A 66,450-nucleotide genomic window follows, 5' to 3' on the forward strand; every position below is an offset into this window, starting at 1 on the left:
CCCATGACTTGTCCGGACTTGTCCTACCTGCCTATCTCCTTTTCCACCTATCCACTCCACCCTCTCCTCCCTGACCTATCACCTTCATCCCCTCCCCCACTCACCCATTGTACTCTATGCTACTTTCTCCCCATCCCCACCCTCCTCTAGCTTATCTCTCCACGCTTCAGGCTCACTGCCTTTATTCCTGATGAAGGGCTTTTGCCTGAAATGTTGATTTCGCTGCTCCTTGGATGCTGCCTGAACTGCTGTGCTCTTCCAGCACCACTAATCCAAAACAATACAAAGTGGCTGAGCAGAGGCTGATAGCCAAGTTTAGTACCCAGGGGATGGCCTCAACTGGGACCTTGGATTCATGTCACACTAGAGGTGACCCCACTGCACTACAAACCCTCTCTCATACGCTCACCCTCTCAGACTTATAACCCCTTTAACACACTCTGTCATATTGCCCCACACACAAGTTTGTGGGGTGAATTTGTACTTTCAGAATTATATATTATTTTGCTCAAAAACTGCATGAATCCATGTAAGAATCTGTGAATCCCTTTTTAAAAATGAGAATCAGTCTGAACATTGGGGTACAGGCAGCCTCACACAGAGCACCTCACACCTTCAATGCATTATCTGAGCTGGCATGGCACCTATTGTTAAAGTTCACTTGAGAATGCAACTTTCCCAAAAAAGTTCTGGGATTTGCAATTGAAAGAACTGAAACCAATATGGTCATTCTAAAAGTTGAGAGATTTAACAAACAATCCAGGTCTCCTACAATGTATAATTTCACTTACATCACACTGTAAACTTTTGCTATAAATTCTGTGTCTTACGATCTTGTACTCTACAGCCACCTGATTTAAAAAACAGCGTTCTGAAAGCTAATGCTTCCAAATAAACCTGTTGGACTATAACCTGGTGTTGTGATTTTCCACTTTGCAATGAGGTTCGGGCTGCTATTATGGCATTTCTGATGGTTGAAAGTAATCTCCTGAGAGGACCCAATTTAAAAAGTGGCCAACTCAGGAAATTGATTACCCCCACCCCTGGGCAAAATAATCCTTTCTCCGCTGTGAATGTGAATCAGTGTGAAAACCAGAATATGATTCTAACCACGTGCACCGCAATGGCTTTAGTGAATCTGAACTTGCTGCGCAAGTTGGTAAATTGTTCCAGAGCCAATGATCCTTTGTAAAAATAATCACCTGATATAAAATCTAGTCTCTCTGTTTTGTGCATATTCCCTGTTTTTTTTTTAATTTAATTCAAAGTACAATAAAAATCACTCTAAGCAAGTGCAGGGATCAGGTTGTGTTGGTAAGTCTAAAGTGCCAAATAGTGAAGATTATAAATATGGAATATGCTTTTAATATTCGAGTGACATCTCTCCTATTAATAATGCACCTTATTATAGGTTATGAATATACTGACCTAAATCTACATTTGTAACTTGCATCAACATCTTAACATTAAGAAAGGGTGCTTGATGCTATTACCCTTGATATTTGATAATGTTTTTTTTTCTTTTTTAAAAAAACTCCACCTTAAGTTTGTCATAACAAGTAACTTTTAAGATAGTTAGCAATCTAGAAGCTTTCCTCTTCGCCTTTACCACTGTCCCTAATTATGTTGGGTGTCAAAATTGCCACCAGTAACCTAGATAAGCAGTAGTTGTAAGGATGGTGTTTTTCAGTACTGGATCATCCAAAAAAATGTCTGAACTCTTGTTTAAATTTTCACAAAACAATTTGTTGGAAAGTCAAAGGAATTTTCTCACTAGACCTTTCTTTGAACTAAATAATTTTGTAGAAACCATCTGGTGTTGATTTCACATTTGTCCATATCAAGAAGCTTTAATTTTCCAATGTCATCTCTATTTCTGAATTCAACTTGATGCTTGTACAATTTCAGTCTATTCTCTTGCAGGCAACTGGCTAAAATAAAGACTGCATTCATTTCAGACTCCATTGTCTGTGCCTCCTTGTGGTGGTTAAGCAGCAAGCACATTGTTTATATCCTTTTTTTCACCAGTGAAGAAGAATCTTGTTTTTCAAGGAATTAGGTCACAGTTTGGTATGGTTGGCATCAATGAATCTTTATAGGTGCATTCAAAAGATGATGATGTCACACGCTGGAACAATATCTTTAACACCTTGCCCCCTATTCTATTCCTTCTACATTTTGGTCGCCTCTTTTAAAATTAAACCCTCCTCAAATGTATCAGTTTGCTTTTACTATCCTTTTGCTGTTTTGTAGCTCTGATTTTTAATGTATCTTTTTTTTTCATTTTCAGGAGTAACTTTATTGATTTCTCAAAATGACCCCAAGTTCACTGATTTGTTTTTAGAGAAGTAACAAATGATTAAGTAATCTGAACCCTGCATCTTTCCCCTCCATCAGGGAGTAAAAGAATTTAAATGTGAAGTATGTGGACGCGAATTCACCCTTCAAGCAAACCTGAAGAGACATATGCTGATTCATACCAGTGTCCGTGCATATCAGTGCCACATCTGCTTTAAAACCTTTGTTCAAAAACAGACTTTAAAGACCCACATGATTGTTCATTCACCTGTCAAACCATTTAAATGTAAGGTAAGAGAAAAGGATACCAAACTGGCACTCAGAATTCTATCCATTCATGATGTTGAGTGGGAAATATATAGCTGAGGCACACGTATAATCAATTGTAGTATTAAACCATGTTAATTATCTGGAGCTAATTATTTGTTAAAAGAACTACAATGATGAGAATTTGTAAATGTGCTGACAAGACGCAGGATCAGCTGTCATTTCAGGGGAGCCAAGCAATATAGGGTTCACTAAATGTTAGCCATCCATTTCAAAAAAGAAAAACTTGATTTTGAGTCACTGGCTCAGTTTGAGTTGGATATCTGGAACAGAATGCAACTGATACTCACTCACTCCACAATTGTCAAATTCAGCTAGATTAGATTCCCTACAGTATGAAAACAGGCCCTTTGGCCCAGCAAGTCTACACCGACCCTCAGTAACCCACCTAAACCCATTCCCCTACCCTATAATTTACTCCTGACTTGGCAATTTAGCATGCCCAATTCACCTGACCTGCACATCTTTTGGATTGTGGGAAGAAACCAGCGCACTCTGAGGAAATCCACACAGACACAAGGAGAAGGTGCAAACTCCCCACAGTTGCCCAAGGTGGGGAATCAAACCTGGGTCCCTGGTGCTGAGAGGCTGCAGTGCTAACCAGTAAGCCACCGGGCCGCCCCTCTATTTTCCCTACACACAAATTCAGAGACTTCCTTTCCCACAATAATGTAAGAAATTATTTGTTGCAATTAAGCCTCTTTATCTTATATCTTTGGGTTTATTTGTGACTCTCACTCCTGTTTTGTTCAAGTAGATCGGGTATGTGTGAGCACCTGACATTATTATTTTTGCTAGCCCTTGCTGTTCGCTGCTTCCAAATTTTGTTCTTTTTCCTCTGTATTTTACATAATTTTCTTCTCTCACTCTTCCCTGCCATTTCAAGCACTATAATTTCTCCAAGCAGTTTGAAACACAGTTACAATAAACCTTTCCCACTAGCTTACATCTCCAACTGTTGTTTTAAGCTCAGGAACGTAACTGGTGTTAGCAAATCATTCCCTTTCCCAAATGTGAACAAAAAGTTACGGGGTGCTGGAAAAGCTGGTTTTGCATTTACGAAGGTATTGAGTAAACACAGCCATCATTTAAATAAGAGCTAGTTACACTAGTAGAATTAGGATGTGGGTTTGCTTGCTGAGCTGGAAAGTTCAGATGTTTCGTCACCATACTCGAGCATCAGTGAGTCTCCGGGTGAAGTGCTGGTGGCATGGCCCGCTTTCTATTTGTTTAGATTTCCTTGAGTTAGTGACATTTGCTGTGGTGATGTCATTTCCAGTTCTTTTTCTCAGGGGCTGTAAATGGGATCCTAGTCAAAGTCTTGATAAGAGTTCTAGTTGGAATGCCATGCTTCTAGGAATTCTCGTGCGTGTCTCTGTTTGGCTTGTCCTAGAATGGATGTGTTGTCCCAGTTGAAGTGGTGTCCTTCCTCATCCATATGTAAGGGTACTAGTGAGAGAGGGTCACTAGTACCCTTTTGTGGCTAGTTGATGTTCATGGCTAGTTGATGTTCATGTATCCTGGTGGCTAGTTTTCTGCCTGTTTGTCCAATGTAGTGTTACAGTTCTTGCAAGGTATTTTGTAAATGACATCAGTTTTGCTTGTTGTCTGTATAGGGTCTTTCAAGTTCATCATTAGCTGCTGTTTTAGTGTGGTGTTGGGTTTGTGGGTGACCATAATGGATTATGTGTGGACTACCATACACTAGTATCCTTATTTAGAGATGAGGAAGGACACCACTTCAACTGGGACACCACATCCATCCTAGGACAAGCCAAACAGACAAGCACGAGAATTCCTAGAAGCATGGCATTCCAACCAGAACTCTTAACAACAAACACATTGACTTGGATCCCATTTACCACCCCTGGGAAAAAGAACTGGAAATAACATCGCAGGAAATGTCATCAACTCAAGGAAATCTAAACACCAATAGAAAGCAGGCCATGCCACCAGTGCTTCATCCGCAGGCTTACTGTTACCTCATATAGTGACGAAAGGTCTAAAAACAAGCCTTCCAGCTCAGCGAGCAAACCTACATCCAGAACCCCAACCTGAGCTACAAATCTTCTCAAAACTCACTAACTGGTAGAATCAGCTGAGTTTTCACTTGACTCCATTTTCTGCGATGCCAACCAGATGCTCCAAAGGCAGCTCAGCAATTTGAGTAAAAGTAGGCAGGTTATCCAGAAGTAAAGGATTGTGTTGGTTAGACAGAGAGGAAATGAGGGGCTTGTTTCATGAGGAAAGGATGGACAGGCTGGGCCTTTTTATCTACTGGAGTTTACAAGAATGAGAGGTGATCTTGTCGAAGTATATAAGGTGCAGTGGGGACTTGATTGAGAGGATGCTGAAAGATATTTGTCTTTTGTGAGAGACACTAGAACTGGGTGTGAGAGTTTCAACATAAGGGGTCTCCCATTTAAGGTGGAAATAACGCAAAATGTTTTCTTTCAAGAGGTCGATTAGAATGTTGATCCACAGAGAGCAGTGAAGGTAGGATCACTGTGATTTTAATCTGAGTTTGACATCTTGTTGATCAAGAATCTAAGGGTATGGTGGACAGACAGGAAGATGGGATTGAGCCCACAGTGAGCTCGGCTGTGTTTGTATCAAATGAAGGGCAGGCTCTAGGGGCTGAAATGACCTCCTCTTCCTCTGAATGAGTATGCTCATATGTTGGTGTATGAGAAATGAATTGATTGTCAAATTATTTTTGGGGGGATTCTGACATTTTGTGTACAAATATATGACACAGTTGAGATCTAATGTTCAATGTTCTTTTTGGAGATTTTATTTCAGTATGAACTTCAGCTGTAGATTCTTTTCCTGTGTTAGAGGAAATGTTAGCTGTTATATGGCCATTTGATTGTTTAAAAAGTAAAGCTGTTTAAAATGTTTTCCTGATTCCAATTCTCTTAATTGCCCTTTGTTACTAAAGCAATATTTCATTCTATGATTTCTTAGCTCAATGTTTTGGATTATGAAATATGGGATCCAGGTAGTCTAGTGGTACAAAAGGATTGGGTGGTTGGTGTTGAAGATATTTGAGATTAGATTGGAAGGTGCGGTTGAGAGGATTGGTGTTGGTTTTCAGCACTTACTTTATGTTCCTTGGTTATCTTTTGGTGAATTGGGTGAAATAAATTGGTGTAGTCTGGACTTGGCTGCTTGTGCATATCAAGCCAGTATATTCTGTATTGATCAGTTTGGGACAAATTTTAGGGAGCAAGTGTGAGATTAGAGATGCAAGATTGGAATGTTGGATGATTTTCATTTAGGATTGATGCGGGGCCCATTGAATAGCTGAGTTGAGAACACCCCTAAAGAATATGGAGTACTAAATACGGACAATCATTTTAGTCATCACAAACAAGACTTTACAACAACGGAAAATGTTCAGATTTTGACTACAATGCAGCAATATGTTGCTTAATTGGTGCAGAAACTTCCTAATCTATTAAAGTCTTTAAACTTCAGATGACTTACAAAGGACTGCTTATGATTAGTAACCCCACATTAGTGAGTAAGAGCTAGGTACTTTTGAACTGTATCGATACAAATAAGTGTTTCCAATATGAAATTGTGTATTTTACTGCTTTTTTAAGATTGAGGCTTTTGAAGTGAGGAACACTAAATTATAAAATTTTACATTACAAAAGGAGGCTATTCTGCCCATATCTATACTGGCTCCTAAAAGAGCTACCCATATAGCCCCATTCTCCAGTCCCCTCTTCATAGTCCTCTAAATTAATTCTTTTCAAATATACATCCAGGTCTCTCTTGAAACCATGTATAGAATTCACCTGCACTCCCCCAGGCAGCACATTCCAAATTCTAACCAGTTTTTTTTAAGAAAAATTACTCCTCACTCCTGGCTCTCCTCCTGAAAGTCTTGAAATTGATTACTGACATAATCAATAGAGTAAAGAAGGATGTTGTCAAAAATAGTTGATGGTTTTGAGCACCTCAATAAGGTCACCTCTTAACATTCTCTGCTGCAAGAGAATAATTGTTTCTTAATTTTCCGCCGACTATTGGAGGGGTCTATAGTACATTCCCAATAAGGTGACCATCTTTCTTTCAAATAACTTCCCTGGATGTATTCCCAGGTATATCATCTCTAAGTACAGCCATAATGTTATCCCCAGTCAAGAACACCACTCCTTCCTCTTTGCCCTTTCTATCCTTCCTGTAGCATGTATACCCTGGAACATTAAGCTGACAGTTCTGTTCAACCCTGAGCCATATCTCTGTAATTGCTATGATATCCCAGTCCTATGACACTAACTATGCCCTGAGTTTATCTGCCTTGCCTGTTAATCTCTTTCATTGAAATAAATGTAGTTTAATTTATCAGTCTTAGCTCTTCTCTGCTTTGTTTCTGTCTGCCCAGGTTGACTTTCTCCTTTTCTCAACTGTACCAGTCTCAGACTGATCTTTCCTCATTTGCCCTGGATCTAAAAGTTGAAATTCTAAATTGGAGAGAGGCCAATTTTGACAGTATTAAGCAAGAACTTTCAAAAGCTGACTGGGGTGGATATTTATAGGTAAACCATTTGGCTGGAAAATGAAAAGCTTTCAAAAATGAGATAACAAGAGTCCATGGACAATATCATCCCATTAGGATGAAGGGTAAAGCTGGTAGGTGTAAGGAAAGCTGTATGACCAGAGAAATTGAGATTTTGGTCAAGAATAAGAAGGAAGCATATGTCAGGTATTGACAGCAGAAACGTATTAAATCCCTAGAGTACAAAGCCAGTAGGAGTATACTTAAGAGGGAAATCATAGAGTCATAGAGATGTACAGCATGGAAACAGACCCTTCGGTCCAACCTGTACAAAATGAGCCATGAGATCGCTTTAGCAGGGTAGGGTTAAGGAGAATCCAAAGACATTTTATAAACACATTTTAAGGACAAAAAGGGTAGCTGGGGAGAGATTAGGGCCCCTCCGAGACCAAACGGCGGCCTGTGTATGAAACCGCAGGAGATGGGGGAGATAGTAAACTAGTATTTTGCATCAGTATTTACTGTGGAGAAGGATATAGAAGATAGAGAACATAAGGAAATAAGTAGTTACATATTGAAAAATGTCCATTTTACTGAGGATATAGTGCTGGATGACTTAAAACGCATAAAGGTGGATAAATCCTTGGAACTCTGAGCCCATTGCTGAGATATGAGTATCATTGATAGTCACAGGTGAGGTGTCAGAAGACAGGAGGTTGGCTGATGTGGTGCCACTATTTAAGAAAGGTGGTAAAGACAACCCAGGGAACTATAGACTGGTGAGCAAGTTGTTGGAGGGAATCCTGAGGGACGGGATTTACATTTATTTGGAAAGGCAAGGACCATTTAGGGGTAGACAGCATGGCTTTGTGCATGGGAAATAATTTCTCATTAACTCGATTGTTACTTTAAAAAAAAAAACTCAGGATTGAGGGTAGAGCTGTCGGCATAATGTAATGGACTTCAGTAAGGCATTTGACAATGTTCCTCATGGTAAACTGGTTAGCAAGGTTAGATCACATGGAATGCAGGTAGTTTTGGCAAAACGCATGTTTTGGCAGCGTGATTTGGCTATAACATTGCTGAAGAATTAGGGAATGGTATTTTCGAGCATGCTTTCCTCCATTTGCAATAGTGCGATTCCAGTGGGGATTGGTTTGTGTTCTTAGTCTCTCCTCATGCACAATGTCACTGCTGGTTTTCATGCCATACTGCACTTGCGCCAATGTCAGCTGCTGATAGAGTAGCTTTGAGAGGTACTGTACCGAGCAGCTTTCTTAGATTTTTTTTTAAATGTACTGTTTAATTTACATTTGCTAATAAATCATTTCAACCATCATTCTGGCTGTGCTATACTTTTGCTTTAGACTTTTTGGGTGATTTTTGAGCGATTGAGTGATATTTTCTGCTGGTCTCCCCCAACCCCACTTTTCCTACTGGCCCCATTATTTCTAATTGAGAGGTTTCACAGGAACACAGCTATGGCATTATAGGTAGTTCTCCTATACAGGGAGAACGAGCCGTTTGGATACAGAACTGGCTCAAAAGTAGGAGGTAAAGATGATGGAGAATTGGTCACAGGCTTCCAGTCTGAAAAGCAGTGTAAAGCCACACGGATCTGTGATGGGTCCACAGCTGTAAATAATTTAGATGTGCATATGGTTAGTAAGTTTGCGGATGACATCAAAATTGGAGATGTAGTAGACTGCGAAGAAAGTTACCTAAGAGTTCAATGGGGTCTTGGTCAGATGGGCCAGTGGGCTGAGAAGTGACCGATGGAGTTTAATTTAGATAAATGAAAGGTGCTGTACTTTGGAAAGGCAAATCAGGGCAGGGCTTAATGATAAGGTCCTGTGGAGAGTTGCTGAAATAAGAGACCTTGGAGTGTAGGTTTGTAGTTCCTTGAAAGTGGAGTTGCAGCTAGATAAGATAGTGAAGAAGGCATTTGGTATGCTTACCTTTATTGGTCAGTCCAATGAGAATAAGAGGTGGGAAGTCACGTTGCGGCTGAACAAGACATTAGTTATGTCACTTTTGGAGTAGTGTGTGCAATTCTGGTCTCCTTCCTATCGGAATATGAAACTTGAAAGGGTTCAGAAAAGATTTACTAGGATGTTGCCAGGGTTGGAGGATTTGAGCTATAGGGAGAGGCTGATTAGGGTGAGGTTGTTTTCCCTGGAGCGTCAGAGGATGAAGGGTGATCTTAGAGGTTTATAAAATCATGACTGGCATGGATAGGATAAATAGACAAAGTTATTTCCCTGGGGTTGGGAAGTCCAGAACTAGACCGCATAGGTGAGGGAGGAAAGATATAAAAGGGACCCTATGCAGAGAATGGTGTGTATGTAGAATGAGCTGCCAGAGGAAGTAGTTGGGGCTGGTACAATTGTAACATTAATAAACAGCTGGTTGGTTAGATGAATAAGAGGGGTTTGGAGGGATATGTCAAATGGGACTAGATTTATCAATGATATCTGGTCGATGTAGATAGTTGGACCGAAGAGTCTGTTTCTGTGCTATGCATTTCCATAACTCTAAAGCCCAAATTCTTTTTTTTTTCCCCCTTGTGTGTAAAATTCCTTATTCCAGTTAACACTTTAAGAAAGCACCAGTACAGATGGTCCACTGACCAATTTTTTAAATAAACTGAGGACTATTCTGTCTCCCGCACATCCCAGGAATGGATTAAAAAAAAAACACTACTTTAAAATTATATTTTTAAAATGACATTTTCTTGAAATATTGGCTTGTGCAAGATTCCAGATTGATCTATAGGTCAAGTTTGCTATAGTGGCTATTCATTACCAGGACTTTGTACACTGAAGGCAGTGGATTTTTTTCCAGTGGGACAATGAGGAAAGAAAGGAAACAAAATGATGGGACTAGTGAGACTTGAGATTTTTCTCCACCTCTATACATTGTTGGGTTCAGTTCTATTTTTCAACACTAAAAGTAACGTCCTTCATTTCAGAATACTCTTTATAACCTGTTCATAATTCTACTGTGTATGATGCTGTTTACGATCAACATTACAATATGACTAAATTTAACCCCCTCAGTTGATGCAATTCAACCTGCATTCATAACACTTAGTTCAACTCATTGGACGCACAGGACAATGGCTTATACTGTTTGACACAAGCCAATAAACAGGAAAATAAATAAAGGTAGGAGGAAACCTTTATTGTAAACCAGATTGGTTCTCTATACAAATAGCCACTTTGGTCAGTAATTTGGTTTTTAATGGGCGTTTTCTTTGTCTTTTAGGTATGTGGAAAAGAATTCAATCGGATGTATAATCTGCTGGGTCACATGCACCTTCATTCAGATAGTAAGCCCTTCAAATGTCCATACTGTTCAAGCAAGTTTACCCTCAAAGGGAATTTAAGCCGGCACATGAAGGTCAAGCATGGTGTCATGGACATTGTTCTTGATGCTCAAGGTAGGTGCTCAGTCTTCCTCCTAAATATTGTACCAGTTAATTATGGGTAAGGCGCTTTATTACTTCAGGATGTTTAACTTAGCCATCTTCTCTCAAAGCCGCAAGATCAGGGAATACACTGTTCGATTGGAGTGCCCAAATTGTTGTCATTTGCATTCCCTATTTTGATTCCCCATGTACAAATTATATTTGCACATAGACCTTTGAATCAAAAGGCTCTATTGCTGAATGTAGAACATTTTGTGTAATCTGGTACTTCAGGGCAGTTTGTACTGAGTACTGCATTGGTTGGAAGTGTCATTCATCCTTCAAACAAAGCCAATCTCATGGCAACTGGTTCCAGGTTGATTGGGATATTACTGATAGCTGCCCGGTTTCCTGTCAAAGTTCCTCTACTTCAGTAGTTATGAGGTGCTGAACCAGCCTCACTATCTGTCTTTCCTTCTCTCTTTCCTTTCAACTAACCTTTTTCTTTTCGGTCCTCCTATTTCCCTATGCCCCAGTCTTCTGTCTGTCTAAATGTTTTCTATAGGCATACACCTAATGAAAGAGCAAAAGTAAAAGGTAGACTTGTTAACGGACCAAAAAAGAGAATTTACAGATGGAGGTAGGGGGACAACTGGAGCACTAAATCAGCACTTAACATCTGACTTTATCTCCTCTTTCAGAGTATCATGGGCAGTGTCGTCTTCATTGATAATTCAGGCTAGAAGGGCTTAAAATTGATAAGGTGTTGGCATTGGATATGCTGTCTGTATTTAATTTTGATAACAACCAGTACTGGATGATCTGCATCCAGAGATACTGAAAGAAGTGAAAATGGAAATTGCAGAGGCACTGGTATTAATTTGGAGTCTTCCTTGGACTCTAGGATAGTGTAGAGGACTAGATTTTTATACTCCTGATTAAAAAGTGTCTAATAAGCTCAACAACACATGCTGAGGAGCTTTTAGAACCAATAATGTGGAACATGTGCAGGTTACACATGCAAAAGATGGGATGGTGATTGTGACAAGAGGGGAGGTTGAGGGTGGATGTAGCTCTCGATGGTATGGGTGCAGACTTCAATACCACACTGAGATGGAACTGGAATGATGTCAGAATTCTCATCTCCGTGCAATGGCAGGAGGTGCACCAATATGCAAATCACTTGGCACAATTCAAAGTCTGCTGAAGATACGAAATTTGAAATATTACAGTGAGCAACATAGTATAGAACTTCAAAAAGACATAGGTTTGTTGAATGGGGCAGGCAAGTGAGACATGCAATGTATTGCATAGGAGTATAAAGGGTTTTGATTTTTCAATCTGCATAATTTTGCCTGTGTGGTCGAGGCAAGTTAAATCAAGAGTGATTTGCGTTATTATCTCTAAAGGAAGAATATGGAGGGCAGTGACACTAGCTGGATTGTTCCTTGGAGAGAAGTTAACAATACAGCTGGCAGTATGTCCTCCTTCTGTGCTGTGACCATTCTGTAATTCTTCCGTGCTATACTGCAGGTTTGCTGGATCATGCAAGATATTGGTGTATATTGATCCATTTTGCTGTGAAATGATTTATGTGGCTGTTTAATATTACATTGTCGTGCACAGTGCTAGGTGTGATTGTGTCTTTCTTCCAAGCCCCAAGTCTGGCTTCCTTGCTGAATTTAAATATTGACCAGAGTTTATTATTCAGTGTTTTCTTGTGGAACATGTGGGTCAGATAACTAATCCGCAGTATAGTCGTGAATAATATCAAATTCAGTGTGAATTGAGGCTGTAAAATGATAAAATAGTTAGAGATGCCACAGGTTTTTAATCCAAAAGTAATGGTACAGGCCCTTTTCAGTGCAAAGCATTGCATCAACGCTGCCTGATCAAATGGGCTGTATTAGTTGGTTACTTTAAGGACACAGTTTTATTTGTATTCCTCTGGGAATTCAGAAAACATTCATTTGTAGATAAAGGAAAATATTCCCTTTTTTTGTTGCATCTTTTAACTGTAGCCTCTGCAACAAAATAAAATGGAAGTGGTTTTCTCCCGTCCCTGTTTATCTTTTACTTGAAACTTTCCATCATTTCCAGTTGAGGGGAAAGGTGGCTAATTTGCCTTGGAAAGCTTGTCAGTTTGTGCTGACCTTCCTTCCTCTGGTTCTTTGTATAAGACCACCTTCTCTGATTAGTCTTTTGGTTTTGTTCTCAGCTGAACAATCCAGCCTGTAGTTGCAAGTGTTTATAAAATGCTTTCTCTGTAGAACTGAGATTCCACTCATACTTCCATTACCTTATGAAACTTTCTCTCTCCCTACAGAGAGCTTGTTGGATATTGGGCATTCTGAGCGTATCGAAAATCAGCAAGCAGATATTGATGACTATGAAGAAAACTCTTTTGACTTCACAGGTGGACAAAAAGCTGCTGATGACACTTCAGACTCAACAAAAATGTCTGATGATGAAAGTATGAAAGACATCTACTTTAATTTTGAGAAGGAAGCTGAAAGATATGGGATGGACTTAAAACCATAACTGAAGTGAAGCCAAAAAAAATTGTTCTGTGCTTTGACCATTGTTATTTGTGCATAGCTTTCTCTTAATGCTGCACTTGCAGATTTTAAATTAACATTCCAACTTTAAGTGTATGTTTCACAAAAACATTGTAATGTGAATCCATTTTACACGTTACTAATCTCAGGGTTCTGTGCAAATTTTTTTTTTAAGATGGTCTACTCTGGACCAAAACAGATGACTACTACCAAAATTATGTTGGTCTTTACTGTGTAAAATATAACTTCAAAAAGAAAAGTTCTGTATATATCCAATTGGAGTAATTCATTGAATTACATTGTGGAGTGGCTTTTGTGGATTTATTTTCTTACTGGACTATATAATCATCTACAATAGCAATAAAATAACAAATCAGTTTAAAAGTTTGTGGCCAGAAGTGTTTTTCTTGCTTGACATTTACTAATTTAAAAAAGTTACTGGTTAAATTTCAGAGACCACTACAGATTATAAAGTGCAAATTAAAGTGCTTGACTCGCACAGCAATGAGTTGGAAGAGGAAAGACCTTGTATATTGTGAAGGTGTATGTGAAGAGAAGAAGGAAAGTTTATCAAAAGAATCTGGAGTGAGGACAAAATGTGCGCTGGTCATCTGACAAGCTTCACAGCAGTGGCTGTGTCTATCGTACTGTTAAACAATGTGCACTAACAAAGCCTTGCTTTCTATTCTTGTAATATTTGTCTCTTTTAAAACTGCAATTCCTATGCCAATTTCCAATGGAAACCAGCTATATAAACTTGCCTGTCACTACTCAGTCAAGTCATTGTGATCCACCCACAAGTTGTTCAAAATGCTTTCTAGAGAATTTTCACCTCTTAGTAAATGAGATGTTTTAGTGATTAATATTCAAGCTAAAAAAAATTAGAATTTTAACAACAGGTATATTAAATTGTTCAATGTTTGCACCAGTAAGTATTGTCAATTTTGAGGTTCAATCTGTGGGCTTGGAGTTGAGGGGTGCAGTTAGATGAATTCTGGTTGCACAGCATACTCAATATCTCTAGATGCATCAGTAATCTGGGGAAAATAACTGGACCAAGGGTTTTTCAAATATTATTCGGTCTCCATTTTAAGCTCATACTCTTCTGTAAAAAATGAAAGTACATGAGTATCTTTTCATTCTGTCTGGGTGCGTAACAGTCTGGTACGACAACTGTTCTGCAGACTATCGTGAAAGCCAACCTCCCATCCGTGGGCTCCCTTTACACTGTCAGTGCTGCAGAAAGGCTGCGAATGTCAGAGACGCCTCTGACCCCAGTAATGCTGTCCTACAGCTTGTCTGTCAGGCCAAGACACGTGTGTGCACGCAGACACACACAAGCGCGTACACAGCTTTTTCCCTGTTGATATTACACTCTTGAATGGACCTCTAACGTCAAACAATGTTACTTTGTGCTAATATTGATCTTGCTTTGTGTACTTCCTGTGCAGCTGTAACCTTGTACGCCTGTCTGTCTAAGCGTCCTATGATCTGCATGTCCTTGTTTACTATGATCTGAGTACGTGTTGGTAATAAATCAAATCAAAATCAATGCAATGGTATAAAACACGAAGATCTCTCAATCCCAGGATTGGAATATGATAAAGAACAGAAAAGGGATACAAAAAAAGTGAGGTACTGAAAGTGAATGAAAAAGAAAATTAAGGGATGTTAAGAGTATCCCTAAAGGTTCATACAGATATTCAAGTGTATTGTAGGCCCTTAAAGATAAACGAATTACAAATATCAGGCTTGTTAAACATTTAATATAAGTTAGCCCAGTTAGTCCAATATCCATATGGGGCAATGCTAAATTCATCATTAAGGAGGTCATAGCGGAATGTTTAGAAAGTCATGGTACACATGGGCAGAGTCAGCATGGTTTATGACAAATTTATTGAATTCTGTAGAGGATGTAACAAGTAAGGTGCATAATGGGGAACCAGTAGTTCTAGTAGACTTTATTTCAAAAAGGCATAAAGATTACCCTACAAGATTAGTGTATTTAGGTTATGTATTAACATGGATAACCAACAGGAGAAAAGTCAGTGTGCATGGTTTATATTCCAGTTGACAAGCAAATGATTGGAAAGCCACAGGGGCCAGTGTTGGGACATCAACCATATATAATTTATGATTTGGAGATGCTGGTGTTGGGCTGGGGTGTACAAAGTTTAAAAATCGCACAAAGCCAGGTTTACTCCAACAGGTTTAATTGGAAGCACTAGCTTTCTGAGCACTGCTCCTTCATGTGGATGAAGGAGCAGCGCTCCGAAAGCTAGTGCTTCCAATTAAACCTGTTGGAGTAAACCTGGTGTTGTGATTTTTAACTATTTATAATTTATTATGTGTATAATTAACCTAGATGAAGGAATGAGTTGTATTTTAGCAAACATTGCTTGTGATGCAAAGATAGAAAAACAAGTTGAAGACATGGAAACTGTACAGGGATTGTGGAATAGAACAAAATACTAACTTACTGTCACTTGTATTTCTACAAAAAAAAAAGCAATGAAAAATGTTTGAGTTGCCATACTCTGGCACCTGGATGTCTTGAAACGCATAAAAGTGGATAAATCCTTAGGACATGATCAGGTGTATCTTAGAGCTCTCTGGGAAGCTAGGGAAGTGACTGCTGGGCCCCTTGCTAAGATATTTGCATCATCGATAGTCACAGGTGAGGTGCCGGAAGACTCGAGGTTGGCTAACGTGGTGCCACTATTTAAGAAAGGTGGTAAGGAAAAGCCGGGGAACTATTGACCAGTGAGCCTGACATGGATGGTAGGCAAGTTGTTGGAGGGAAAGGATTTATATGTATTTAGAAAGGCAAGGACTGACTAGGGATAGTCAGCATAGCTTTGTGCATGGGAAATCATGTCTCATGAATTTGATTGAGTTTTGTTTTTGAAGAAGTAATAAAGAGAATTAATGAGGCCAGAGTGGTGAACATGGTCTATTGAACTTCTGTAAGGAGTTCAACAAGGTTCCTCATGATAGATTGGTTAGCAAGGTTAGATCTCACGGAATACAGGGAGAACTAGCTAGTTGGATACATAACTGACTCCAAGGTAGAAGACAGGGTGATAGTGGAGGGTTGGTTTTCAGACTGGTGGCCGGTGACCAGTGGTGTGCCACAAGGATCAGTGCTAGGTCCACTGCTTTTCATCTTTTATAGAAATGATTTGGATATGAACGTAGGTATAGTTAGTACATTTGCAGATGACGCCAAAATTGGAGGTGTAGTGACAGTGAAGAAGCTTACCCTAGTACAACGGGATCTTGATCGGATGGGCCAATGGGCTGAGGAGTGACAGATGCAGTTTAATTTAGAAAAATGTGAGGTGCTGCATTTTGGAAAAGCAAATCAGAGCAGGACATATATGCTAATGGGAAGGTCCTGGGAATGTTGCTGAGCAAAGAGACCGTGGAGTGCAGGTTCATAGTTTTTTGAAAGTGGAGTCTCTGGTAGATAGGATAGTCAGGAAAGTGTTTGGTATGTTTTCTTTTATTGGTCAGAGCATTGAGTACAGGAGTTGGGAGGTCATGTGACTGTACAGGACATTGGTTAGGCCACATTTGGAATATTGTGTGCAGTTCTCGTCTCCCTCCTTTCAGAAGGATGTTGTGAAACTTGAAGGGCTCAGAAAAGACATACAAGAATGTTGCCAAGGTTGGAGGATTTGAGCTATAGGGAGAAGCTGAATAGGCTGGGGCTGTTTTCCCTGGAATGTGGGAGACAGGGGTGATGTTATAAAGGTTTATAAAATAATGTGACAAAGTCTTTTCCCTGGGGTGGGCAAGTCCAGAGCTAGAGGGTATAGGTTTAGGGTGAGAGGGGAAAACTTTAAGTGACTTAGGGGCAACATTTTCATGCAGTGGGTGGTGTGTGTATAGAATGCCAGAGGAAGTGGTGGAGGCTGGTACAAATACAACATTTAAAAGGCATCTGGATGGGTATATGAATAGGAAGGGTTTAGAGGAATATGGGCCGGGTACTGGCACATGGGACTAGATTAGGTTGGGATATCTGGTCAGCATGGACTAGTTGGATCCAAGGGCCTCCTTCTGTGCTGTACATCTCCAACTCTATGACTTAATTAATAACATCATATGATTAAAACAATTAAGATAAAGTCCATCTTTGTTCAGTTCACGGCTACTGGTTTTCACAGATTGAGGAAAAAACAGAAGCCACATTCTCTACTGAAGGTGCCAAATCTCAGGCTGAACCACTGTGCTGCTGACGATGCTGCCTGCAGAAGCTGCCTCAAGCACATCCCTCGATGCTGAAGCCCTGTTGGATCAGACCACCATGCTGGGCCATTGGAATCTCGGGCCATAAGGCTCCACACAGGAATCCAGAGCCATCAGAATCCAGGACTGAGCCCACCTCATTGGCGAAGACACCACTCACTTGGACCATTGGAATCCCAGGGCAGTTGTGATTATATGATCCACCATACTTTTGCTAATGTAGGGAAAATGTGAGGTTGTACACTTTGGCAGGATGAATTGAAAAGCCACACACTTGTATGGAGAGAGACTCCAGAATGGTCTAAATATTGGCAAACATGCAGTACAAATGTTTAGCCTATAGGCAATGACCCGACTAAGCTGCAGCAGTTCTGATGGTCTGTGCACATCCATCAGCATGTCCATCCAGTTTGCAGTATTGACTTCTCATTCCAAACGTTGCTACCATGCACGGAGCTCTCATCAGAAGAAAAATGATTAGTGGAAACATTGCATGCAAATACAGCAAGTAATTGAAAGGCAAATACAATGTTGGCCTGTATTGCAAGGGATTTAGTATTTGATGTGAGATAACTGTAAAGGGCATTGGTGAGATTGCGTCTGAAGTTTTAAATAAAGATTTGGTCTCCAAGTGTGAGAAAGGGTGCACTTGCCTTTGTAAGCTGTTCTAATAAGGTTCATTAGACTAACTTTGAGGACGAAAGATTGAGCAGGTTGGGCCAATACTCATTTGAGTTTGCAGTGAAAGGTAGTTTTCATTCAAACGTCAGATTTTGAGAGGATAATTTTGGAAAGGATGCTTTCTCCTGAGGGGTTCTAGAACTTGAAGGGCAATTTAAAAGGAGTCTCCCAACTAAGAAGCGGAATTTCTTCTGAAAGTTCTTAGACTTTGGAATTCTCTTCAATAGACTGCAGTACAAGCAGGATTATTGAATACGTACAAGTGGGACAGGTTTTTGATAAATAAATTGAGGGTTATGTGAGCTAGGGAGGAGAATCAAATTAAAACCACAATCTGATCAATGGTGGTCTTATTGAATGGTGGAGCAGGCTTGACAGACACAATGGCTTACTCCTCTTTCTTAGGAGAAAACAAGAGATTGCATCAAATGTACAAAGTACTGTTAAAATTATGGGGAGAAACTGGATTTAACTCTGATTTTGGAAAAGTACTGGAAAAAATAAGATTGAAGATTTACAGATGTTCTAATCCTTTCTTCACACGTTGCCAAGGGGTAAATAGGTAGTAAGAGGCAGGTAAGGAATAATATCATTCCACTTTAGGAAGAGTGAGATTTAAAATAAAATTAGCTTAAACTAATCTGCTTTACCTAATATCTGTTATGGCGAATTGCATTTTAAAGACCAAGAGTACATTATTATTTGCATATGAACTGATCAATGAGAACTTGTTTGGATTTGTATATGTTAAACATGTTTAGTGGATCTAGTTGAGTTTTGAGGAACTATCTATCATGGTAACTGAAGTCTCTGGAAGTTTTTCTTCCCTAGGAGGCAATAGAAGAGATTGTAAAAATAAGGGGATATAGATTTGGAGGTAGTCTTGTGACATGGATAGAAAATTGGTTAGGAGATTAAATGCAATGTGTGGAAGTTAGCTAGACAAAGCCTTAAGCAGATGCTATTTTGCATTCAGGTCTGGGATCCACATTTCAGAGGATAGATATTTTTAATGAACTTGTTCAGATTAGACTTGAGGTCCACAGGAGGCCTCACTTCAGAGGATGCAGTGCCCTTGATCACGGTTCACTGGAACATGAATGAAACAGATTTTGTGTACTGGAGTTGCAATCCCATGATTGTAGTTGATTAAGAGATAGTCTAATTAAGGTATTTAAGATTAACGAATTTCAAAGAGTAAAGAAACTCTCTTCCAGTGGAAGCCTCTAGGAGAAGGGAAATTTAAGTTTCTAAGCCAGTCAGCTTGTCATCTTAGGGTCTCATTTGATCCCAAGATGACAAGCTGACCTCTGGACATGCCAACAATGCTTTTATAATTTCCAATCTTATTACCTATTCGACCCTGTTTCAACTCCTCTGCAGACAACCACCATTCTTTGAGACTTACAGTGGGTAATACTTTCCTGGCTGGTCTTCCATGTCTTACCCCAAATAAATGTAGGTTTTGAACAGGAACAGAACCAAATAAATTCCAGAAGACACAGTACCGCAGCACTTCACAGGAGGCTCCAAAGCCCTGAAGATGTCACTAAGACAGGGGACGGAACGTCTGCAAAGCAACTTTATATGGCAACCCACAAGTACGGTAACTGGCTCCTGAGCTGCAAATGTTTACACAAACTTTGAAGACTTTAAATGTTAAATTCAGACTTGCATGTTACAGTGGATTAGCACATTGGTCTCCAGAAATTTGCCTATAGCTTTGTTGAAGTCCACCCATGCAAGGAGCTCCATCTGATGACTATCACTTGAATGATTTATAATCTCAGTTTACACTCATTAAGGTACCCTAACCATTTAAATATCCTTCACAGCTAACCCTGACATCCAGCCCATTGCTGCACCTCCAATTTGTGTTCTGCACAGTGATTTTGGGTTGTCTAGTTGTTTTTCCTAATGCAGTGATGCTTCCCACTTGTAAACGATCTGAGCATCTTGCAATCAAAGATGAGCCTTGCTGCCTACATTTAACTTTGATAGCATTACCAATGTTGGAGTGCCAAATTCTTGCACCTAAAATGGTTAGCATGTTTCCCACATCTGCACCCGGCAAATCTAGATCAATGCATCTGGTTCATGAGCTAAAGGAATTATTAACAACAATAATGTAGCTATACCACTTGAACAGCACTTTTTCAAAAAAGTAGAATATTTTGTTCAAATCATTTCAAACTGTTATGCTGCATTGTAATCTGCACAATTAAACACTTAATTGGATCATGGAAACATGAAGAAAAACTATGTGATGTTAGCTGTAAGCATCTCTGGCACCAGAGGTTTCTGAGTCCTGCCTAGTTCAATTTGTAATACACAAACAGGAATTGCTGGAGAAACTTGGCAGGTCTGGCTGTATCTCTGGGGAGAAAGTAATACAATGTTTCCGATCCAGTGATCCTTCCTTCAGAAGTAATTGCCATTAGGAAAAAGTAGTCTTTATGCTGTGGAGGGGACAATGTGGTGGAGCAAACCATAGGTGAAGGTGGAGCCCAGAGAACAGAGAGTACAGCAGGCAAAGGAATGGATGCTGCCAGACTTGTTGAGTTTCTTTGGTTTGTTTTTGTTTCCGTTTTGATTTCCAGCATCCACAGATCTTTTGATTTTTGTCTAGTTTTTATTAGGTTGTCTTGACAATATTCAACATATAATTTAGTGCATTTTCCTTGGAAAATCCAATTAAATGGAACTCTTCGAAAATGCTGAGATATAATGATAAGGATTTCCAAAGGCCAGCACAGTTTCTGTCTGCAAGTTTCTTCCCTCAATCAGATAACAACGTCCCAATGACGTCTGCTGCAATATTGGAGGAGTATTTACTGCCAATCTCTTGGAACAAAGTCATGAGGCTGTGGGAGTGAAATAAAGAATCATTTCACACAGAGGGTGGTAGAAATATATATAAGTCTCCCCAGTGGCTGTAGCTCAGTTGAAATTTATAGACCAAAGATTGACAGATTTGTTTTTAACCAAGAGTATCAAGACATGAACTCAAGGCAAGTCAGGAGGTGGGAGGCAGCCATAATCTCTTTGAATGGACTACTCTTGTTACACTTAATCTGGAGAGTTGGTTTTAGTTGATGTTTGCAATTTTATTTTCAAAACTGTACATTTTTGGTATTATAATGGCAACGTTGCCCTCATCATCATCCTGATAGCCAACTCATCCTGCCAGTCTTGGTCCTTCAATTCCATTGTTTGAATGTGTCTCGTAGACCAACAACACACCCAAATCCAAAAATGGTATAACTGTGGAGTTTCAATCCTTTAAAGGACATCCTGTCTTTTATTGGAAATTCAGGCAGGAAGAGGAGCCAAGAGTGAGGATAAGCAGAGAAACCTACTCAGTAATTTCAGTGCCTTTTACTCAAGGAGAAGAGCATGTTTTAAAGACGTGTTGGAACATGGAAGAAATAAAAGGACAGGAAATGACTCGTTCGGAACAGTGACATGAAATATCCTCAACCCAAAAATTGAAAAGCTTGTTACTCCAGCTTTGATGTCTCATGAGCAACCTGTCTGGACTGCAGAAGCACCAGGTAAATTAGTCAGCCTCGTGTTACCAAGTGAGATCAGTTAATTTGATAGGTAAGTAAAGATTCTGGTGAATAGTTCTCTGAAAAGTTTAGTGTTTCAAACGGAGGAGAAAACAGAAACCCAAACATGATCAGTTATAGCCCATTCCATTTCTATAGAATTGAAAACAGAACAAAATATAAAAGCTTAGTCATTTTTCACGTCAGTGTTGGGTCTAGATGGATATTTATCAACTTAGGGAGGTTTACAGTGTTCTGTACTAAGCACCCTAATTAGCACAGTACAGAAGAAAGGTTGGTGCTGGTTTGAAATGATGTCCAAACTGTAGTCTTTTCATTTACGCCATGTTGAAGCTGAGCTGTTCAGGCAAGACAATTGCTTTGATGTGCTGCACTTTGTTTTTAATTTATATTTTCTAAGTGGTCTATTAAAATTAGATTTATTCCACAGGGGTGATGGGACCAGAGTAAGATCTAGCCCATTACAGTTGTTCAAATAAACAGATGTAATTTTAATTCAATATAAACACAGAACCTGGTCTCTAAAGACTAAACTGTCTAATTTTAGCTACATCCTTCATTAAATAAGAGGTCTGCCTGCACGTATGAAAGAAACTCAAGTCATGAGTGTGTAGACATCTGCTACCAACATAGACAGTTCCCCTCCCATTTGACATTTACAGTCAAGTAACATGTAAGAGTGGCTCCCTTCTTTGCTCACCTTCGCTGCAAAAGGATATTAAAATGTGGAGAAGCACTAAAAAGCAGCCAAGTTAAGATTACAGAACTCTGAAAAAGGACTTCTCAACCATTTTATTTATTTAAAGTTGATATTAATTTGACAGACTAATTCTTTAAACCCTCCTTCCTTATCTCTTCTGCCCCTACTTTAAATGCAAGAACATGTGAGAAGTACTTTTGACTCCCATCCCTTCCAAGGTTGCCTTAACAAAACAAGCTGTACTCACTCCATTGTCTGTGGTTTTAGATTAGATTCCCTACATTCCACAAACCTTTCGGCCCAACCAGTCCACACCAACCCTCCGAAGGGTAACTCACCCAGATCCATTTCCCTCTGACTAATGCACCTAACACTATGAGCAATTTAGCATGGCCAATTCACCTGACCTGCACATCTTTGGATTGTGGGAGGAAACTGGAGCACCCGGAGGAAAACGCACGCACACTTGGTGGGGGGTGGGTCGGTATGTGCAAACTCCACAGTCACCACTGGCCAGAATCAAACCTGGGATTCTGGTGCTGTGAGGCGACAGTGCTAACCACTAAGCCAACATGCCACCCCAAACAGTAAAGGACAAGGTGGGGCGGGGAAGAAGAGCAGAACAACCTACACGCCTCAACTTTCAGTCACTGGAAAATGCATACAACAGCTCTTATAAGAGGAATGACTGGGAAAGATGAGGACTCTTGCACAGCAACAGGCAAATGTGGCAGACCTGAGTAGCACTCTAATACAGAATTTACATCTAAAGTCTATACTAAAATAGGACTACAGGCAAAATAAAAGTAAGAGTCCATTCTCTATTTAGTTAAGCTTTGGTTGAAGAGCTCAGGCCTGATTTGCACATCCTTTACTATCTGTGTAACTCTAGATGCTCCAAGTGGAGTTCATTCTGGCTGGAGCATTGGGCTCTGCAGCAACTGGGGACCCTATAGTATCCATGAGGCTGAGGGGGTTCTGGATAGCATGTGGTCACCTTGACAAAGCAGACACTAGGCTTAGGGCTGAGAAGATTAAAGGAGAGGAACCAGATAGGCAGTAAGGGAACCTGGCTGCATTTTAATCATTTTTTGGCCTTGGGAAAACAGATGACAGTTCTTCTGTGAAGGCCAGCCAAAGCATGTGCACAGGTGGGTAGTCCAGCTGTATGAGGAAGAGAAGGTAGAATGTAAGGGCAATAGTGATAGGAAAAACTGGTACTGAGGGGAGTAGACAGGTACTTTTACAACTGTAGACATGATTCCAGGATGGCATTTTGCCTCAGTGCCAGAGGCAAGGATGTTTTGGGACAGCTGCAGAGATGGTGGTTCATGTTGGAACTAATGACAACGAACGAACGAACAATAACATCCTGCAAGCTGACTTCAGGAAGCTAGCTAAGATATTGGAAGAGCACTGTTCTCAATGGCTATTGCATGTTGATCTTCATGGAGAAGGATGTCATACATGGATATCATGCTGAGAACTGTTGAGATGGTAGAATTGGTTTTAACAGCAGAGTGACAAATCTGCAGAGCAGAATGAGATGTATCCCAGACTGTTGAGAGGAAAAAAAAGGCTCTGGCAATAGATTTTCAAACTCTCTGGCCACAGGACTACCAACATTCTCTTCTATTTTTAAGTAATAGGATAGACGAGGAAATTCCAACCCAGTCTAGTAGGTAGGCTATTAGACAGAAAAAGGCCAAAGGATAGCATCTGCACTGGGAAAAAGGCATTGTTTAGTGTGGATTTAAGGGTTTGACAAACTTGGGTGAATACTCAGAGGTAACCAGGAGTGTTGAGGGTAATGCATTTGATTATAATTAGCTTTGATAAGATCCATCATAGCAATCTGGTCAAAGAAGAATTAACCCATGGGATCAAAGGCAAAGTGGCACTGTGTCCAGCATTTTGGTCAGTTATGGATCCAGAAGGGTGTTTGTTATTTATATGTCTTTCCTGTTTGGTCTTGCAGGGCTGACTGTTGCAGCACTGGCTGTTTGTGATGCATTTAATGATCTGGAATTAAATATAGAGGACATGGTCAAATTGGCAGCTCTTCCTTAAAAAAAAATGGCTGTGTAAGAGGGCAGGAGAAAGAGCCAGGTGTGCTTGCATTTCACTTAAGTTTAAACTTAAACATGTGAATTTGACTTGGAGGGTAATGGTAAGTGTTGTTTCATTTCTATTGTATCATTCACACCAGCACAGCACAGAGGCCAGAGTTCAACTAGCAACAGATTGTTGACAAATAATCCAGTTAGTGTCTCTCATTCTCAAGAATTTTTGCAGCAAGCAAAAGTTAACTCCAAACTGCAATGACAATTACACTACTCTTGATAACCCAACTGGATTCTTCAAGTTAACCTATACTCCCACAATTTAACATTTACAGCCTATTGTGGATGATTGTAGAGATATTCTAGCTCTGACAAGGATATAGATTCTGGACATCAACCTCTTGCTCCTTAAACTGCTTTGACCAATGTTCCACTACTGGTCCAGCCCAAAATGAGTTATATGCATGGCTCAAAGTCTGAATTTAAAGATACGAGACAAGTTGGAGTCTGCACCTCAAGTTCTTGTCCCCCACCAACACTACTTAATTTGTCTTTTGTCTCAAACCACCCTGTCTGCATTCTTAATGATTTTCAATTCTCTCTCCACATTCTAGCTTTCTTAAAATTCACTTTCCTCCTGCAATCTTAAAACCTTTTCCACTCAAATTTTGGCAAGCATACTATTTGACTGTGCTCAATTCAACAGCTGGAACAAAAACAGGATAGTGAAAATCAATGCAAGCATCTCAAGAGTTCAGGTAGGATTTCTAAAATCGTTGTCAGCCACCTGAAAGAAAATGTATATTCTTTTCAAATTTAAATGCTTATTGTTTGTATCTGCCTTTTGATTCACTGCAGCTTAATTGAAAAACAATTAGGTACACAATGATATAAAACTAAAGTTATAATTTGGTATAGCAGCAGAGATTAGTTTTACAAGTCTTTAGTTTTGATGAGAGTTCACAGCATATGAACAAGTCATTCAATCTGTTTATGCTTCATTATGATTTTCTGTACTTTACTGTGATTCTTTATATCCCTATCCATTCCATTTGTTCATTAATCCAGCTGTTCACTCCTCCTGGCAGCTTTCATTCGGGTTTGAAGAGGGTGACCACATTACTTGTCACTGCCCTTAAGTACACATATAGCCACACAAACTTTAACGTTTAGCTTTGGAACTGGAAAGGTTTCAGGCACTTTATGGACAGCAATGGTGCACATGTAACCAGCTTACAAATGCTCAATGTTAATGCTGGTTTACCTTAAAGATTAATCCATTCCTGGGGCTTTTTAATTTTGGGATTACTGAGAATTGAAAGTAGTACACAGGAAAATACACATTGAAGGATTTTTTTTATTGCTTGTTAATGCCAACTTCATTCCTAGTGACAAATATATTACAGATTTCAATGAAATGTTTCACAATACAAAATCCACATCAGTCCAAACTCTCTGTACAATGTCCTCCCAGTACATGCTGGGTAATCTTAGCCTTAATAAATTTAAACTTAAAAAAATAAGTAAACTGACTGGCTTCTTCCTTCTTCTGATGTGACCTTCGTCTTAAGTTAAAAATGAGGTAAAATAAATTTTTACACCATCTATTTCTTGCCCAAAGCTTTATCCAAATTGTTCTTTATGGCATCCAGGAAGTCAGTAGTGTTGACATAATGCTCATTCAATCGTACACTGAAGGGAAAAACAGAACACATCTAAACTTAGGGAGAGACAGGAATGAAGCAAAACTTTGCATCATACAAGTTTTAAAAAAAACAAAGATAGGACTGGTATAAAGCAGATACGTGATCCCACTTAGTCAATGCAAAAAGCAGGCTTAAATCGATAATATCAGTTATCTGGTCTCCTGCTTACATGGCTCTCCCTCTTCCACATGTAATCTTAAACGTATTTCCAAATCAGAGAGACAAGGAGCTCCCGTAACTCATAACCACTTTCAATCCAACCTCAATGCATGTTTGTTACCAGCTCTTGCCCAGTTGCCTTAAGATTCCCCATGGCAGGCTGATGGAGAATGTGAAGTTGCATGGGGTCCAGGGTGTACTAACGAGATGGATACAGAACTGGCTGGGCAATAGGTAACAGTAGCAGTGGAAGGGAGTTTCTCAAAATGGAGACCTGTGACCAGTGGTGTTCCACAGGGATTACTGCTGGGACCACTGTTGTTTGCGTTATACATAAATGATTTGCGGCAAGGTATAGGTGGTTTGATTAGCAAGTTTACAGACGACACTAAAATTGGTAGAGTAGCAGATAGTGAAGGGGATTGTCAGAGTATACAGCAGAATATAGATATAGATTGCAGAGGTGGGCAGAAACTTGGCAGATTGAGTTCAATTAAGGCAAATGAGAGGTGATGCATTTTGGAAGATCTAATTCAAAAGTAAACTATACAGTAAATGAAAAGTTCTGGGAATATTGATGTACAGAGATCTGGGTGTTCAGGTCTATTGTTTCTTGAAGGTGGCAAGAAGGGCCTTTGCCTGAAACGTCAATTTCCTGCTCCTCAAATGCTGCCTGACCTACTGTGCTTTTCCAGCACCACTAAATCTGAACACAAGTGGTCAAGGAGGCATACTGCATGCTTTCCTTCATCAGACAGGGTACTGTTTACAAGAGTTGGCAGACCATGGTACAGATGTATGAGACTTCTGATCAGCCACATTTGGAATACTACATACAGTTCTGGTCACCACATTACCAAAAGGATGTGGATGCTTTGGAGGGGGTGCAGAGGAGGTTCACCAGGATGTTGCCTGGTATGGAAGGCACTAGATATGAAGAGAGGTTAAGTAGATTAGGATTATTTTCATTAGAAAGGTGGTGGTTGAGGGGGGACCTGATTGATGCCTACAAAATCATGAGGTATAGACAGGGTGAATAGCATGTCCAAACAGGTTGATTAAGAATTATTCTAACCTAGCTCCTTGTCTTTTTTATAATAGGGATTTGTACCCAGAAATGCTGAACTGCCAACAGGAACTGACTGATTTGAGGCATTGTTAGGAGGTGGAGATGGGTAGACAGCTCTTTTTGGCTTGTGACCAGTGCAGATGAATTCATTCTAAACTATAACTCTGGATCACTAAACTAGGCATTAGATTTCTTTTAAGTTCAGCACATGAAGAATATGTCAATTTTAAACAAAGTACAACTTACTGACTGAGACCATGGATACAACCAGCCAGATCTTTAGTCATGATGCCACTCTCAACCGTTTCAACACACACCTGTTCCAATGTCTGGGAAAACCTTGAAAATAAAATCAAGGTTATAGTACATTTGAATTAATATTAAACAAAATTACCGTGCCGGGACACAAAAAAGATGAATCACAGTATTAATATCCTCAGTAGTCTATACTCAAAGTTAACCATCTTAGGTTCAGTATTCCTCCTGGCTAACTGTTAATGATTACAATATTCACAACCTCAAATCATTATACAGTGAGCTTGATCTCCTCTGTTCAGTAATGAGACAACACCAAAAAGAGAACAAGCGTTAAGTCAATACTTTTATACAAAGCCTTGGAAACAGAAATTAAACTGATTCATCAAAGTCCAGCACAAATGTAACCAGGAGAGGTGCAGGATAAGCCTGTCAGTGTGGCTCAAGTTTTTCAACTAATCAGAACTGCACGTAATATGTAAATTTATGAGCTAACATTGAAGAGAATGCCCTTGGTCTGCATCATGAAATACCAACCCATGACCCTGCCTTACCTGATGAGTTCTTGATTGCCATCCAGCTTTCCACGGTGTTCGAGGCCTCGAGTCCAAGCAAAAATGCTCGCAATGGGGTTTGTACTGGTAGGATTGCCCTGCAACATTGGAAATGGTAAGACTAGCCAACTCCTACCAAGTGATTAGTACAGCACCCCTTCACTGAAGCGGCAGAGTTTAAGACTTCACAATTTCAGGAGAGATGAAATCAGATACAACTAACCACTAAGATCTTGCAGGACAGTTTACCATCTAAATACAACTACAGAACATTTGGAAATGGGAAATGAGCAAAATGGTTAGTGTTTCAGTAACCAGAAGGATTTGTGGTCAATGACAAAAGAACTAGAAGGCCTTGAATTAAGGTCTAGGACATTATGACAAAATAGGTTCAATAGTCAACTTTCAAAAAGGGAATTGGATATAAATAGGTGTGTGCTGGGGAAAATCAGTAGGAAAAAAATAGAAGTCTAACCCAGATAGTTCCAGAACCAGCACAGGCTCAAACCGTCTAATGTGCTGTGAAGATCTGTTAAAAATATCCACATTAACAATTTTATTAAAGGAATATATTAAGTCGAGATGAAGGATTCCGGATATAAAGCCCATTTTAAATTGGATCCAATTAGTCTGAAGGTAGTATATTTAATTGAACAAAACTAATTAATCCATTCTACAATTAAAATTAAGCAAAATCTATAAGCACAGTTATATTGTTCCAAAAGTTGAGATGAACTCAAAACAAATTGACCTAAGTGATTCAGAGAAAGTACTTTTAAATCTGTATAATCTATTCACAAGTAGCAGAGAATAGCCATGACAACAGAAGGATTGTGCAGAACTAGTTAGAATGTATTTTGCTCCTTCAAGACCTTGATTCTGTGGTGGCCCAATAGAGTTGCACACTCACCAGGTGAGCAGAGCATTGCAAAAGGCTGGAAAATGAAATTTGCTGCTGTATTAATTAATTACAGCACCAAAACAGGCCACTAAAAGCCAAAGTCTATATTAATACTTCCTCTAATGAGAAGGATTCAACTCAGATCTTTATTGTTCATTTCTTTAATTTTTTGGGATAAATTTTAAATGAAAATGAATTCTATTGTGGAGAGCCTTAATAGGTGGTTTCAGAGAAGTGTTTACTTTAGCTCTCAAAGGGTAACTAAGAATGAACACTGACTAGAGTCAGATCTCTCCACCTCACAGTCGCAGTGTGATGAAGTATCAACTCTGAATCATTCATGACTGAGAGGAATTCTGGGGAGGAAATGTTTCAAGACTAAATAAACAGACTATTGCAGACAAAGTGGGAGGAAAATGAAAGCATCTTGCTGCCCATCTCCTATAAACAATTGCTAATACTTGGGATAGCAGGCTCCCAATTACAAAATTGGGATTAATCCATAATTTCTCTTGTAAGCATTGAGATTTGGTGCCACCTGAAACACTGTCTGCAATAGTCAAAAGACTAAATCCAGCATAACTTTGTTATGAGTCTCAATCTTGCCTTCTGGTGTTCTCTGTAGTGGCGTGTGACTGTGCCATGAGCTGCCTCTGCTTCAATCGTCTTTCCATCAGGGCAAACCAAAACAGAGGTCATTAAGCCAAGAGAGCCAAATCCTAAAGGAAAAGGAAACGTATATGAAGGGATGGGCATACAGTGTTCAGAATTCAGTTTGAAGATTCCCATCTGAATGCTTCAAGATATGATCAAGGCCTGCTTCATCATTCAATATTATCACGGAGGATCTTCTGTCTCATTTTCTTGCCCATATCCCAGAAAACAAATAATTGGAAAAACTCAGCAAGTCTGGCAGTATCAATGGAGAGAAAGCAAAGTCAATATTGAGTCCAGTGAAGATGACTCTTCAAAAGGCTTCCGAAGAGCGAAGATGAACGCTGACTCTGCTTTCTCTCTAGGGATACTGCCAGACCGGCTGAGTTTCTCCAACAACCTTTTTATTTCAGATCTTCAGCATCCGGTTGTGCTTTTTTTAAGCCCACATCCTCCAATTCTGAGTGGCCAAAAACTTGTTAACCTTGAACATAGCTATTGGTTAAATTTGGGGTAGATAATACAATCTGATGAGTCAACACTGTTTTCTCATTTGGCAATAGCAGATGTTAGAAAACCTTGCCAAAAAATTCCCAAATGCTATCTTACTTCAACTGAAGTAAGGTGGTATAGTCCAGCTAGTATGGTCAGGGCTGAGGGGACTCCAGTAACAAGGGCCTAAATAAGATATCTATTAATTTTTATTAATGTCTGCAGATAGCTTTCTCTTAAATGGAAGACAAAAAACAATCACCTTGAGCCAGAATATCAGACTGTACATCACCATCATAGTTCTTGCAGGCCCAAACAAAACCACCAGAGGACTTCAGCACTTGAGCAACCATGTCATCAATAAGACGATGCTCATACCATATACCAGCCTTCTCAAAGTCTCCTTTGTACTTCCTGCAAAGAGGGTATAAATGGTAGATCAGTGTAACCAGTACTGTGGTAATAATTGCAGGTGATAACAGTTGGTTCTTTGCTTCCATTTTTCCTACAGACCACACAATCCATATGTCATCCACCTCTGTGGAATTAGTGACAACGTTACCTATTTAAACATGGAGATGCTTCCACTATTTCGCATTGGCTGCCTTTAGAGAGAATGGCACTAGAACAGTCAAGATTACAGTTAAAACCTTCAAAAAAGTACCCAATGCTACACCTCCAACACATGCAAAAATTAAATTAAAATTCTGATTCGGTGTCTTAAATTCTTGACTGATAAAAGAAAAAAAAAACAGGCAATTACTTACTGCTGAAAAACCTCCTCAAAAATGTCTTTGAAGCGTCCATCATAGGCCTTTAGAATAGTATTCTTGGTGCTCATATAGAGTGGCCACTTCTTCTGCAAGGCATACTGAAAGCAGCTGTGTGCAAAACCATTGATGGACTGAAAAAACAGCCAGAGAAATGTTTAGTTGAAACGTTTCAGAGCCACTCAATTTGGAATCACATTTAAGGTCATTACCCACCCTTTGTTAGGGCACAGCTGGTGGAGAGAGATTGTCTGCCTCTATACTGTTTCCAGTTCACAGCTGCTAAACTTGCAGACTCACCCAGAAATTTCTCATCTTCACTCAGATAAGGTTCTACAAACTTTCATGCAGAAATTTGGTGTTCCTTTAATACCTTCCTTCAATGAGGCACTGATCAAAAATTTCCAACTACACAATTTCAAGTCATTCAACATCAGGTGCAGAGATGTTCCATCTGTGGGAGATTCAAAATTAGGGGCCATAAGAATCTTGTTGACCCCAATAACTAAAATCATTCAAATTTTGTTATTGGTAAAAGGATAACAGCAAGATTCTACTTTAAGCTTTACTGTAACAAAAGAGGCTACGGCACCATTAACTAAACACTATGCAATTAAAAAAATGTTGCCTACAAATCACACTATTTTACAAAAACTATCCATTCTCCCTTTTGTGATTCAATGTTTTAAGGGATTCTTGGTAAGAGGACCTAATTCATTTTCCCAGCCCGATAACAGAATTCTGAGCTTTTTCAGTAAAGCCTTTCCTAGACATTCCTGGTCTAGCACAATACGGTAAATTATCTAGCCTGGTTTCAATCAAACTTTGTTTCTTAATCTCAAGATAAGCTCCCATCTACTTTCCCACTTGACAAACCATAGATGCCTTTGGTCTCCAGATATATCACACTTGAGTGAACATGTTTGGGGGACTGATATTTTAAAAGTCACTTAATGAATCACATGGGACTTCTAACCAGGAAGAAATTTGTGACCGGCTATTAGGCATCAATGCTCAAAAGATAGACAATTTAAAATTTAAATCACTTATAACCCCAATCTTCTTGACCCCTTCCCAGGATACTGAGAATTAAATGCTGTTACTATAGTCTTCAAGGGTGAGCAACTTACAAACCAGGCCAGATAACAGGTAGATGACATAAAATCCCTTTATGTTTCATACAGTATATAAAAATCACAACTCCAAAAACGTATATCTGCGACCATAAACATTAAACAAAGCCAATTACATTGGTATGGGCTCTTAAAAAGATCAAATGTGGAAAGTCTGTAAAGTGTATAAAACTGTTCCAACAAGAGCAAAAGACATATTCACTTGAAAGCCAAACTTTCATGATATTAAGAGGTGCACAATATCAAAGAACAGCAAATTTGAGAATTGGGGGTTTTAGGAAAAGGCAATGGCCCCATCTACTGAGGGACACAGCAATTAAAAAGCAAAAAGGTGGAAACTCCCACCCTTACTCCAAAGTGAGTGAAAAAAACAAAAGAACTTCCAATAATTGTAACTATACACAGGAATCACTTACCTCATCAGTGTTGTACATGCCCATTCCAACACCACCTCCAGGAAAGTTATACACCTCCCACTCTTTGGCAGCACTGGCATCCTTTGGAGTGAAGACCAACTTGAATTGACCAGGCTTGTCCACCACAAAATCTGTAGCTTTATACTATAAGAAGAAAAATAAAGGTAATGGTAGTTACAGGAGTACACATTCTTGAATAGTGTAACTGAAGGTGGCAGTAACACCTCAACATTAATGGAATGTTTCCCTCTGCTCAGATGGAAAGCAGAGAATACTCAAGAAATACATTCAGAGGGACTATATTAAAAAGGAGTAACACCTTAAGATACCAAGCCCAAATATTAATAATAGAGCACAGTAATTTCTCATTTCAAAGACATAATATTTACAAGTGCAAACATACATTAAAAAGGCAAGGATAGCCATGCTACATTATCAAAATGGAAAATCTCAAGTGGTCAAAGAGGTATTGATAAACTGGTGTAATCAAAGCAGATTAGATTAAACGAAACACGCACATTTTAGCCTACACTCCCGTCATCACTTAGATAAAGCAGTTTCCCACTCCCTTTGAGCTGCAGGGGAAACAGATAAACACTTCATAAATCACAAGATTTGATTATTTCATGGATCACAATTAATTTCTTTCTTCCGAAAAAGTTTGACTAATTCTACTAATACTAAGGCAGCATTCTGTATTAGCTCAGTCTTTAAGTCAGTGGTTACAGAATGGCTTCCTCACTGTTCTAATGAAGCCATTTGAATTTGGAAAGGTACCATGCACTACTCTATGGATACAGTCAAAATGCCATACACCCAGGGAAGTCAGGTTAAAATGCTGCATTTATGTTGCTATCTGTTAGAAACAACATTTCTTGGCATATCACACCCTTTTAAACATCAGGCAGGTATAATCAGCCACGATGAATGATCACACTACCAATATCCACTGGTAGCAGCACTAAATGATTACTACTTCGGGTAGGTAGCATTCAATGAACTCTGACTGCCAAGAGTATCAAGCCATGAATGGTCCTTGGCAAAACCCAGCCGCTTCATGTGAATTCTAACTTATTGCAGCATCGACCGCTATACGGTTTATGGATGTTTTTGGGGCTAGTATCACTTGTTCATTCTCTTCATTACTCGACAATTGAGGTAGCGTTGATACATCTGTTCCCTTCAAGAAACCCACCAAATCCCCTCAAAATGAGTGAAAACTACAAAATGTAGGTATTGACCACGAAGAGATGATTAACCTGTCATTTGACAGCAAACAAGCTCAGAATTCACAAAAGCTTTTGCACTCTGGCCACTAAAATAATAACTGATAAACAATGGAGAGCATTTCATTTTAATGCATCAGGTAAAGCAAGCACGTCAATAGGGAAAGAGCATAAGCAGCTTTTCCTGTGAAAGGGTGACTCACCCCCAGTATCAGTTCTCAGTATCATGAAATAGGGCACTTGCAATCAAATCCTGCCCCATAAAAACTGAATAGTTATCAATAAATTAGTCTCATTTACACGAATGGGCTCAAAACATACTTAAATAAAAACCAACCTGTTTGGACATGTTGATGTCTCAAAGATAGACAGCTCTGGATTCAAATCGTATAAGAGTTAGGAATACCACCACTGCAGCACAAACCCTCCTTGAACAGCATTTAAAAGTGTACCCTAACTAAACCTAATTCTTAACCAAGAAATAAAGATAACACACCTGGTCACCATGTGCATGTCTGCCAATGGTGATGGGTTTAGACCAACCAGGAACAAGTCGAGGGATGTTGTTGCAGATAATAGGCTCACGGAAGACAGTACCACCCAAAATGTTTCTGATTGTACCATTCGGACTCTTCCACATTTTCTTCAGTTTAAATTCTGCGAAAGCCAGATTTTCAATAAGTTTTACAAAACAGGAAATACTGAAAGAGTTGCAATCCATTTACAATAACATTTTAAACTTAGCAAAACCATACAATGATGTCAAACTTGGGAGTATGAAGCAGACTAAATTTAAAAGTTAAAATCATCCAGGTTTTTGTTCATGTAACGTTCGAAAGGCCAGTGTTTATTGTTCATCTTTAATTGCCCTGGCAAAGATGGTAATGCTACTTTCCTAAACTAAGTGCTGTAAAGAAAGACTCCAGCATTTTGACCCAGTGTTGAATGATCAATACAGTAGTTCCAAGTCAGGATGGGTGGTCTTTGAGGGGAACTTGTACGTGGTGGCCCGATGCATTTGCTTCCCTTGCTCTTCTCAGCGGAGCCAGTGCAGGGACTTAAATGCACCTAAATTCAGAATAAGTGAATTAAATGACAAACCAGTGCAATTTTATAGCCATAACAGATGTGCTTACAAACAGATCAAACTTGGGAGCTGAACATCCAGGAGATTTGTGACTTTGATTAGGAAAGGAAGAAATTGTGTTGGCATGAGATGGAATAAAGATAGTAAGTGATCTTGGATCAGACGACAGAGAATTCATATGGGCGATACTAAGGGACAAGGGGAAGACACAGATAGGGGTCTTGTTGTTTACTTCTATCAGAAGCTGTTTCACAGGACAGAAGATAACATCATGAGTTAATGAGGATCTGTAAAAAAAGGCACTGCTTTAATCACTAAAGTTTTAAAGATGCGTAGATTGGCAAGCCACAAGGAATAATTCAAAATGTATTCAGGACATTGCCTTAGAACAGGAATCAAAGAGCATGTAATGAGGTAGGTTTAATAAAAGTGGTCAGAGTAAAAGACCCTAGGGAACAATGACCATAACACAATAGAATTTAGCATCCAGTGAGAGTGGAAACTGGAGTTGGAAATAACTGGGCTGAGCTTAAATATTGTTAATTAATAGGAATGAAAGTTTATTTGGCCGGAGTGGTCAGGAAAAGGAGATTAGCAGCAAAGACATTTCATGAACAACGGTAGATGCTTAGACAAGTTCACTGTGAGAGATTCAAGATGGCTGCAGTCTTAACAGTCTGCTGTGTTGGGCTCTGTGCCATACCCCAGGCAAGGTGGGCTTAAAACTTTGCCTCAGTGGGAGTCCCAGGATTTAGACTAGGGTCAATGGATGCCAGCTTTACAGTATGACAGAAGAAGGGAATCCCCTGTCTGTGAGATATATGAGGGAGAGGTCATGATGCCTTTTAGCCAATTAGGTCAGAAATATGGAATCCCTAATAGGGACCTTTTCCAATATTTCCAGGTTAGGGATTACCGACAGAAGACGACCATGCTCTTGGCCCAGCCCAACAAGTCGGATACAGAACATAAGGTGCTCCGGTGTGGGGGTGTTCTCTCAGTTAGTACCCTATATCATCTGCAGAGGGGGAATGCCTTGGGGGGTATGGAGAGATTCCATGAGATTTGGAATCAGGAGTTAGGGGAAGAAATCTCATCAGAAATGTGGGAGAATATATGGGGGAATGTAAAGTAGATTTCAATATGCAATAAGGCACAAACTATGCAATTGAAGATCCTCTACAGGGCCCATATGGCACTAGAGAGGTGAGCAAAAGTTTAAGAAAGGATTTCCCAGATGTCCCAAAAGTAAAAAAACAGTACTGGCACCCTTACACGTTGCTTCTGGTCCTTTTACACGATCCACGGATACTGGGGGGGGGGGCATAGTGAATGAGCTGGAGAGGATCCTGGGAGTGGAAGTTAGGGAAGATCCGGTGTCCCTCCTTTTGAGGCTACCGAATCTTCCCTCTTTGGGTGAGCATGGGAAGAGGTTATTCAATATTGTTACGCACTGTGCAAGGAAAAACACCCTAATGAATTGGATATCAGAAATGGCTCCAGATTGGCGCAGACTTGTGACAGAACACACTTGTGATGGAGCACAACCCTCAGGACAACCTGACAAGTATGGTGCATGACAGAACAGAGTATAAGACGTGGCGGACTTTTCCAAATACCAGAGGCCTGGTAAATACGGTATAATCAGAGTCATAGACATGTACAGCAAGGAAACAGACCCTTCGGTCCAACTCGTCCATGCCAACCAGATATCCCAACTCAATCTAGTCCCACCTGCCAGCACTCAGCCCATACCCACCAAACCCCTCCTATTCATATACCCATCCAGATGCCTTTTAAATGTTGTAATCATATAAGCCTCCACCACTTCCTCTGGCAGCTCATGCCATACACATACCACCCTCTGCGTGAAAATGTTGCCCCTTAGGTCTCTTTTATATCTTTCCCCTCTCACCCTAAACCTATGCCCTCTAGTTCTGGACTCCCCACCCCAGGGAAGAGACTGTCTATTTATCCTATCCAAGCCCCTCATGATTTTGTAGACCTCTACAAGGTCATCTGTGGATGGGAGCCTTGATGGAGGTATGGCAAATGGAGCAATGCACTATAGTACAATGTAATGTAATTTAAGTTTACTAGATGAGATTTAATTTAATGTTGTTTTATTTATTTTGAGTTTGTGCTAATTTGGTTTAAGTAAATGAGTTAACTTATAAGAATAAACTGCCTATTATTCATGTTAATGTAACTTAACAGTACAATATTTTTCTATTCTTCTGTACTTTTGTACAGAACGTTTTTTTGGTTTGCGCCAATGGAAAAAAGTGAAAATGTTTCAATATATACATTAAAAACAAGTTCACTGAACACAGACATCTCTTACTGAAGAAGGAAGATAGATTCTAGGAAGGGGATAAACTATAAGGAAAGGAAGTTAAGGAGACCATCAAAATTGAAGGAAAAAACAAACTGAAATATTAGTACTAAACAAAAAGGAAACAAAGATTTTAATCAAAAAAATAACCAAAAGATAACAAATAACATAAAACAAAATTCAGTAAGAGCTTTTTGAAAACACTTTGCAGTCTTCATAGCAGAACACACTGATATTATTCCACAATTCCAAGTGATGTGCCCTGGTAAACTGGAAATTCACGAGGGGGAAAAGAAGTTAAAAATAATTCAGATATTTTTGCTGTTGTAAAGTAGGTGACACGAAATCATTTGGGGTTTACAAAAGGCACTGGGAAGACAGATGTAGGGAAACTGGAGAAGCCAATGAGTTTTGATGAAGCGGTAAAAGGAAAGCCCAGTGGAAACTAAAAAGCTGCACAAAGTGCAACTTGGCCAGGGATTGGTTGAGAAGAAAGTGCTAGACCTTGCATGGGTAAAGCTTACTCATGTATGGAGTAGTGAGTAAAGAAATTATGCTTTTAACAGATACAGGAGCAAGTTAATCTTTGATGCTGAGATATATGTAATTCAGAAGGAGTATTGCAGAATAAAGTGGTAATATTTGGAATTCATAAGAAGAATGTTGCATTATAATAAAATGAGGTTGGAGTGTCCTGTGAAAAGTGAAGCTGTGGCTGGATTAATACAGAAATTCAGTTGCAGGAATACAGTTTATCCTTGGGAATGATGTAGCTGGATCACAGGTGGGAGTGATGCACACTGTGGTTGAAAAGCCTGTAGAGAGAGAAAAAAGAATCAGGCAACTGAGGTATTTACAGCGGGTATATCCTGTGATTTTTCCTCTGTGTGGTAACATCAAAGCCACAGTTGAAACTAGGAGAAATCAAAAAATACAGATAAGGAAACAACTTCAATGACCAGAAACTACATTTACTCAAACTGTTGAGAAAAACCAACAGGTGGGAGGACAAAGTTGATATTTTTGTTGAGAAATTAGCTGAATTACAATGAAAAGATGAAAAAGGTTATCAAAAAATATGTACAGAAGAATCTGAGTATATCCCAGAATATCATCTTAAAAAATGAAGCCTTGATGAGAAATGGAGACCATCACATTCAAGCAGATGAGAAAGGAACAGATGTTCAACAAGTTGCATTACCAGTGGGTAATAGAAAGGTGATGTTGCGGGTAGCACATGAATTACTAATAGATGGGGGTCATTTGGGAGTAAGAAAAATTCAAATCAAAATATAAAAACATTTTCAGTTGATTGGACTGCATACAAATGTGGCTGAATTTTGCTAAATATCATTTGCGTCAAGTAATTGGAAAAACTTAGGCAGTGATAAAACCAGCACACTTAATACCCATTCCCACATTTGAGGAATCTTAAGGGTCAAAATTGTGTAGGACCCCTACCTAAACCAAAAAGTGGGAATCAGTATTTTTCACCACAATCGGCATGTCTACTAAATTTTCAGAGGTCATTCTGTCACAGCTAAAAAGGCTTGTAGAGAAATTACTCAGTTTTTTTAAAAATAAAAGCTACATATTGGATCAATGTCAAATTTTACAACGTTATTCATGAAAGTTATGAAAGCTTAGGAATAAGGTACTGTAATTCAAATTCACTCCATACCATCCAGAATCACAAAGCATTAAAATGACATCAAACTTTAAAAGACCACAGAGGGCTTATAGTCCAGACTATAGAGAGGATTGGGATAAAAGGAATGCCAAGCTAATTTTTGCAGTTAGAAATGCACCTGACAAATCAACGAAATTCAACTCACTCGAATAGTTTTTGGGCATGAAGTGAAAGCCATAAATTAATTTCAGATAAATTGGTGAGACAGAATTCAGAGAGCACATATTTGTCCGATGCCAAATTTTAGGGAAAGATTAAATACAGCAGGTGAATTGGTGGACAGCATTTGAAAGTAGCACAGCATGTTATGAAACAGGAAGCAGACAAGTGATCAAGATTTGTACTTTTGCTAAAGGAGATCGTGTTAGTGTTATTCCCCATGGTCATTGAACATTTAAAGACAAGGTTTAGGGAGCCTCAAAAGGAAATTGAGTGAGGGGCATTATTTGAGGCAAACGCCAGAGAAAAAATTGTCATGTGAACATGGTCAAAAGATATTTTGATAGGGAATGAAAGATAGAGAGGTCCCCTTCCTAGACCTCTCCATCAACGACAACCAACTCACAGACATCTTTTACAAACCCACTGACTCCCTGGATTACACCTCCCACCCTACCTCCTGGAAAAATGCTATTCCACATTCCAAATTCCTCTCCCCCCCCCACCCTCCTGGCACCTTCCCCTCCCACTTTTGGAATTGCAAAACCTGCATCCACACCTCCCCTCCATCTAAAGCCCCAAAGTAGCCTTCCACATCCAATGTTTCACCTGCACTTCCACAAATGTCCTTTATTGCATGTGTTGATCCCGATGCGGTCTCCTTTACATTGGGGAGGCTGGACGCCTTCTCGCAGAACATTTCAGGGAACATCTCTGACACCCGCACTAATCAACCCCACCACCCCAAGGCCGAACATTTCAACACCCTCCTCCCACTCGGCTGACGACTTGCGGGTACTGGGCCGCCTCCACCACCACTCCCTCACCAACCGACACCTAGAGGAAGAACGCCTCATCTTCCAGCTCAGATCCTTCCAAGCCAGGGCATCAACGTGAACTTCACCAGTTTCCTTATTTCCCCTCTCCCCCCCCCCCCACACCTTGCCCCAGTTTCAAACTTCCAGCTCAGCATCATCCTCATGACCTGTCCCACCCGTCAATCTTCCTTCCCACCTATCCGTAGAACCCTCCTCTCGGACCTATCACCTATATGCCTTTCTCCATCCACCTTCTGCACTCCCAGCTACCTTCTCCCTAGCCCCACTCCCTCCCACTTATCTCTCCACCAGAGGCTCCCAGCCTCATTCCTGATGAAGGGCTCCTGCCCGAAACAGATTTTCCTGCTCCTTGGATGCTGCCTGACCTGCTGTGCATTTCCAGCACCACTTTAAACTTGGGCACTAATCTCCAGCATCTGCAGTACTCACTTTCGCCCATACCAGTTTAAAGTCACGCCATTTGGCATGAAGAAAAAAAAATCACCAGCCACATTTCAAACATTAACCAATAAAGTCATTTCAGAATTATTGTGCGTACATCGAAAATCTGGTGATCTTCAGTCACACATTGAAAGAACATTTGCAGCATTTATTGAAATTGTTTGATCGACTTCAAGAGACAGGCTTGGTGACGTGAGAGAGAGTTTGCAAAAGCCTAAGTCACATTTCTGGGCCATGTTATCGAACATGGTCAGTTGGCTCCACAGGATGTGAAAACAAAAGGTCACTGGGGAGTTTCCCATTCCATCAAAGAGGGAAGGACTACAACTCATGGGATTGAGTGGCTTTATTAGAAACTTACACTCCATTTTAGCAACATGGTTGCTCCACTGATTGACTTGAAATGCAGAAACGTTCAGTAGATGGAGAAATGTCATAAGATATTTGACAGCCTGAACTCTGTGTAAACCACTACTCCTGTGTTAACCACACCTAGTTATGCAAGCCATTCAAGATAGCTATGGGAGAGTGACATAGGTGTCAGTCCTGTATTCTTGCAAGATGACGACAAGATCTATTGGGTATTTTTCCACAAAATTTAATCAAATATTTCACAACTGAGAAGGAGACATTGAGTTTGGTGCTGGCATTGCAACATTTCAATGCGCCGGAGACCGTTGTCTATACTAATCGTAACCCATTAGGCTTTGACAAATTCCAAACTATATTGGAGCTTATTATGCAGCCATTCAATTTAGGCAATAGTGAGGACTGCAGAAGCTGGACAGAGTTGATAAAGTGCGATGCTGGAAGATCAGGCAGCATCCGGGGAGGTCAGTCATTGTTTTTGGCAGGAACCTTCATCAGCCATTCAATTTGAAAATCATGCATGGGCAGGAAGAGAGAAGGTAACTGCCAATTTGTTGTCAGTTTGATGGAGGGTGGTGGTGGTATTGGATGGCGGGGGGAAAAACAAAGACTGAAATAGACCGTAGCAGTGAATAGATTAGAGTGGTGCTGGAAAAGCACCGCAGGGCAGGCAGCATCAGAGGAGCAGGAAAATCGACATTTCGGGCAAAAGCCCATCATCAGGAACCAGTGAATGTTTGCATGCTTAGAGTTAATAGATTGTACTGTACTAATAATGTAAAACTAAAGGCCATCTTCCTATATTTTAAGGGGGAGGTGTGACGAAACTATGGCTTTAACAGGTATATTTGGTCCTTTATGAAGGAAGGTCGAGACAGAGGTGACAAGCAGTCTGCTCAAAGCCAAAGTGAATGAGTGGGGTCAAGTTCTCACAAAACCAGGATTTTTAGTTTTAGATTTTAATAGCAGTTGATGGCGTCTTGAAGCTGGATGTGGAAACTCCTCCATTTCAGCTAAAAGCAGAGTTCACTTCCTGCTGCTAGAATTGCTCATTGGACAACTTATTTTACTGAATTTGCCTTCGCCAAGGGTGTGTTTGTGCATTATGATACAGATCATTGTGCTATATTGCACGCTTTGCTAATGTGAATTCGCTATAACACATTAGCGAAATTGGGGACAATGTTTCTGTAGCGCAAACTTTTAAAGCATTATCGATAATACGATTCCAGTCCCATTAGTTTAAATTGTGCTGCTAGTATGCAATTTTCTTATAATACAGGATTACACAAGAACAGAACTACCAAATTATAGCAGAACTATCTGTACTAAAACAGTTAATTAGTAGTCAATATATCGATTATTTTGTTAAGATTTTGACAGTTACAGTTAAGATTTTTAAAAAATTGTGTCTATATTTTAACTGGAGTACAAAAATAAAGTGTTTTGCTTAACAGTAGTTGGACAAAATTGCTTCTGGAACACAACATCTTACACTTACTGATGTGGATGTAGGTTTGCTCGCTGAACTGAAAATGTTCATTTCCAGATGTTTCATTACCTTACCAGGTAACATCACTTCAGTGGACCTCATGCAAAGCAATGCTGAAAATTCCTGCTTTCTATTGACATGTTTGGTTTGGTGATGTCATTTCCTATGGCAAAGTCACTTCCTGTTCCTTTTCTCAGGGGGTGGTAGAGGAGGTCTAACTCGATGTGTTTGTTGATAGAGTTCCGTTTGGAATGCCATGCTTCTAGGAATTCTTGTGCGTGTCTTTGTTTGACTTGTCCTAGGATGGATGTGTTGTCCCAGTCGAAGTGGTGTCCTTTCTCATCCGTATGTGAGGATACTAATGAGAAGGGTCATGTCTCTTTGTGGCTAGTTGGTGTTCATGTATCCTGGTGGCTAGTTTTCTGCCTGTTTGTCCAATGTAGTGTTAGTTACAGTCCTTGCATGGTATTTTGTATATGATGTTAGTTTTGCTCATTGTCTGTCAACAAACCCAAACAAGCAGACAAAACACGCCCAGAAACCTGAGCCACTCTCTCCTACATCAAAGACATCTCGGAAATGACTGCCATACTACTTAGACCCCTTGGCATCATGGTTGCCCACAAACCCACCAACACACTAAAACAGCAGCTAATGAACTTGAAAGACCCTAAACAATGAGGGAGACTGGTGAGGCCAGAATTCTAACTTCAAGAATCACAACAGTCTGTTTACTCTGGAACATCACAGCAATGAGAAATTGGGAAATGCACGTTTTGAAAAGGGAGTGATAAATATTGATCAAGAATTGGAGAACTTTCCTGTTGAAAAAGTGCCTTGTAAGAGTTTACATTTATTAAGAGTACAGAAGGCAGCTCACCATTTCATAAGACAACCCCATTATAGTTGCAGACTCCCTCAACTGAAGAGTCTACCTAGATCTGCACTCGTCCAAGATCTTTCAGAGGTACGAATCCCACCACATCAACAAAGACACCCAAGTACAAAAACTGAAGTATAAATTTAAAAAAAGAAATAAAGTTAAAAGATCAGCATTATGGTCCTTATAAAACCCATTTGCAGTGAAATAAAATGAACTATAATTATCAACGTAAGGCAAACCAATACCTTTAGCTTGTCATAAAGATGTATAGCATTGAAATAAATCTTAGCAGTGATTTTGATTTTACACATGAACACAGCTTAAAACGGAGGACAAAGGAAACATTTACCTATTACTCTGTCCTCATCAGGAGTGATAGTGGCACACTTGACTGCAACGTGATACTTCTGGGTTGCGAGTGCAGAGTCAATAGTAACTTGATCATCAGTGGCATCCCGATGTGGCAAACCCAAATCATAATACTTCATCTCCACATCAACGTTAGAAAGGATGAGCTGAAAAAGGTTTTACTATCAGCAATATTCAGGTTTGGAAGATATTAGAATAAGAACCCTCCTGACTAAAACTAAAAAAATCACAAATCAAAATCTCTAGAGTACAACGTGCATTCCTTAAAATCAGTGTCAGCCCTGTGACAATGGATCATCAAATACAGGTCATTCTACTATAACGCACATTTCATTAACACAAATTCTCTATAACACTATTGATGAATTGGGGACACTTTCTAAAGCATGAAGTTTTAAAGCGTGTATTGGTTATAACGCAATTCCAGCCCCATTAGTTTAAATGTTGCTGCTATCACACGAAAACATAACTACTGTGTTTATAGCACAACTGACTGTACTATGATTCAATTTGGTTAAGTTACCAAAGCCAAATAGGTGACCACAGCATCCCTCATTCCAGGGATGCTTGAGAAAAAGTACTAAACTTCAGATTAACATTTTTGCTAAGGCTACTGTCACATGCTGCCAATTACTGGCACCTTGCATCTTTCCTTACTATAGCATATTGAAACTGTTTGCCCAAAGTAGTGTTAAAATAAAACTGTTTAAATACAAACGCATCATCTGAGCTGCCAGTAACTTAATTCCAAGATAGCATGTTAAAACAAACTTTATCTAAAGTTTACGAAGTTTAACAAAAACCCAGATAATTATGGGTGTGTAAATAAGCAGCCTTTGTCTACCCATGGCCTTCACACAAGCTCTTGACTAAGGAAAGAGTCAAAGGATATAGTAGTAACCAGGAAAGTGGAATTCAGACCACAAGATCAGCCATGACCTAACTAATGCACATCTTCAGCTTTTAATGCAGGTATTGTTATGGCTGCCCCTGAATCAGCTGAACTCCATTTCCCTTTCTGCAGTCACTGGTTAAACAATATCAGTCTTCATATTGTGTTCCGGGCTGAGTTTTAAAACTTGTGCAACCTATTCAGCCACATATCACTGCAAAACATGCCCAAATCAGTTCCACCACAAACCTTAATCTGTACCCAAATTCTGAATTATGACTATTTTAACTACCCACCCTTGAATTGTTAATCTTCGTCAAAACTTGTGTCAAGTGTTTATGCAGCTCAATTCATACCTGGCCTGGGATCTACCCCGCCTATAATTTCCTTAACTGATACCCTTCCTAAGTCCTCCACTTGTACATGTCTCATTTACACTCAATATCAGCTGCCTTTTCTCCCCAAGCCCCTCCACTTTGAAAACATCTCAAATCTCTCTGACCAGGTTCTGTTACCTCAATCTCCTTTTGGTTATACTGGTTGAAAAGTACCTTGAAACATTCATGTGTCTAAAATATCAATTTCAGCTCATTTGTATTCAGCACCATTGGTGAACAGTTTTTGGAGGAGCTTTGGAAGTGTTCACAATTGTTGACACCAGATGTTAATGTATTACATCAACCTTAAATGCAGCTGGGGCAGCCTATTTATTTTAAGGTTGACTAATGTAGTGAAAACACTTTCACAACTTCAGGACATTCCAAGTACTACAAAACCAATAACATTTAGCAGTGTTTGAAATGCAAGGAATTACTTTGAAATACCAAAGACGTTGTAAGGAGAGAGGAGAGAGAATTTTAAAAAAAAAGGTAATATTATTTAAAAGAGGGTAATTCGTGCATAGAATTAACTTGCTGAGGAAGTGGCTGATGTGGGAACAGTTACATCATTTAAAAGACATTTGGATAGGTACATGAATGGGAAAAGTTTGGAGGGATATGGGCCATGAGCAGGCAGATGGGACTAGTTTAGTTTGGGATTATAGAGTCAGAGTCAGAGAGATGTACAGCATGCAAACAGACCCTTCGGTCCATGCCAACCAGATATTGCAAGCAATATTCCAACAGTGACCTAACCAATGTCCTGTACAGCCACAACATGACCTCAACAATTAAACTCCATCTGCCACTTCTCAGCCCATTGGGGCCAGCATGGACTGGTTCAACTGAAGGGGCTATTTCCAAATTCTATGGCAGACACAGATCAATTGCAGGGATTATATGCTTAAATTGAAAGTTTCATTGTTTATGCTCAAATCATTTTAATTGCGACGCACTGAGGCAATACCTCAACATTTATTGTATGTGTTTTCACATCTGTACAAGGTGTCATTTAGCTGAAGCTACCAGCTTAATGCCTTTGCCTACTTTCGCCACAGCCCAGCAACAATTTTCCTCTCTCCATTGCTTCATCCAGTTCCTGTTAAAAAGGACTACTGATTCTGCTTCCATTATCTTTCTGCCAGTATATTACATAGATGCTTTAGAATCTGAATTTCCTTGAATTCAATACTGGAGGATCAAAGACAGTGCCTGTGACAAATCTGAATCTGTCACCTCCTCAAAATAAAACAGTTTGTTACCTTGATATTTTGTTGACCCAGAGCTGAGGCCCCTATCTACATCTTCACTACTACGCCAGTTTCTAAAACACACACTATTAGATTTAACTATTGTCTGGAAAACATGGTTGGAACACAACACCTTATCCTTACCTGCCAAACCAACCAAACATCCTTCTTCCATAAAACCCAGCTGAGGTACACTGCAGAAATTCACCAAAGAACCCACAACCACTTCCACCTAGTTAGCAGATACATGGCAACAATACCACCTGCAAGTTACCACCTAGTCACTCACCATTCAGACTTGGAAATGTGATTCAGACCCTTCATTGTCACTCAAAATCTTGGAATTCTCTCCCAATGGTATTATGAGTCTATCTACAGCACATGGACTGCAGCAATTCAGAGGGTGGTTTCATGTAGAATGAACTTCTTGACATAGAGGTGGATGCGGGCACAGTTAGAACATTTAAAAATATTCGGATAGGTACACGAATGAATGGTTTGAAGGGATATGGGCCAAGAGCAGACATGTGGGACTACGTTAGTTTGGGATCATGTTCAGCATGGATCTGTATCTGTGCTGTATGTCTGACAGCTCACCACTCTCAAGGGCAACTAGGGACAAGCAATATCCTAATCCCATGAGAAATTTCAAAAATTCAGAATTATTGCTGGCAAGTTAATTGGAAGGGTTGAGGAATATGGGGCAAACGTGACTAGATTAATTTCGGACATCTGATTGGCATGGACAAGTTGGACTGAAGCGTGTTTCCATGCGGTACATCTATGACTGACTCTAAAATACTGCTCACTCATCACTTCTGTCCAAGTTTCAAATCCTCCATTAAAATCATCCAGAAGTGGATGCAATACTCTCATTATTTAGATCAGAGTGGTGCTGGAAAAGCACAGCATGTCAAGCAGCAGCCGAGGACTAGGAAAATCGACATTTCAGGCAATAACCCTTCATCATTTGTTAGTAGGCATCATTTAAGCTCAAATCAGTTAACAGACAAAACAGCAGGAATAAGCAGGGCATTCTCAGGATGGCAAACTGCTGTTAGCCAGGTCCTACAGGGGTCAATGCTTGGACCACATCTGTTCACAACAGGTGATTCAGATGTGAAGACTCAAGCAAATCTGACTTGGACAACGGAAACAGGAATAATTCCAGCAGGATTCAAATAGGCTTTAAACTGGTTTGGATACGCTGAATGAATGGACAAGAAATGGCAGATGACGAAGAATGTCAATAGCTGTGAAGTTAGCCAATTGGCAGAAAACAAAAATGTAGGGCATTTCTTAAATGTTGATATCCAAAAGAACTTTGCACTCTTGTTCATCAGTCATTGAAAATTAGCATGCAGTTGTGGCAATTAGGAAGTCAAATGGTATACTGGCCTTCATCACAAGGTGCTTAACTACAGAAGTAAAGACCTCTTGCTGAAATTATATAGGACATTGGTGGATGTCACCTGGCATACAGTATGCCATTTTGGATTTGCTCTCCAAGGAGATACTTTTCAGGAAGGGAGTACAACAGAGGTGCACCAGGTTTGATCTGGTGGTGACAGGGCTTTGAGGACTTTCATTCCCGAGATGACAGAGTGGACACAGATGTTTCCCCTGGATGACAAAAGAACTAGAAAGAGTAGTGACTCAATAAAGGGCTTGCTATCTAAAACCAAGATCAGAGGAATTGATTCAGTCCTACAGTGGTGAATGTTTAGAAGCTTAATCATTTAAAATGTTAAGCACAGAACTGAGACTGATGGAGATTAGTGGTAGATAAAGCAAATGGAAGATAACGTGCCATGATCTATATGAATAACAGGGCAGGCTTGAGGGATTGAACAGCTTACTCTTGGTCTTATCGTATATTCCATGTTTAATTTCCTTCAATGCTTTACACCTTCTAAGACAACTTCCTCTTGCCCAAATATCAAACACACCCAGAACCCGGAAACATATTCACCAAGCTTTTACTGTATGGCAACAAAAACATTGGGGGGCGGCAGCCAAGGGTAAGCTGTTTTGCACACCCTCTGTAGCAGTTTACCTACCTGTTAGGAACAGTGCACAATGAGCCATGCCATTGATTACGTGCTAGTGCTTTATTTCTTATTCACTGGGCATCGCTGGCCTGCCAGCATTTGTAAATTGCCTGCTCTTAGTTGCCCTTGAGCTGGTGATGAACTGCCTTCTGGAGTAGCTGCAGTCCACATGCTGGAAGTTGACCCACAATGCCCTTCGGGTGGGAATTTCAGGATTTTGGCCAAGCAACAGTGAAGGAACAGCATTATATTTCCAAGTCAGTCAGGATTGTTAGTGGCTTAGAGAACTTGCAGATGGTGTTCCCATGTATTTGCTACCTTTACCCTTCCAGTTGGAAGTGATTCTGGGTTGGGATTTGGAAGATGCTGCCTGATTATCTTTGGTGAATTTTTGCAGAGCATCTTGTACACAGTACATACTGCTGTGCAGGTGGAGGAGAGAGTGGATGTTTGGGGATGTGGTGCCAGTCAAGCGGGCTGCTTTGTCCTGGATGGTGTCAAGCTTGAGTGGTATTGGAACTACACCCATCTGGGCAGGTGGGGAGTATCCCATCATACTCCTGACTTGTGCTTTATAGATTAGATTAGATTCCCTACAGTGTGGAAACAGGCCTTTCGGCCCAACAAGTCCACACCGACCCGCCGAAGCGTAACCCACCCAGACCCATTCTCCTACATTTACCCCTTCACCTAACACTACGGGCAATTTAGTGTGGCCAATTCATCTGATCTGCACATTTTTGGATTGTGGGAGGAAACCGGAGCACCCGGAGGAAACCCACGCAGACACGGGGAGAATGTGCAAACTCCAGAGAGTCGTCTGAGGCTGGAATTGAACCCAGGTCTCTGGCGCTGCGAGGCAGCAGTGCTAACCACTGTGCCACCGTATAGCTGGTGGACAAACTTTGGGGAGTCAGGTGATGAGCTATCACCACAGTATTCCTATCCTGAGCTGCTCCTGTAGCCACCGTGTTTACGTGGCAAGTCCAGTTGAAGCTCTGGTCAACAGTAACCCCAAGGAAATTGATAGTAGGGAATTCATGGATAACTTCAGGGGTGGTGATCAGATTGCCTCTTTTTGGAGATATTCATGCTATGTAAATGCCAGGCAATGACTGTTACTCACCACTAGTCAAGCCAAGCCTATGTTTGGTTGCACTTAAACATGGGCTGCTTCAGCATCTGAGAAGCTGTGAATAGTGCTGAATCTTACTTAATCATTAGCAACCATCCACACTGGCCTTATGATGGAGGATTATCGATGAAGCAGTTCAAATCTTCAGAAAATTCAAAAGCTCTTCACATCTAAAACTACTTTAATAGTGACTAAAGATGGTCCTTTTAAAAACACTAAGAGCAATAGATCCTACCTTTTCTTTGATAAAAGCCCAGATGATGCGGGTCATCTCATCACCATCCATTTCGACCACAGGGTTAGCCACTTTAATGCGCTTGTCTGCATCTATTCAGATGAAAGCAGCTTAATCACAATCCAATAATTTACTTAAAACCCAAGGCTACCTATTAAAAGAGCTTATCTCAGATTGGTTTCAAAATTGTGGTTCAAAGGGCTGCTCAATATTTCAGTTCACATGCAACTTGTCGGAGTTAAATATTTAAAAGGTTTAATGACTAATAATAAATGAGGTACAACAGTTGCAGTGAAACATGCATATTAATGTAACTTTGAACAGGCTAAAAACCAGTGCAATTTTATCTGCAGAAAGCACCAAGTACATTTGAAGAAATCAGTGATTTCTCATTTAACAATAAGGCAATTTAAGTAAAACAGAAATACATAGGACACCGTATTAGCTCAAGTACAATTCGGCCCTAGAGTACAGTACTAACAGACTATCCATATTGCAATAGCCCAACTTAATCAAGGCACCAAAATCTTTCGCTTTAATGAGCGGAGAAAGTATACAGTGCAAGCATTTTTGAAATATTGTCCAAAATCTTCAAAAGTATAAAAGTTAAAAAAATAGGCTCTTGCACTTCCAACCGTAGCAATGGCACTAAAGCTTTTTTTAAAAAAATTACGGACCTAAAAATGCATCATTGGACAACTGAATTAAAGACTTATAGAAATGAAAACTCAGTTGCAAGCTTGCTCAATGTAAATGTTACTAATTCAACTTGAAATTACTTAAAAACACTAGTAAATGTGCACCACACAATTTCTTTGGGGCAGGGGACATGAAATCTTCACAGTCCAACATGTAGCACATGTTCAATTTTGTCACTGATCATTTCTACAGTACTGTACTTCTGCCATTAGAGGTCACTGAACAATACCAGGTGCACCCTGTAGGGACCACAAACTGCAAACGGCTTCTTTTTCATTTTTGATTATTTCTGCCCTCCATCGCCAGTAAAGGTGAGTGACCTTGCTATTATGGGCATTTCAACTTCAAAATAAACCAATTTATGCAATGTTTAAAATGCCATTTACAAGTGAGAGTGTAGCAGAGCTTCTTCAATATTTTGACAGAAATTAAACCTTGCAGCAGGCTCAAGGTTATCATGAACCTTGAGCAATTTACTCAGTAAACACATGACTATTTTTGGAACAGAGCCAATTCTGGGTCCTCAGAATTCTACATTAATTCTCTAGATGTAAAACAGAAACTGCAAGTGTTTAGAATGTAAAACTTAATTGAAGGCTATTTTACGTCTGTGTTTGCAAAAAAACAGACTAATGCCAAATCAACTTGCTGCACTGCAGATGCTAATACAATGATTCCCTCTGCTATGGAGGAACATTTTCAATCAGCATGAAATTATACACCTTCTCAGATGAGAGCACAGTACTTTGGAGATGACGAATGCATAACTTCGGTTAGAATTAGGCCATTCAGGATAATGTCAAGAAGTACTGCTGCAAGCCATGTATAGTGGATATCTGGAACGCTCCTTCAGAGGCCAGGTTGTAAAAATTTCAATGCAGACTCAGTTGCTTCAGGAAAGAATGAAGGATTACAAACCAAGGCAAGGAGGTGCAAGGCAAAATCAGTCACAATCTAATCAACCAGCAGAGACTCTTGGGGTTGAATGCCTATAACAGCTCCTATAGAATTGCAGGGATCATTTTCATCAGATGTAACATTAAAGAACTTAGGTCAATTAGGTCACTATCCCAAACACATGCTGGAAGAACACCGATACAATGGAACTTATTAAATATCATTGTCAGTTTTATTTTATCTCCTATAATCCACTTTACTGATTTCACAGATCCAGACTGGATACTAAAGAACATGCAGTATTAGTAAAGTGAAGTGCATAAACCAAACTAACAGTTCAACTTTCTGCACTGTATCTACATGTAAAGTCACAGGGGTGTGCAGAAGAATTGGTCAACTACAAGTTCCATTTGAAATTGAGTGAAGTAACAATACGCATCACCATACCACAATTAGTTGCAAGTATTCATTTTTTGTAAGATTAATTGAATTGCTAAGTTATAACAAGGTGGCAAATTTAACCAAAGATTTATTCAATGCTGTTACCCAAAGATGAAACCTGGTGTCAGTGTATTTAGACAATGAGGATCAATATTTTGCTGTAGAATGCAAAGATTTACTACAAAACCTTTAACTAACCATTAGAATTTCAAATCATGCACATGAGTAGGCATGTGAAATTTTATCGTCTCCTTAGAAGTCTATTTGTCCTTTTGACCTTTGAAACTTAGAATGTCCTTCAGCAGCTCAATCCCATTGAAGGACAGTTAAATGAAAAACTATTAGATAAGAAAACAACTGCCAGTAATGGGGTAATGCAGCATGATTTAGAGTAAGAGCAAGCTCAAACAAAAAGTGCAATACGACAAAGCATGGTTGTACTGCCATCACACCCCCATCCCCCAAAGATGGGCATGAATCTAGTCTGAAAATGCTGTGGATGCATTATCATTTCAATTTTAATTGAGAGAATAGATTTTGATTAGGAAAGGGCATGGCAGAAATAAGATTAACTGAATGGCGGAGCAAAATCTGAATAGATTAACTGATTCTGCATGAAATAATGGTCATTGAGAGGAGTACTGCAGAAATATTTGCTACTTTGAGTGATTTGCACCAAAATATATGCATCCAATTTTCTCATCACTTTTCTATATTGCTTTCCACAAATAGAGACTGCAGAATGCAAATATTTACTGTCCTAAAGCAGCTAAAACCAGAGTGTACAGAGTTAACTCAAGAATTACATTGGTCCAGTTTCATTCACCCCCACCCCCCAAACGTAAACAAATCGACGCTTTAGATTGTTAGCACTGCAAGCCTCCTTCTCTGAAAATAGTTTTATCAGTTCAGTTCCCAACTTTTAACACAAAAAAAGCAGCACAAATGCAAATTATTGGTTAAAAGAACACAATTCTATGCAGAATGCAGCAATACTGCTAAGCCACCATTTAATATGTAATCCACACTTGGGTGTAGAATTATCACTGCCCAACAATTTTAAAATAGAAACCCAGCCTACAGCAGGAAGATTTAAAACCACTGTGCCAACTAACAGTTGACTCAGGATAATTTCAGATTAGTTATTTTAATAAAATGAACACCCCAAAGATAATTAATGCAGAGCACCATACATATAGCAGCAAGTGATTTTAAACAAAGAGACAATTTAAATAAGGCCTCAGAAGACCACCATGTGCAACTGTTTGATTCCATTCCAGGAATCACGTTATATATTCTGAAATTTAATCTGTAGTGTCCATTCACAGTACATTGTTTCAATGGCAGCGAAATTTGAAAGGAACTTTCTCACCGAATCCACTCCGAAACCAACCAGTCTGACATTGAATGCAAACCACACATGCATTCACAAGTGCTTTGTTGAGGTCACACTAGTTTAACACTTGAAATACTGGTCAAGTCTCAGACAGGAGCCAATTTTAGCTCTTTACAAAAGAAAAGATGCAAAAGAGATTAGGCTACCGCTACACAGAAAATATCCTGCTACCTTCTGCAACCACTGTGCTAGTGAAATCCAAACTAATTCACATTAAGAGGCCATGTGAAAGACAGGCAAGCCTGAGATGCTAAACAGTGGAGCAGAGAAACAGTGAAGCACTTGGTGAGCAGGCCACGTCAATGAACAGTGGGGAGGAAGGAGGGGGCTGGAATGGATGAAACAGGGAGGGAAGGAAGAAAATCAGAACAGAGGGGCCAACCACCTTTTTGAGAGAGAGAGAGAGATATGGGGAAAAGAAAGAGTAAAATAAGGGGATAAGGAAGAATAGGCTGTTTAATTGCATTCTGTGGAGGAGGATTGATGGGGAGGTGAAGGAGGAAGACGGTGAGGGTAAAAGAGAAGAATTAAGAATGGGAAAAAAGAACGGGAGAGAAAGTCGGATGGGACAAAGGATAACCCCCCCCCCCGCGCGGGGGTAAAGTTAACCCCATTCACACCCCACGGGGGGTAAAGTTAACCCCACTCCCCCCCGCGGGGGTAAAATTAACCCCATTCACATCCCCACCCCCGCGGGGGGTAAAGTTAACCCCACTCTCCCCCGCGGGGGGTCTAATTTCCGGCAGTGCTGCGGCCTGGTCTGTGTGTGGGACTGAGGGGCACCTCACTAACCGCCGGCCCCCACCCCTCCTTCCCCCGGGGGGGGGGGGGGGGAATAGGAAGGAGAGACACTCACAGTGGCGTCGCTGCGCTGATGCCTGGCTAAAGGCCGGGGCCAAGGCCGCGGGGTTCCTAGCGGCTCCCAGGCGGAGCCGGCTCCACACTCGGAGGTAACCCACCACTGCCGCCATCACTCAGGGGGATCGCGCTCACTCCCGACTAGATCCCGCCGCCCGCCCGCGCTCTCCCTTATATAGAGCCGGCCGGCAGATGCGTCTGACGTCAGACGCACCCTCCCCCTCCGACAGCGTGTACGTGCACGCTCGCGACCTGCCACCATGTATCCACTCCCTGTGTATCTCCTGTTCAGCCAGAGCAGCACTGGGCACATGGATGGAACTGCTCCTTGCAAAGTCACTTCATGACCCACATCCCAGATCGTTCTCAAAGAGGCAGATTGTTGAATGCGTTGCTGGCTCATTATTAGACTGATGAATAGACCCTCTCGCCTAGTGCATGCCCAGAGTATTGTAACATGTATGCCTCTGTCTAAGTCTTTCTGATCTGGACATCCTTGCTTACTATGATCTGCCTGTACTACTGGTAAACAAAACTTTTCAGTGTACGTCCGTACACGTGGCAATAAATAAATCGATCAAGCTCTTCCGAAAGTCTTCACATTCCTACAACAGTTCCTGTGGATTGGAAGAAAGCAAATGTATCCAAACCATTTAGGAAAGGAAGGAAAGAAAATAGAACTACAGACCTTTAGATGATACAAAAATATAAATTGCTGAAAAAGATCAGCAGTTCTGGCAGCATCTGTGGAGAGAAATCAAAATTAATGTTTAGGGTTGAGTGACCCTTCCTCAGATCCTATTTAACATCAAATTGACATAGTTGACCTATAACCTAATTCCATTTACCCAATTCTTGCATTAAAAAATCCATATCAGATTTTAATTTTTTTTTGTTTAAAATGATTAATTATGCAACTATTTATTGATGTTTGTGGGAGTATTTTCTGTACTTTGCTACTCATCGAGGCCCTACAGTCCTTCACTGTTGGAAAACTTTATCACCCTATCAATTCCTTTTAAAATTTTGAAAACCTCAGTCAAATCCATATCTTCCATATTTCAGGGAACACAATCCTGGTTTGTATAGTTTTATCCTCAAAATCTAACCTTTGGACCATGTTGACTGTGTGTCGCAGTCCTTGCAACGTTAGTTTATCTTTCCTAAGATGCAATGCCTGGAACTGGACAGATTACTCCAGATGCAGTCTCACCAGGGCAGAGCATGGCTGTACCAATGTTTCTGCTTTATAATTTAGCCACTGAGTTGTGCAGCACAAAAACAGTCCAACTTATCCTTGCCAACCAGATATCCTAAATTAATCTAGTCCCATTTAGTGTCATAGAAATGTACAGTATGAAAACAGATCCTTCAATCCAACTTGTTCATGCTGACCAGTTAGGGTAACCTAATCTAGTCCTATTTGCCAGCACATGGCCCATATCCCTCTAAACCCTTCCTATTCATACACCCATCCAGATGCCTTTTAAATGCTGTAATTGTACCAGTCTCCATGAATTCCTCTGGCAGCCCATTCCTGATGAAGGGCTTTTGCCTGAAACATCGATTTTCCTGCTCCTCATGCTGTGCTTTTCCAGCACCACACTCTTGACTTTAATCTCCAGCATCTACAGTACTCACTTTCGCCTAGCTCATTCCATACATGCACCATACTCTGCACGAAAATGTTGCCCCTTAGGTCCCTTTATATCTTTCCCCTCTCACCCTAAACCAATGCCCTCTATTTCTGGACTTCCCCCACCCCAGAGAAAAGACTTTTTCCATTTATCCTATCCCTACCCCTCATAATTTTATAAATCTCTATCAGGTCACCCCTCAACCTCTGACACTCCAGGGAAAACAGCCCCAGCCAATTCAAGCCTCTCACTATAGCTCAAATCCTCCAATTCTGGCAACATCCTAGAAAATCTTTTCTGAACCATTTCAAGTTTCACAACATCCTTCCAACAGAAAGGAGACCAGATTTCCCAGAATTTGACCCATATCCCTCTAAAGCTTTCCTAATTATGTACCCATCCAGAAGCCTTTTAAATGTTGTCATTGTACCAGCCTTCACCACTTCCTTTGGCAGCTCATTCCATACACTCTTCATTTCAAGTTTCACAACATCCTTCCAACAGAAAGGAGACCAGATTTCCCAGCATTTGACCCATATCCCTCTAAAGCTTTCCTAATTATGTACCCATCCTTTTAAATGTTGTCATTGTACCAGCCTTCACCACTTCCTTTGGCAGCTCATTCCATACACTCTTCACCCTCTGCTTAAAAAGGTTGCCCCTCAGGCCTCTCTTAAATTTTTCCCCCTCTCACATTAAACCTATGCTCACTATTTTTGGACTTCCCTACCCTGGGAAAAGACCTTGGTTTTTCACCCTATCCATGCCCCTTATGATTTTATAAATGCTCCAGAGAAAATAGCCCCAGCCTATTCAGCCTCTCCCTATAGCTCAAATCCTCCAAACCTAGCAACATCCTTGTAAAGCTTTTCTGAACCCTTTCAGGTTTCACAACATCTTTCCAATAGGAAGGAGTCCAGAATTAATCCTCCAAACCTAGCAACATCCTTGTAAATCTTTTCTGAACCCTTTCAAGTTTAACAACATTTTCCCATACCAGGGTGACCAGAGTTAAATGCAATATTCCAAAAATGGTCTAATCAATGTCCTGTATAGCCACAACATGACATCCCAACTCCTAAACTCAATGCACTGACCGATAAAGACAAGTGTACCAAATGCCTTCTTCACTACCCTGTCTACCTGCAATTTCACTTTCAAGGAACTATGAACATGCACCCCAAGGTCTCTTTGTTCGGCAACAATCCCTGGGACTCTCCCATAATATATCAGTCCCGCCTTGATTTACCTAACCAAAATGCAACACCTCACATTTATCTAAACTAAACTCCATCTGCCACCCCTCAGCCTATCTGATCAAGGTCCCATTGTAATCTGAGATCATCTCTTCACTGTCCACTAACCACCAATTTTGGTATCATCTACAAACTGACTAACCATACCTCCCATATTCACATTCAAAGCATTTATATAAATGACAAAAAGCAGTGGACCCAACACCGATCCTTGTAGCATCCTTGGTCACAGGCCTCCAGTCCAAAAAACAACCTTCCACCACTACCTAACCAAAATGGGTGGCACGGTGGCACAGTAGTTAGCACTGCTGCCTCACAGCACCAGAGACCCGGGTTCAATTCCCGCCTCAGGCGACTGACTGTGTGGAGTTTGCACGTTCTCCCGGTGTCTGCGTGGGTTTCCTCCCAAAGTCCAAAAATGTGCAGGTCAGGTGAATTGGCCATGCTAAATTGCCCCTAGTGTTAGGTAGGGGGTAAATGTAGGAGTATGGGTGGGTTGCACTTCGGCAGGCCGAAGGGCCTGTTTCCACACTGTAAGTAATCTAATCTAATCTACCCACTGTCTCCTATCTTTGAGCCAATTTTGCTTCCAAATGCCTAGCTCTCCCGTATTCCATGTGATCTAAACTCGCTAGTCAGGCTACCTTGCAGAACCTTGTCTATTGCCTTGTTTGAAGTCCATATAGACAACACCCACTGCTCTGGCTTCATCAACCTTCTTTGTCACTTATAATGGCTAACACTCTACACCCTAGCACTCTGCTCCATCACACATTACCCTCAAAGTACCTGCACAGGGATAGAGACTATCACACATCTCCTGCTGGAATGTGTCTTTGGAAAGGGAGTCTGGAGAAAGATGCAATTTCTTTTGTTGAGATTCATCCTGAGCAGCTCCATGATGCAGAAGTCAAAGTACCTAATGAGCTAAAGCTGGCGCCAAAGTCCGTGTTCGACAGTTTGTTCCCCAGGATGCAGACCAAGACAAACATTGACTGCACCTGGAGGATCATCAACTTGGTGTGTGCCCAAAACACGTTGATCTTCCAGAGCAAGGAATTGACCCTGACTGAATGTTGCAGACTGGCAGATTCCTAGGTCCAGTACTATGTGCTGAAGGATGCACTAAAGTTTGGGGCAGCTGCCACCAAGGCACAGTAGGGAAAGACCACCGTCTTTGACTGTTCAGCTGAAGTTAAATGGGGAGCCATTCAATCATTAGACTCTCCCAGTGCCTCAAAATTATGTAAATATAGTCTTGTAGAAGTAAGAAATGCTTTTAACTGCTTCAGTGACAATGGATATAAAGACATTTTAATGAATAAAGTAAATTTTTGAAATAAAAAAAGCTAACACTCTAATTACTCAGCCAGTGCAAATCTGTACAGACGACATTCAGAGAGGGAAAAAAACATTGAGTTTAACTTTCTCCTTAGTTACAACAAACCCAAAAGCATTTCTTAATTAAGCAGGTTCTATTTTACACCAATGTACATTTATGCACAAAGATTTTTATGAATGAAGTATATTTTTACAATAACACTCCAATAGCCCTCTTGATTTTTTTGCACCTGATTTCTACATTTTAGTGGTGCCTGCACCGTGACGCCCTGAATCACCTTGAATGTCCCCACTCCTTTAAGGGGGGGAGAAAGAGGGGTGAGGGGAGGTAATTCATTAAACGGGAAGGGGTAGGAAAGGAGAAAGGCCCGTTTTTCTATCTCCCTTATCCTTTCTTTAGCTGGAAAAATGCTCGTTAAAAAAACTCTTGCACCCTAAAACGATCCCCATTTCTTGTTTAACCTTGCCAACATTGCTTGGTTAACCTTGAGTCCCGGTCTAATTATTTTCAGGCTGGAAAACGTAGAGTGGATCCAGGGCAAAGTTCATTGTTTATAGTCAGGGCAACGTAATTCCTAAACGGAAACCTGGGTCACATTTCTAATGACGTGGGCTAATCTGCAGGTAGTCTGAAAATGTCTCATTCAGTAATTGCAGTAATCTTTCAACCAGTAGGTTCAGATGGAATTCTAAAGAGGAATTAACCAAATCAGGTGAAGGCAAAGTTGAAGTATTTCATTTCGCCCTCGATTGTATTGTGTGCGCTTCACTGGACTGACATTGCGCATTTACAGCAGCACAACAGAAGGGCGGTCTAAAATAAAACCAGTGACCTAGCAACCGAAAAGGCAGCCATATGTTAAACATAACGGCAGTTTAATTCCTATTGTTCAGGGAACTGACTAAAGATCACAGAACGATCCAAACAAATCAATGTGCACCACAAAATCTTGCTTGGGGAAAAAAAGGATTGCAAAATGCAACTAAGTAATTGGGAGAGGGGAACACGGTTACTTTACCCCAAATGAAGTCCTGTCTTATTACAAAGTGAGATATGGAGGAGTAGTTCCGTAACTTTTTATGAGTGTTCAAAAATGTGGGCGTCACTAGTAAAGGCACCTTTAATTGTTTTCGGCAAAGTCTCAAGTACAATGCCAGATCATTTCAGAGGACAAGAGTCGGTCAAGGTTATAGGTTTGATTGAGGTTTCGAGACTTTGAAAGGAATTGTGAGGGTGATAAAGTGGCATGGTAGCTCAGTGGTTAACACTGATACTTCCAAGCGCTCGGGACTTGGGTTCGATTCCAGCCTCCGGCGACTGTCTGTATGGAGTTATGCACGTTCTCCCCGTGTCTATGAGGGTTTGATCCGGGTGTTCCAGTTTCCTCTCATAGTCCAAAGATATACAGGTAAACTGGATTGGCCATGCTAAATTGCCTATAGTGTTCAGGGATATGCAGGTTAGCTGCATTAGTCAGGGGAATGGGTCTGGGTGGTTACTCTTCGAAGGGCCTGTTTCCACACTGTATGGATTCAATGTTAAGAAAGGAACATTTTCCATCAGTAAGAGAGGCTAGGGCTTTAATAAAGCCAGGATAGTGGTAAAGTATAGAAAATACTCCCACAAATGTCTGAGGAGCAATATTATTTGGGTGTTGCAAACACACAGCTTAACATTGACAAGCTAAACATTCCAGTCTTCGTTTTAACACAAGGGAATATCGTTAATGGAGTTACCATTCCCTGTGCGGACCACCAATTCGTGGTTACTCTTCGAAGGGCCTGTTTCCACACTGTATGGATTCAATGTTAAGAAAGGAACATTTTCCATCAGTAAGAGAGGCTAGGGCTTTAATAAAGCCAGGATAGTGGTAAAGTATAGAAAATACTCCCACAAATGTTTGAGGAGCAATATTATTTGGGTGTTGCAAACACACAGCTTAACATTGACAAGCTAAACATTCCAGTCTTCGTTTTAACACAAGGGAATATCGTTAATGGAGTTACCATTCCCTGTGCGGACCACCAATTCCTAAAGGCATGTTTTCGATGGACGCCGCATACGCCCTCTCCAAGGAATCCCAGGCATGGATCACTGTGGAAAAGGGAACAGACATTTGGAAATTATGACTCCCACTGCTCTCTCCAGTTGATGGTTTACTCACGCAGGCCCAACAACAAGCCCATGAGGGGGGTCCTCTGATTTTCCCGCCCTCCTCCCAACTGGGTGCCCAAAGGTGTGGGGCTGAAGTACAAACTTAAGGAATAAAATCTTAAAATAACTAACAAGGGATTGTATTCTCCCACAGCCAATAAATACACAGACCACAGGCTCCACAGCAATGCAAAGTAAACAGTTGGGCTGGAGTCCCTGAACCATCATGATTGATGATTGCACAGGAATGTTTTATGCAAGACCATCCATCCCAGGTTCCCAATGGGAAGCAGGAGAACCCCTGTATAGAGTGCCCTCTACTGGAGAACCCCACTGCCTGGTGGTAGAATGGAATGCTAAGACATGTCTAGGCTGTGGTCAAGGGGGTAAAATACATGGTGTGCAGCAGCAGCAGTTGCGGCTGGTACAGGAAACTCCCCTGCAAGACATAAGGACATTTCTAGTGGGCACCTTGGTTTGTCGGGCACAGGTATCTGAAGGACATTTTGGAACTGAGGGCCAATGTGGAATTCTGAACAAGCAGGTACTACAAGCAGGGAGACTGAGTCTCCACCATCAAATTGGATTTCTTGTCAGGTGAAGGTTGGCATTGCCCACGGGCTGGGCATTCCCGCCACTCTGTGTGCCAACTCCTGAGACAACATCCAGCCCAGTGCTCCGGCAACCAGCATGACCTCAAATCTGGTTACTTCTCTTTTCCACGACGCAAACCCACGATAGTGGAGGTGTGGATTCCTGAGCAGTGGCTCCCTGATGCTCCTCCTAATGGTGGAACGTGAGTTGACCATGTTCCAGACATTGTATTCTGGTAAAAGATAGACAGCGTACTAAGGAAGACTTGAAGACTCTCGCGGTTTATGAACAGAAGTTGTGTGCCATAACGGAGATTGGGCGCCCAGTGGAAAAATTCGTCACTAGGTCACACCATCTGGAAGGAGGCTCGACGTAAAGGTATCAATGCAGGGTCCGAAGGTGGCAGGTCGCCACCTGGGTGTAGAGGTTTGCCAGCAACTGACCGCCCTCCTCAACGGAGAGACTCCGAACCACTGCCATGACCAAGTGCATCTTCTTGCTCAAAATAAATGAAACAACATTCTCTGGACTTTTGTGACAAAACCAGACAGAGAGGGACCAGCTGGCAGACCTCAGATAGAGGAGATGGTGGTGTTCCAGCTGAACCCCTGTAATTCCTCCGGCAAGGAATCCACCCATCATGGACTGACTAGGAGTCTGGAACATATGGCCCAGTTGATCCTGGTGGAAGACTCAGCTGAATACACCACTGGCACTCATGCATCCTTGCCAGGTCAGCTGGCTCAATGAACATGAGGAGCACATTGTCGACATAAGCCAAAAGAACCACTCCCATGCTCGGCCCATGCACAGCCAACCCCAACAACCTCCTGTGCAAGAGGCATAGGGAATACAGCTGGACTGCTCTTCCAAAGTGAAGGGGTGCTGTCAGGGACCTTCTCAGATACTTTGTGGGGTGTACAAAAGTAAGATCTGGGTGACAAACCTCATCCTGAACCTGAATGCTTGCAGAGTCTCAAGCAGATAGTCATGATCACTCCTGTTGAACACTTTTTTGCCGGATCAAGGGACAAGAAGGTGCTCGACAGATCAGTTCTCTGGGAAAAATGGATCAGGTCCTGCACCAAGTGGACGTTCCCGTGGATTCTCTGGTCAGGAACTGTGTACAGATTGGTCAGAGTGGATCATGCTAAATTGACCATTGTGTCCAGGGATGTGTGGGTGAGGTGGATTAACTATGGGAAATGTGGATCGGGTGGGGGGGTGTAGGTCTGGGTGGGATGCTCTTCGAGGGTCGGTGTGAACTCCATGAGCCAAATGGCCTCTATCTGCACTGTTGGGATTCTATGAGTCAAGGAGGAAACACCTCCCCTGTTACCTTTTCCAGCAGCACAGAACTGACAGAACGAATCCCTGAATCACTCCTCTTCCAGCAGCACGTTGTTAAAATGCCAGTACACGGACAGGAGGCAGGCATGGAATGGGGTGAGCTCCAGCCAATAAACTCCCCCATTGGGACCCCCTCCCGAGGTCACATACTGGGGGGAGGGGGGGAGCTCCTCGGTAAACTCCATGAGGATGTCTGGGCCATCGAGTGGCAGGGATTCTGGGGCCCTGTTCCCCTCCCAGCACAGGTCCTAACACCCAGCTCCTCACTGAGAGGCTTTCACACCAGGGTCTGAGGTCTGGGACGGATTTGGGAGTTCTTCACCCTTCTTGCCAACACCCGATGATGTCCAATACCTGGCACTGTGGCCCTCGGAAGGGGCCAGGATTCCGTGGGGCGAATGGATGAGACATATTGTGGGCAAGCATCCCCCCCCCCCCCTGCCCAAGGCCTTTAGCTGGATAGATGATGAGAGACCCGGAGCAGGAGGAAGAGGCACCTCGCTGTCATGGGAGGTGCAGTAACTTACCCTGCAAGTTGTAAAATTAATGCTCTGCAAGGACTGGGGGCATCTCTTCCTGTTAATGGCACATCCTCCCAGTCTCCCCCATCTCCCACCGCCTTCCCTCCTGTATCCCTTCTGCACCATTTCCCTTCCCCGAATAAACCTTTTCACTATGGATGGCACGGTGGTCAGTACTGCTGCCTCACAGCGCCAGAGACCCGGGTTCAATTCCCACCTCAGGCGACTGTGTGGAGTTTGCACATTCTCCCCGTGTCTGTGTGGGTTTCCTCCCACAGTCCAAAAATGTGCAGATTAGGTGAATTTTCCATGGGAAAATTGTCCGTAGTGTTAGGTGTAGGGGAATGGGTCGCGCTTCGGCGGGTCAGTGTAGACTTGTTGGGCCGAAGGGCTTGTTTCCACACTGTAAGTAATCTAATCTAAAGCCTAGCACAAGGCTAATTTGGGGGACTCATGACCAGCCCGAGAGGTTGATGGTCCAAATTCGGGAAGTACCCTGTGCTGGGATGGTGTGGATATAGCTGTGGACTCAGGGAGCCCACCTGCACTCTGGTGGCACAGTCTCGGGTTCACCATACCACCCTGACACTGTCATGATGGTGTGATCCACCCAGGGGACGATACAGGGGCATGATACGGTCAGGACCTGAGGATGGTTTGGGGAGGTTGAGGCTTAATGCCTCGCCTTCCTTCTACAAGACGATTTCCCTCCCACACCTTTTCAGCCACCATGGTGGCACGGGGTCGTCGGTTAGACCCCATACATCGAGAAGGTGTGGCATAGCCCCCTCTGGCAGCTTGGGTGGCCTTCATGCCCTTGGTGGTGAGGTAATTCTTGTGCAAAATACCTGTCCTTTTGTACAAATGGCACCGTGTTCTGTCTGCTTTCCAGAAGGGGGGCAGTAAGCAGTTCTGTCCCTTTTCCCTCCACCATTTCATTTGAGATCTTCCTAAAAACTATCACATCTCACCTTGCCCTGATGTTTCCTCCTGCTGCTTGGCATGAAACATCTCTGTGAAGTCCCCCCCTGGGGTGTTTTGCAATGCTGAAGATGAGTTATAAATACAAGTTGGCTTTGGTCTTATATTCACTGCTGAGGAAGTTTCTGAAATGAATGAAATGAAACATGCCAGGCTCATTGGCCTGGAATTCCTGAAGTAAACTTTAATTCCAATAAACCACTTGAGAATTGTGTCGGGTGCTTATCACATTTTAATTACACATTCTAAAGTCAGGAAGCAACACATCACTGGATCAATGAATATGTATACTGTGACTATTTGTTCAGATCTGTTCAATGGTTAAATAAACAGAAGTTGCTCAGCAACAACTAATAGCGTTGTACAAGTGTTCTTGTGGTCCAGTGGAAGTGTCCCTACCTCGAGGCGAGAAGTTCTGGGTTCAAGTCCTGCCTGCTCCATAACACATCTGAACATATAAATAAATGACACTGTTTCTTGAAAAGGAAAAACTGAGGTAACAGTTAGGAAGGATGTGCGTAGGAAGTTTCTAAGTGTGAAAAATCTAATATTAATAGCCACATAGCTACTCATTACTTAAAGAGTGGTTAGAATGTGGCGCTCACTACAATTTGAAGTGGTTGCAGTGAACAGTGTGGATGGAGGCAAAAACAGAATTTGCTGGAAAAGCTCAGCAGGTCAGGCAGCATCCGAGGAGCAGGAGAATCAACTTTTTAGGCAAGAGCCCGTCATGAAACATCGACTCTCCTGCTCCTCGGATGCTGCCCTCACCTGCTGTGCTTTTCCAACACCACACTCTCGACTCTGATGTCCAGCATCTGCAGTCCTCACTTTCTCAGAGTTGATTTTAACTTTACTGCAAAGTCTCTTCCAAGGATGCCCATCTTGAAGAAATTCTCCTCCTCTTTCTACAAGGATCTCAGTGAGTCTCTCTCTCACTGCCCCCTGCTTGAGGTCATCTTCTCTACCCTGAAATCCTTCAGCAACGTCCGGAAGCAGACTCGCTACCACCACATCTCCTTCCTCAGAGCCTGCCTACAGAACTGACATTCCTGATGAAGGGCTCTTGCTCAAAATGTCGATTCTCTTGCTCCTCGGATGCTGCCTGACCCGCTGTGCTTTTCCACACTCTCCACTCTGATTTCCAGCATCTGCAGTCCTCACTTTCTCCTCTGTGGAGAGAAAGCAGAGGTAACGTTTTGGGACTGGTGATACTTCATCAGAACTCAAAACATTAATTCTGCTTTCTGTCCACAGATGCTGCCTGCCCTGCTGAGTTTTTCCAGCAATTTTTAATTCCAACAACCACAGTTCTTTGGTTTTCCTCCTTAGTGTAGATGGAGGAATCTGAACAAGTACATGAGGGAGAAGGAAATAGAAGGAGATGAGACATGATTGGGAGGAGGTGACTTATGTGAAGCATAAACACTTGCGTAGACTGTCGACCCAACCAACTAGTTCCTAATCTTTAACATGTTTATGTAAATTGCAACCGATTCTTAGATGCTGGGATGCATCATCCACCAACCATATATGCTTGAGTCATAGAGATGTACAGTACGGAAACAGACCCTTCAGTCCAACCCGTCCATGCCGACCAGATATCCCAACCCAATCTAGTCTCACCTGCCAGCACCTGGCCAATATCCCTCCAAACCCTTCCTATTCATATACCCATCCAAATGCCCCTTAAATGTTGCAATTGTACCAGCCTCCACCACTTCCTCTGGCAGCTCATTCCATACACATATCACACTCTGCGTGAAAATGTTCCCTCTTAGGTCTCTTATATATTTTTCCCCTCTCACCCTAAACCTATGCCCTCTAGTTCTGGACTCCCCCACCCCAGGGAAAAGACTTTGTCTATTTATCCTATCCATGCCCCTCGTGATTTTATAAACCTCAATAAAGTCACCCCTCAGCCTCCGCTCCAGGGAAAACAGCCCTAGCTTATTCAACCTCTCCCTTTGCTCAAATCCTCCAACCCTGGCATCATCCTTGTAAATCTTTTCTGAACCCTTTCAAGTTTCACAACATCTTTCCGAAAGGAAGACGACCAGAATTGCACGCAATATTCCAACAGTGGCCTAACCAACATGACCTCCAAACTCCTACACTCAAGACTCTGACCAATAAAGGAAAACATACCAAACACCTTCTTTACAATCCTATCTACCTACGACTCCACTTACAAGGAGCTATGAACCTGCACTCCAAGGTCTCTTTGTTCAGCAGCATTCCCTAGGGGATCTTGACTAGAGTGTATTCAGTGAGCAGGGGTGATGAGAGACGTCTCACCCCGTGACATTTTGACTCCACAATGTGTGTCTTATCTTTCCAGCAGGTTTCAGTTTTGAAATAAGCCAGAACATAAAGGTTTTGAAAGGGTACAGGTAGGAACAGAGAAGAATGCCAAATAGGCAGCTGCCAGACAAGAGCAACTTGGGAGCTGGCAGTTGGGTTAGTGGGAATGTAAGTCAGAAATCCTGACCTTGCGTGAGTGAAGTGAATTGAATTGAATTAGCTTTATTGTCATATGTACTCAAATAAGTACAGTGAAAAGTTGTTAAGTCACCATTGACAGCGCCACCATAGGCACAAATATATCCAGGTAGAGCGTCTTCAGTTACAAGATTAGTTACAGTGTAGCAATGACACCAACATGGTACAATTCTTAGTTGCAGAATAGAGAATAGAAGAAAAAAAGTTAGATTAAAGCTATACACAATATAACCATAGGTCAGAAAAATAACAATTTAAAGAGACAAACATCACAGTCTGTCTCCAAAAGCTTGTCACAGTAGACCAATGTGGGGAGGCCTCCATGTGTTCTCATCGCTGGCTGCCATCATGCTCTGTATTCAGCTGCCTCCCCCCGCTCCAACACCAGGCCACTGACCCCGTCCCCACCGCCCTCCAATGCTAGGCCACTGACCCCGTCCCCACCCCACTCCAACACCAGGCCACTAACCTTCGCCCCCCCCCCCCCAGCTCCAACACCAGGTCACTG

General features: G+C 41.1%; 2 protein-coding genes across 3 annotated transcripts in view; one reads left to right on the top strand and one right to left on the bottom strand.

Annotated features, from left to right (window-relative positions):
* Nucleotides 1-13,486, top strand: part of znf710a (zinc finger protein 710a) — a 19,262-nt gene extending 5,776 nt beyond the window's left edge. The window contains exons 2-4 of one of the 2 annotated variants that reach the window (XM_043677576.1): nt 2,398-2,589; nt 10,403-10,577; nt 12,871-13,486. In XM_043677576.1, coding sequence (XP_043533511.1) covers nt 2,398-2,589; nt 10,403-10,577; nt 12,871-13,085 — 582 coding nt within the window. In that variant the 3' untranslated portion in view covers nt 13,086-13,486. The remainder of the gene's footprint in view (nt 1-2,397; nt 2,590-10,402; nt 10,578-12,870) is intronic. The other variant, XM_043677577.1, reaches the window with a different exon arrangement.
* A 12,225-nt stretch (nt 13,487-25,711) lies between these two features.
* Nucleotides 25,712-53,760, bottom strand: idh2 (isocitrate dehydrogenase (NADP(+)) 2). Its single transcript, XM_043677578.1, has 11 exons — nt 53,604-53,760; nt 49,315-49,406; nt 43,352-43,517; nt 34,204-34,364; nt 32,482-32,625; nt 30,930-31,066; nt 30,425-30,576; nt 29,623-29,735; nt 28,116-28,213; nt 27,553-27,645; nt 25,712-26,064 (listed from the first exon to the last, which is right to left on the bottom strand). Exons 1-11 carry the CDS (start codon nt 53,716-53,718, stop codon nt 25,977-25,979), a joined length of 1,359 nt encoding a protein of 452 aa, XP_043533513.1. The 5' UTR covers nt 53,719-53,760; the 3' UTR covers nt 25,712-25,976.
* Nucleotides 53,761-66,450: the final 12,690 nt, after the last annotated feature.

This window comes from Chiloscyllium plagiosum, chromosome 36 (assembly GCF_004010195.1).
Source record: "Chiloscyllium plagiosum isolate BGI_BamShark_2017 chromosome 36, ASM401019v2, whole genome shotgun sequence".
NCBI classification, from domain to species: Eukaryota; Metazoa; Chordata; class Chondrichthyes; order Orectolobiformes; family Hemiscylliidae; genus Chiloscyllium; species Chiloscyllium plagiosum.

What these genes read in the sequence shown, in the direction of transcription:
- idh2 (XM_043677578.1), bottom strand. Translation starts at nt 53,718, where the DNA reads ATGGCGGCAGTGGTGGGTTACCTCCGAGTGTGGAGCCGGCTCCGCCTG. An exon ending in ATCAGCGCAGCGACGCCACT is followed by an intron (nt 49,407 to 53,603) that starts GTGAGTGTCTCT and finishes TCATCTGAATAG; the next exon opens with ATGCAGACAAGCGCATTAAA. An exon ending in ACTACAGAGAACACCAGAAG is followed by an intron (nt 28,214 to 29,622) that starts GCAAGATTGAGA and finishes CCAATGTTGCAG; the next exon opens with GGCAATCCTACCAGTACAAA.